We start from the raw sequence: 72,089 nt of genomic DNA, 5'->3' as shown, positions 1-72,089 counted from the left end.
GAGGGTCATATGCCTCAGACATGCTACAGAAAAAGAAAGAACACACACTGCACATGTAACTCATTTAAATCTTGACTCGAGCCTGGCTGGCGTGGCTCAGTGGTTGAGCATCAACCCATGAACCTGCAGGTCGCAGTTCGATTCCCCGTCAGGGCACATGCCCGGGTTGGAGGCTCGATCCCCAGTGCGGGGCGTGCAGGAGGCAGCCGATCAATGATTCTCTCATCACTGATGTTTCTGTCTCTCTCTTCCTCTCTCTGAAATCAATAAAAATGTATTTTTTTTTTTAAAAAAAAAAAGGCTGGCAGAGATTTGGTCTTTTTTTAATAATTTAGTCAGAAAACAAGCAAACAAACAAGAAAATCCTGGGCCATTAAGGAGGCAAAAAACATTTTTTTAAAAGGCAATGAGGAACCTGCACATATTAAAATAGAAATCAAACTCAAAGATGATAGCTCTTCACTCCTGGGCTTCCTGTACATGCCAAGCTCTCTGTGTGTTTGACCTGTAACCCTCAACATCCTATGAGGTGGACGCTCTGTTTCGTCAGGAAAGACAAGAGTCGGGAAAGTTCTGCTTTTGGCCTGAGGTCAAGTTTACTCCCCTCCATCTCTATTAGTGTCTCCCTAGCCCAAGCCCTCTGACCTCTAAGCTGGTGCCTATTTAGTAACCTGACAATCTGTGTCTCAAAGAGCATCCGGAGTTATCTTAACCAAAAAATAATAATAAATCAGGTTGTTATCCTCTATATAAAATGACCCAATGGCTCCGGAAAATGTTTGGGCAGTTTCTTGAAAAACTAAACTAAACATTCAAATACCTCATGACCCTGAAGTGCACTCTTAGGCATTTCTCCAAGAGAAATGAAAACTCAGGTTCACACTTAAACCTGTATACAAGCATTCGTAGCAGCTTTATTCATGCCAGCTAAAAACCAGAAACGACTCGTGGGCGACAGTTATATAAACTGTGGTACACCCACACGGGGTAAGACTACTCAGCAATGAGTAGTCTTGAGATTCATATGGATGCATATTGATGTTGAGAAGAGCCAGTTCCAAAAGGTTATAAACTATAAATTTTGTACATATAACATTCTTGAAATGACAAAATTACAGAAATGGAGAACAGTTCAGTGATCGCCAGGGGTTATGGCTGGGGATGGAGGTGACAGGCACCTGGATGTGACCATGAAAGAGCAACACAAAGGTTCCATGTGGTGATGGATACGTGACTCTACACAGGTGATAAAGTTGCAGAGAAATAAATACACACACACACACACACACACACAACTACACGTATGCCTGGGAAATCTAAATAAGATCAGTGCATTAGATCGATGTCACCATGCTGGCCGTGATATCGAATTACACTGTTGCAAGATGTGAACATTGGGGAAACTGAGTACAGGGTACACAGAAGCTCCCGCCTTATTTCTTACAACCCATGGGAATTTACAATTATCTCAAAAGAAAGGCTTAATTTTTATCACCCAATGATATAGATATAGACATATACATGATAAATTAGATATAGATATACATATAGATGATAGAGATAGAGACAGAGACAGAGACAGAGGCAGAGGCAGAGGCAGAGATAGAGAGAGAGAGAGACAGAGACAGAGACAGAGACAGAGACAGAGACAGAGATAGAGATAGAGATAGAGATAGAGATAGAGATAGAGATAGAGATAGAGATAGAGATAGAGATAGAGATAGAGACAAACAAACCTATATATCCTAGATCAAAAAGGTAGATCACATTTTATTCTGTGCCAGTGAGGAACCGTGAGTCTGATTCTAGGTATCTTCATTTTAAGGGGACCTTAACCAATCAAAATACTCTTAAGAAAATGAGAGGACTTTAAAGTCCTAGAAACCATCTGATAACTTTTGCAGATTTCCAGCTCACTCCAAACCTACTTGTTAAATGCCGCTTCTTTCCTAAACACTGTCCAATGCATTTGCACAGGAGGGGGCAGGGCCTTTAACTGTGATGGGTAGCTTGCTCATTTGTATGTGGACACCATGCCTACCACTTCTTATCCTAGTAATGAGATTTTGAGATTGAGAATGTTTGCATGAACTGGCAGGAGAGAATGAAAGATCATGAAATTTGCCGTTTAAGACCAAAAAGCTCACATTTTTATAAGTCTATTTAAAGAGACTCTGCAACCAAAGTAATACATGTGCTCATCACAAATGTACAATGCACTCTACTAAACCTTTACCTTAAATCAATAAAATAAACCCAAAGAAGCAAACGTAAGGAGACAAGACAATACCTAGCATGTCATCTTTTTCAAAGAAAAGGCCGTTTCCCAAACTACATTCAAAGAAATTCTAAGAAAGAATAATATTTCTGCCCTGGCCGGTGTGGCTCAGTTGGTTGGGCATCACCCAGTACACCTAAAGGTTGCTGGTTCAATTCCCAGTCAGGGGACATGCAGGAGGCAGCTGATCAATGTTTCACTCTCACATCAATGTTTCTCTCTCTCTCTCTCTCTTCCCCCTTCTTCTTTCTCTAAAAATCAATTTAAAATATTTTTTAAAAGAAATAGTAATATTTCTTTTTATTTCAGAGGTATTTTCTACTTTTATGCTGGCAGTATACACCCTTATTGCAAGTCTGCTTCTTTAAAAAATGAGTTGATATTGATGCATCTTAAAAGCATGAAGCTATCATTCTGATTAGGTCACCAGCTGCAAACGAGCATGCAGTCGGCAATGCTGCGTTATGCATTTGCAAACATGCTATACTCTGAGGCTCAAAGGTCCCCGGATGTCACGCTGAGGAGTACCCGTCCCTGTCTTTTCTCTTTTCATTTTGTTCTGCACTCAGAGTCCACGCTAATATCATTTCCCATTTCCCAGGAAAGAAATTAAAAGTCACAAACAATCTAAATTACTTGAGTCCCCTCCCGTGAGGTGAGTTTGTATACCTCAGGAATGGATGTGGCTCTTTGATGGGGAATGCTTATTTGCTGCTGACAGCTTTTTAGGGAAAAAGACAGAAATCAGATTGAATTTCGACAGTGAGAAATTGAGAGCTTGTTCTGCCAGCAGGAGGCTGAGGCCTCTAATTTTACCTCCGCGAAACAAAAATGAACCAAGAATATAATCTACCTACTTTTCGAAAACAAAACTAAAAATTCTTCCTGTAGCCTGCTTCCTGTAAGAAAAATTACACATAGGGCCAGCTCTGTTCTGGCCATCTTGCTATTACTATAACAGCTGGACTATGTGCAAAGCAGACGGAACGGGTTCCAGATTCCATTATACTCTCTATTCTGAACTTTGCATTTCAAGAATGAAGTCCACGGTAACCCCATCAAACTCCCTTAAACCAAAGGTCTGACAGCCCCTGGGGACCCAAATATCTCTAACACACAAAATTGAATTCTATTCTATGCACAAAGTATTGATTGTCAAAGATACATTTTTGCCACAGTGGTGATATAGTCTTCATTGGACTGCAGTGAGCTCCTAATTATATATAATAAATCCAAACAGACAACACTTGGTTTGCAATAGAAATAAAATCTGGGTTTAGCGAGTCTGTCTGAGTCTTCAAAGACATTTCGTTTTCTAACATTCAGATCCAAGACCATGGCAATGTTTATAAATCTCACATCCCAAACGAGGCCCAAGGGGGAGAAATGTCATAACAAGTTTCCAAGTTCGTATGTGATGGCTGTGCAAGAGACTTTTGCTAGTAGAAATTTTTAGCAACAAGGATATTTCTGATACCACCACCCCATGTATGTAATCTCAGGGGAAAAACAAAGTAGAAGTTATTATAGACTCAAAGCAAGGTTTTATCAGCTAACATCCCTGGACTCTCCCTTCCCTCCAAGAGCACAGAGAAAAACTAGTCATAATACTAGTTATGTAGGCCTTTTTCTTATATCTCTATAATTGCTTTGGATTTCTGTTTAACATACTATGCTACTTCCTTTCATTATATTTGCTTTTGTGTTTGATTAATTTTGTCCCCTAAACATCACATGCTTTTCTGTTGGGCAGCTTGGTAGCAATAAAAGCTCCAAAGGGCCTAGACTTCAACAGGTGTTCCCTCTATCCAGTTTGGTAAGAAATTCTGCCTTTAGTGCAGGGTTCAATGATACTTTTTAAAAAGATTCACTGCCCTGATGTCTTAGGTTTGGTTTTAGTATTGGATATATTCTATACAAAGATTCAGGAAGGATATCCAGGATTGGGGTGTTTGTTGTTGTTGTTGTTGTTGTTGTTTGAAACATTTATTTAAGAATATTTTAAAGATACATAAGTCAAATCTAAAACATGAGATTGCAGACTGTCAATTACGTCATCCCCCATAACAATGCATTGTTGATGGACAGATAGTTAGCTATTAGTTATATCTGTATAACCAAACAAAATATTATTATCAGGACTTTTTAATGCTTCAAGAACCAGCATCATGGTTTTCACAGAGAAGCACAGCAATGCTGGGAATTCCGTCTGAGTTCCTCCTTGATAGCAGTTCTGTCTTTCCCGAGAGCTTTCTCACCTCAAGAACTGCCACATGAGATATGCCCACGGGAAAACTAGAAACCACCAAGGTCTTAGGAAAGCAGGGCCTATTGAAATATCCCTAACACAAATGAATTCTCTATCAGTGGGCTGGTGAAATTAGCGTGGAGACTGAAGTACATAAACCGAAGAGAAAGGCAGGTCACTAAAGACTGGCTAGTGATGGCTCAGCAACTCATATATAAATACATATAGTGTGGCCAACAGGGAAAGGAGATTGGAATTGAAACCCTACTCGGCCTCTCACTGTGTCAAGAACCATCACGAATTTGACATGTATAATTTTAAGTCGGCAAACTTAGGTACGTGCCCTCATTTCTAGCCATTTTCTTCACCTTTTTAAGTCTCACTGACTCCCCAATAAAACTGGAGCAAATTTCCTTGCCCTGATTATCACATCGGAGTGTTATAAAAACTGAACGAATGAGTGGATGTAAGAAGTGTTTTTGGAAACTTTAATGCAAGGGACTGTGATGACAGCTACACTGACAGCTCAGTCCCGTCTGAGCTCACCGAACATTCGGGGCAGTGCTCTGTTCTTTGCTCTGCTGCTCCTCTGAGAATCTTAAGCTGGAGGCACACTTGCAAATGCGGGCTGCTGGCTCCAAGACACAGAGCCCCTGTATAAAAGATAAATTGAAGCTTGCTCCTAAAAGTACACTGGAAGCTGCCAAGGGAAAAGACTCATCAAGGAGAGGACATCAAGGTGTCGTTCATTCTTCCCACCCACGCCTATGACTGAGAAACATGTTTTCTTTAATACAACTTGATATTTGAAAAGGAAATGACAAAATGAGGTCCCCTCCTTTCATCATTTACATTATACCAAAAAGATATAAATTTGATCTAAGACATTTTGATGTATGCCAGTTGGTGGAGTGTGCCCACCGATGGAGATGGTCACCTCTAGTCCTAGGAGATATACATATGTGTGTGTGTGTGTGTGTGTGTGTGTGTGTGTGTGTGTGTGTATGTAGATATATAGAATCAGCTATATGTGTGTGTCTATTAGATCAGGAAGCTCCGTTGCTCAAAAGTACCCAAATATTTCCCATCATATTAAGAATAAGATCCACCCGGCCAGTGTTGCTCAGTGGCTGAGAGTCTACCCATGAACCAAGAGATCACCGGTTCGATTCCCGGTCAGGGCACATGCCTGTGTTGCAGGTTCGATCCCCAGCAGAAGGCAAGCAGGAGGCAGCCGGTGAGTGACTCCCTCTCATCATTGATGTTTCTATCTCCCTCTCCCTCTCCCTTCCTCTCTCTCTAAAAATCCATAAAAACATAATTTAAAAAAAAAATAGATCTAAAATCCTTACCAAGGTCTACAAAGTGGCCCTTGACCATTTCTCCAAGTGCTTTTTCGATCCGTAACTCACGCTTGCCTCCTAGTTCCTCGAGCACACTAAAAATGCACCGCCTGGGAGGCCCTGCTTTTGCTGTTCCTCTGGCGTGAAATGTCCTCCACTGTGCTGCATGGTTCAGTCCTAGTCTTTGTCAAAAACACACAAAAAACTAACCGAGTCCTTTTGGAGATATAATTGGCTGCATGAAGCGATTCCTGACTCGGGTAGCATCCCACCGAGCAACTAGAGGGGCACTCCAAGGGGTTGTGCAAAATGTAAGATTTTTTTTTTATAGCAAGAGGGTGGGGCCAGCGAGCTATTAACGAAAGGAAGAAAATTCTTCTTAGACCAGGACATCTTCTTCTGGGGGACGGGCAATGGCAAGGGTTTCAGCATGCAGGTTGCTCTTCTGCCCCGGGAGGTGCAGATGGTCCCTGCGACAGGTTACCTTACTGGGGCCTGACCAGGAAAACTCCAGACTGCCCGAGGCCGTCTCCGGGCCGGGCTGAAACAGCTCTTAGGTTGGGTGTCAAATCTAGGTTTCGGCACATGCAATGCCGTTTGCAGCCCGTGGTTTTCTCTTTGTTCAGGTCTCTCCTGTGGGGTCACCCTCTCATATCTGTACCCGAACATCCTATCAGAAATAATAGCATCGCTGGTTGCTCTTCCCCTTCACTTCATTTCCCTTCCTTTCCCTTGTTGCCACCTGAAAACATGTCACACTCTGGTTTATCTGTTGGCTGCCCGTCTCCTCTACAGAAATGTAACTTACACAACGCAGGGACTCCGCCTGTTGGGTGCCAGGCGTTCCTCTAGGTGCGGGATACCGTGAGCAAAATAGACAGTCAACAGGCATTTTGAACAAAAGAGAGGTGGCAGCCTTCCAGACTGAAGGAGCTTGAATGCCCATCTTTCTCTGACGCTCGACCTCAGGTTACTTGGGTACAGCCTCTCAGGAAACCATACCCATTCTTTTAAAAGGCTTGGTCTCTATGTACTTAGGAATTTATTAGTAGATGAATGTCTGTCTCCCCACTAGGGCTACAGGCTCTTATGAGAGCAGGGATCACATCTCTTTTTTATTTATATTTGTTTCCCCAGCTCCTTACCCTGCGTGTCACATACAACAAATATTTGCTGACTGGATGGATGTGTGTCTGATGAATGCCTGGCAATTATCCAGTTATTATGGCCAACAGCTGGACCTTTGCCCCAGGCAAAAAGCGTCCCTGCAAAATAATTCCTGTTGCTTAAAGCAGTTGTTTGTTTTTGTCATATACCTTCGTTTGGAATCCAGGGGCCTGGGAAGCATGATCTGGAGAAGACAGAGGACTGGTAACTAAACAGACCTGGATTCAAACCCTGATTCCCCGACCTAGTAATTTATATGCAATACTCAGAGTTATCACCTACGAAATGAATATACCAATACCGACGTTTTAACGCGATCATGTCAGAATTAGCTTGTGCATGTATCGCTGGAATGTAAACTACAGCCCCTGTGGTCCAGTCTCTGTGCTGCCCAGCCAGAAAATTAAACTTAAAATTATAAAAGGAATCCATCTCAAAAAATTAGATTTTTAAAAAAAAAAAAAAAAAACTTTAAAAAGGGATCAAACGCCTACTTCACAGTTGCCTCTCAAACTTCCCAGCACCACTTTCTATTCTCCAGAATCCTGTGGCCACTCCAGACCCTCTCCCGGGACTGTCCCAGGCTCCCCGGTCCCTCTGATTCTTCTCTCTCCTTCTTTTCATTCATCTCTTGATTATTTCACTTTATTTAGGCTTTTTATTGTGCTCTCCTGTTTTCCCATCCAGGCTCCCTCGCTCTCCCACTCTCAATCCATTTCTCACATTTACCCATTGGAAATCCAACTACCAGAACAAAATAAAACAAGCAAAAAAAAAAAAAAAACATTCGAGTTGTAGGATCAAGGAGGGAAAGTAACGCCAAAAATACAGGGGTTTCAAAAGTAGGTTTACAGTCGTTCGGATGGAAAACTCCAATTTAATACAGGACAGGAATAAACTCTGTGTTTTGCATACTCACAGCTGTAAACCTGCTTTTGCCCACCCTGCGTAATAAATCTCATCCCTCAAATGAAGGACCAGGGAAGGAAGGTACCTGCTTAGATTCCTCAGCTAATAAACATTGAGCTCAGATTAAAACAGGTTCGATTCCAAGGACAAACTGGGCCCTACTGGGAGATTCCGCAACCCCAAATCCACCTAAAAATTAGGGTAACTTGAAACCACATGCCCATTGACGAAGCAGGAGGAAGCTCAGATCTTTTTCGTCCGGTTTTGGAAGGAACAGGAGACGCATTCGCATGTGGATTTATGTTTACTCCTTTCACCCGGGCCTCCTGAGAGCTCGGCGCTCGGCCCGATGTAGCTGCAATCGGCTCACTGGCACCTTAGCGCTGCTTAAAGGGGGCAGGCTGTGTCTGTCTGCTCCAGCCCGTGGCATGGCACGCCAATTTGGTGAGGTTTATCATCTGTCTCTAATAGCGGTGGGCCCCAGGAATGGCACAGAGCAATTTTCTGCTTTCATTTCCGCAGCACTTGAGAAAAATCTGGGGGCAGTTTTTTAGTCCGAGGCAATACTTCTTAATGTTTTTATCTCTTAGAATCGCTCCTTAATTCTCTCCTTGACTCACTTGCAAGGTCTAAGGCAGAGACGGCCATCGGGTAGCTCGGTTCCCACCAGGGGGGATAAAAGAGGGGTCGGAGGCAGAGCAAGGCGCTCAGGTGGGGGAACTGGGAGAGTGAGTCGGCTCAATCACAGGGCAATTTCTGGATGGAAACAGAGCCACTTCTCTGTCCTTATATCCAGCACAGGTGTGTCAGCAGAAGCGCCCCCTGGGCTGGTATGCATCCAGTGCCTCTGATTCCGACTCTCATTTTCTCTCATCACACATGTTAACATTTCTATCCATCTTTTTAAAGTTAGAAGTTTACATACTAAAAGGATAGCAACGACTCTGTTGAAGCTTTCAGCATTTAGAAATAACCCCTAATAACTTTTCATTGCTCGCAGCCTCGTATACAGACACATCCTTAATGGACATAAAGTGACACACACCATTTAACTTGCTACCTTAAAGTGATGTGACATAGTCATTTTCAAAGCCACGTAATTTTCTCTCTACTGCGTCTTTTTTTAATGGTGCCACAAATCCAGTGGTTTATTCAGCCCACCATCTGCGGTTGTTGGTGCATTTTGTTTACAAATCCTTCACTTAGACACGATACTCCAATCAACACCCTTGGGGGCTAATACTGAGATGCCGTTGAATGACTGATAGAAGTTTTTCTTTGTTCTCATGATGGTGGAGACGTCATGTTTATTTACCCTTGATGGGCAACCAACACTGGCCCCAGGATTTGGAGTCCCTCTTGAAGTTCCCACGTGAGTCAAGCATCCCCTTCTCGCTCAGCTCGGCGTCTGCCAGCGGAGGGGTTCCAGGCACGACGCAGACAAGGGTGGCTGGGGAGCAAGGGGCTGCTGAGTAAGTTCTCTTGGGAAGAAACTCAATTTCCTCTATCGATCCCTCTCGCCAACACCACAATGGTTGGGGTGACATTAAGGACAGAGGAAAGACGAAACGGGAGGGCAGCGAGAGAGAGTGGGAGGGAAACAAATGGTGAGGGAGGAAAGGAGCTAGTGCCACATCTCTCTTCTCAGAACAGTTCTTGTTCTTTAATAGAATTGTGAGCGTCGGTCATTGCAGCAGCTCTTAGAAACCATCAAATTCGATCAAACCCTTCCTAGCGTTGAGTGGAAAATTGTGGACTAGCAAAAAAAGGTGCATGGATCTTAAAGGCAGCTTCCTCAAACCCCTACCTGGTGCTCCTCTCACCCCGCCTCACTACCTCTTTATCAAAACTTTAACATTCAGAAAGAGCTTATTAATGCTGGGCAAAAACACGTTTGTGTATGTTATTCTATTTAACAGCAAGGAATTCACGTGAGGCCGGCACTGGCTCCATCTGAAGGGTCCCCGAGCTCGCTCTCTCATAGCTTCTTAGAGAGGGAGCTGGATCTGAATGAAATCACACCGTCTCTCAAACACTTTCTCACATACTGTGATTTAAGCTCGGCCTTCTCACTGACTGTGCTAAGAGCAAAACCACGGGTGTTTCTACTCCACCCAGCACAACAAATAATGTTGTGCTTTTCTGGGGGATACATTTTAAAAGCAAGCCCAAAAGTAAACTTTATAGAAGATGCAACCCTTTTTAAATATATATATATATATATATATATCTTTATTGATTTCAGAGAGAGGAAGGGAAAGGGAGAGAGAAAGAAACATCAATGATGAGAGAGTCATTGATCAGCTGCCTCCTGCAGGCCCCCTGCTGGGAACTGAGCCCGAAACCCCGGGCATGTGCCCTGACTGGGAGCTGAACCTCAATCTCCTGGATCTTAGGTCGATGCTCCACCACTGAGCCATGCCAGCCGGGCAGAAGATGCAACCCTTTCTATAATAAAAGGTATTTTCAGCAAAATGGAAAATCTCCTGTGCCTAGTATAAGTGGTGTATGAAGACACGTTAGCAGGAAAAACTTGGTTCATTATGTATCCACAAATCAAGAGCTATACCCAAAGACAAGCAAGAGTTAACAAACAAACAAAAAAAGACAAAGCACTCACAGGCATTTACAAACAAAAGCACAGATCTATTACACTTGGACGGAGAGGATCTATTTATAGTACACAAATGTGTCATCTCTTCTTGGCTACTGTACATTCCCATTTAGGAAAAAATAAAAAGAGCATAAAAAAGGTGATTGCAAATAGTCTGATTATCTTGACAACAGCCTCTTAGGCATGACACTCTGCAAACCTCTTCAACAACCCCATGAAATTCAGAACATCGCTTGGTTCCACTACCTACAGGGAAATACAATTCTCGTCGGGAGTTACCTGCGGCTGATGCAGGTGACAAATGTTATCTAATCAAGTCTGGAAGCATCTCAGACAGGTGCATCCCTCCCCAAACCTAGGAACTCACCCTGAATAATTCATTATGTTTCTCTAAGCAGAGGGGAGTGGGGAGTCGGGGGGGGGGGAGAACATACCACTTTGTGGTGCTCTTTACGTGGAAAAAGTAAGGACTTTAGCATTCTCAAGTTCTCATAAGAAACATCACAAAAACCTTTTTTTCTGTTAGAGAAAAATCAGTATTAGGGAAATGCGGGCCTTGCGGCTCCATAAGCAACTTCCTAAGTGATTCCCAATCCACACCTTGGCTCTGTCCTGCTTTGAAGGTGACCCTCTCCGTTAGTTTAAACCCATTTCTAAAGCAACCTCCCTTTCCCACGTTCGGTCTCGCCACAGACATGAACATACTTGCTTTGCAGCTCTTGTGAACCCACATCTCTGTTTTGTGTTAACACAGAAAGAGCAGAGAGTGACTACGGCTCTAGCTCAGCCGTATCATACCACGCGAGTTCCATTGGGCAAGTTACTCAATCACTCTAACTTTCAGTTTCATCATCTATCAAATGAGGATAAGAGATCATGAAGAGTAGATGATATCATTCACTCTCTCATTCATTACTTCATTCAGTCACCTGGCAAATGTTTATTGATCGCCCACCACATGCTCAGTGCTGTTATAGGCCCTATGGACAGAGCGGTGACCGAGAGAGACGAACACATCCCTGGCCCCGTGGGACTTAGCAAAGTTCTGGAAATGTTTATCACAACGGTTATCCAAACTGGAGGCAACAATCGCTACCAGCTCCACATGAAATGATCAAACGAAAGGCGGCATGCTTTAGATATTTCAAAGGCATGTTCGAATTAATGAGTACAGTTGTCTTTATGGTTATAATTGATATTACATTCTTATGACCAATATTGTAAATGTGAAAATTGTTAATGTTCCCCTTTTCTGTCCATACCCAAAGGATGAGACAGCCACGAGACTGAAGATGATCTCAGGGGTCAGTGAATGAAATCCCCTCACCTGCAGATGAGACCCCACAGCTCTCTGAAGTGAAGGTCTCTCCTTTAGAGCCACGTGGTGGCTCTTTCAGACCAGGCACGGAGTGTTTTTAATTGGTGAATACTCCATGAGGCTTGCTCACTGCCCTACAGAGTGTAAGTTCTGAATGAATGTTTGTTGACTGAGGGAATGAATGAAAAATGTATAAATAAAGGTCAATGGTAATCTTTGCTCTAAGAACATGCACTGAACATTAGACAGCCAAACGGGCAGCTTTTCAATTTGGTATTTTAAAATATGACAAAAGGCCTATAAATATCTCATTTTCTCTGAAAAAGAACCGTACGTAAGCAAGGTAGGGTATTAAATAAATTTTATAACAAATAAGTCTCTTTTCAGTGTAAATTAATAAATTTCCTTTTCACGTTATTTTTAGCTCTCTAGGTCCTTAGCCTTTACTTAATGATGATGCACTTGATTAAATAAAATGGAAGAAAAATGAAAGTTCTTTCAGACATTAAAATGAATAATGAGTTTAGCCTTAATCCAAAAGCAATTTAACTTTAAACATTCATATGAAATTAAATGAGCCATTGAATTTGCTATATAAGCAAGCATTAATCTTATCAAGCTATGAAAACGAGAAAGTTATACAGTGACCCATTAATTTCAGAGCCTAATACAAGGTCTGTTTAACGCCTGCACTCCATTAAAAAGTCGTATTCCACAATGTAAGTGCTTTTTCACAAAAGTTGAAACCCCAATTCATTTTTATTTTTACTGCCACCACCGTGTGATAATGGACTCTGACAAGATCGTGGCTGCAAATCTGAATGTGGTACATAATGTTATCGTGTGAAACAAATTTTTCTCGTGGCCAGCATCCATAAAAAAAAAAAAAAAAAAGGCCCTGTGGTTGAGCATCGACCTACGACGATACGGGAGATCTCAGGTCCATTCTGGGTCAGGGCACATGCCCGGGTTGCGGGCTCGATCCCCAGTAGGGGGCGTGCAGGAGGCAGCCGATCAATGACTCTCTCATCATTGATGTTTCTCTCTCTCTCTCTCTCTCTCTCCCTCTCTCCCTTCCTCTCTCTGAAATCAATAAAGACATATTTAATTTTTTTTAAAAGTACATTGATATCACTGACAAGAATGTGAGCATAAATTATTACAGCCCACTTCCTCTCCATCCAGGGGTGTTTCCTTTGGATAAGGCAGATTATAATTTCCCATGATAAGGACAGATACCCCCGTCACACAGAAGCAAACGTCTTTCATAGACTCACACAAGCCCAAAGCGGCATTCTAGCACGCATGAATCACATGCTATCAGCAGGTACAGGCCAGTGTTGAAATCAAACATCGTGTTTATTTTCATGCCTTTAAATATTTCTCCCTATAAAAAGATGAATCATAATTTCATCAGAAACGCTTATATCCCAACTTTTAGGCTCTAATAAGCCCATTTTACAGTCAAAACCATAGTTCAATAAAGGGTAAAGAAAAAGCCACAGTGCTGTACTTACTACCTTACAAAATATTTATATAACAGCAAATCTGTACTGTCATCCTACAAGGCATTTCATGAATCAATGTTGTAAGGCTTGGAAGAGAGGAGAAAACAGGTAAGAAAAGTGAAATATGTGTTTTTTGCTGGCAGGCAGGGTCACTGTCAATTTTATTATATGCCATGTGACAAACTGATTGATTATTTCATAATAATAAAGAGGGAACCAAGGATGTGGAATGTGTTGAGAGTAAGGTCGAGGTGCTATGGACCCGGGTGTGTTACTTATTCCATTGCACTGGGATCAGGCTAAGAAATTAAGCAGGTCACACATTTTAAATCCTTGTTAATAAACATCAGCTCTTATTATTTAGATACTGGCTAATAATTCACCGGTGGCTTGATATTTGATATGTGAAATGGCAGCAGTAAATTTTAAATAATGGAGTCTATTATTAATGAAGAGAATTTTGTGATGTAACAGAGCAAATACCTGTAGAACTCTTTTAACAAAATAAACACGATTTACACCCCGGCCAGGTAGCCCAGTTGGTTAGAGCGTCTCCCCGATACGCCAAGGTTGCGGGTTTGATCCCCGGTCAGGGCACATACAAGAATCAACCAACGAATGTATAAATAAGTGAAGCAACAAATTGACGTCTGTCTCCCTCTCTCTCTCCCTTCCCACCCCCTTCTCCACTCTCTCTGAAAAGCAATGGAAAAATACATCCTCGGGTGGGGATTAAAAATAATAATAGAAATACACAGTGTATGTGGGCATGATTTATGAACTCTTACATGCTCCGTGGAGACTATTTATCATCATTATCATCATCAGCTTAATATTTATTGAGATGTAACTGCTCTAAGAACCACCATATGCATGTGCACTCGTACGCGGATCCACGTTCATTTTACTTAACCACAATAAATACGCCAGGCTGAAGAAAAATACAGGCATAACTATATGGCTGTTAATTTTTTTCTCCTGACAAACTTCCCAGCAACAAGAGGCGTTGCCAGAAACGTCCTGGCCCCTTGTGTAAGACTGACAGGACAGTGTTGCTAGGACGCCAGCAGCAGCCAGGAGCTAAACCATCGGAGCCGTGTCGATTTTAAGCTTCGTTAGGGTTCGGCAGGCGCGCCCACGGGGCCCACCCGGGAAAGGACTCCCGCAGCCCCGCGCTCGGTCACCGCTAATCACGCCCGGTGGGTTTCCCCAGCAGCACACACACGCACCCACCCACTGGACATACCCTGTGGACTTCTTGCCTGGAGTAAATCCGATTTTCCTCTGCATTTGTCTTGAAGCGTATCCCAAATTAAGACGATCAACTGAAGGTAGCACATTTGCTGGATCGTATCAACCCAAACTTTAAAATAATAAACTAATGATTGATGGTACATAGGTAAAGGACGTTGATTGATAGATCGATCACACCTGATAAGAGTTTTAGCTACTTGATTCTATGTGAAGTAAGCTGTGGATAAAAACTTCAGTCTTCAGTTTGCTCCCAATCAATGATTTCTTAAAAACTTGGCCTGTAAGAGAATGTATCTTCAACCAGGAAAGCTTAAGCAGAACAGTCCTTGAAGGCAACTCATTAAAAACTTAACAAATTTAGGGTGAAACAACTTCCTCAATGTGGAAAATTGTAACTAAATAATAAGGCCAGCCCATGGGGAAAATGTGGATTTTCCTCATTAGTCTTTCTTAAAGGCGTCATAAATTATGTATTTTTTAAATAAAATTATTAAAATTGCTTTTTTGCAAGTCCTTCTTAAAGTCTCAGGTTAAAGGTACCCTACATAAGATCATCACTTTGAAAGGTTGTGTTAATTCAGGATTAAATATTCAAGATGATATTAGGGAACACACCTAGGTGAGAGAAAATGGAGAGGCTGGGAGACATAAATGACCAGCAAGCCCATGGAAATACGCTCAACAGCACTGATCATCAGAGAAACACAAATCACAGCCCAGAGCTACGCAATCCAGCAGCACTGGAGGTGATGTCCGCTGTCTCTCTCGTTAATCTTCTAACACAAAATTATGTTCTAAATCTAAAAATAAGTCAACAAGTATATTTGTGTACGTGTGTGTGTGTGTTCAGGTATAAATAGCTTAGTCGATCATTTCCATGGAGTTACTCTGGATTCACATATCCTGCCTCCCCTACTTTCTCAAGATGAACCCAATCTTAAAAGATCCAACTGTCTTATGCGCCACTTATGTGGAAAATCTGACCTGCAGACTGTTTGTGCCAGTTAATTAATTTTCCTTTGCTCGCCAGGCAGCTGTCGGGGAAGCGGAGGATGCTCTCATTTTCTGCCTAAATTGCGTAGGGGAGGGATGTTCGAATTCGAATACAAGGAGCCACTCAGAGCTAGCCCCGAAGGGGAAAGACAGTGTGAGTCTGGAAAATATTCTCAGCCCTCGGCCTCCCTCCCTTCGTGTCCACCCTATATGCCTCCTCACACACAGTCCTCGGATTATGAAACTCTAGAATAAATTCTCTACCTCCCGGTCATAAAGGGCGTCTTTCCATTTATGCATTCACCCACCTGTCAGCCCCTCAGTCGGTCAGCCACGTGTCCGCCAGTTCTTCTGTCATTCATTCATTCATTCATTCATTCATTCATTCCCTCCTTCAGTCATGAGACTTGGACTTTTCTACTCCGGCATCCAAAGGGCCATCCTGAGCTGCTGCTTCTTGCCCACCTAGCACCTGTTATACTTTATTCCCGGTACCTCCAAACACAGAATTTAAATATAGTGCCCTGTCTGCCTTCTGTGTGGGCAAGAGCCCAGCCTTTTCCCTTCCCTCCCTGAGCCCCTCACTCTGGGACTCGGCTTAACTGCCACCTTCTCCTTACGCCACCTCTCATTCACCCGGCCCCTTTCTCCCTTCCCAGTGTTTATCACTACGTGCCAGGATCTTCTATATTGCTTTATTTGCTTTCTTTATCTTTGTCCCCAGTTGGCTGCTAGCTCCACAATAGCAGGCACCAGGTTGGTTTTCGCTTTTTTTTTTTTTTTTAATATATCTTGATTGATTTCAGAGAGAGGAAGGGAGAGGGAGAGGGAGAGACAGAAACATCAATGATGAGAGTCACTGATCGGCTGCCTCCTGCACGCCCCCGACTGGGGATCGAGCCCGCAACCCGGGCATGTGCCCTGACCGGGAATCGAACCCCGATCACCTGGATCCTAGGTCGATGCTCAACCGCTGAGCCACGCCTGGGCCGGGCTGGCTTTCGCTTTTGAATGCTGGAACCTACAGTACATTGCACAGAACTGTTACCCAATAACACTGTCGTGGGCGAAACGGGTGAACGTTTTTCTCTCTGCGTCCCTAGCTAACAGTTCGGCATTTGGCGTGCGGTCGGCACTTGGCAAAGGTTGGCTGCTCAGAAATCAGCGGGCTCTATCAAATGCAGAAAGTGGACAGAGAATACCTGAGGGTGAATCCACTTCTGCTTTGCATTTTCTTCGACACGAGCGTCCCTTCCTCCCCTCTCTCCCCCTTCTCTGCCTCTCTCTATAGACAGAGAGGTGATACAGATATAGATAGATGGAGAGATACAGATGGAGAGAGAACTGAAATTTTTGGAGCCACGTGAGGTTCCAGTGCTATTCTGAAGCCATCCTGGGGGAGATGGATAATGTTGTTTCAGCAAAGCACAAACCATGAAAGTACGACCTGCTGAGTTCTTAGCACTTCTCTTGATAGCTTCCCATTTATATTAAAAATACGGGTGAGAATGGACAGAATGTATAATTTTAAACTGGGAGTCACTCATCCGCTTGCTTTTGATATATTGCTTCAATTGGGCCAAGAAGGAAATTTGGACAGAGAGGGAAATTTTGCCAAGCGTGAGTGGGGAATTTGACCTGAACGCTGACTCTCTGATGTACCCCACGGAACATTTAGCAGCACCCCCTCCTCATTGCCTATTAAAATAATCTGTGGTTGTCGAGTTATGAACCTAAATTAAGTCCCAAAAATGCAGAAAGTGTCACTTGTCTTCTGAAGCAGAAATGTCGAACAGAGTTGAACAAAGAATGCTGAGGAAGACAGATGCCTTGGGAGTCAATGGTAAGCACAGGAGATGCCTCTTCACTCCATTCCAAAACTTAGCACGTTGTTTGAGCTTCAGAGAAAAGAGCCAACAGAGCACCAGATTAACACATTTGGTCTCTAAGAATAATATTACATCACAATAGGCAAAACTGAAAGCAACATAAATGTCCAACACCTGGCACACAGATACACAAAAGGTAATCGGTCGATGTGATGGAATACTACTCGGCAATGAAAAAGAAACAAACTACCAACACCGGCTGCATCATGGATGAACCTCAAAAACATGATGCTAAGTGAAGGAAGCCATACACAAGAGACCACATATTGTGAAATTCCATTTATGTGAAATGTCCAGAAAAGGCAAATTTATAGAAACGGAAAGTCGATTAATGGTTGCCAGGGGCTGGGGTTAGGAATGAGGACTGATTGTAAATGGACATGAGGAATCGTGTTGGGGGAGTGGAAATACTAAAAGTCATTGAATTGTACTCTGGAAATGGGCAAATGTTACGGTACATAAAACATACCTCAATAAAGTTGTTTTTAAATTTTAAGGGTTTTTTTCTTATGCACGGCACGGCACGGCAGGCTTCACTGAAGTCACAAGGATAATAAAAAGACGCGATGAATTTTTGCCTACAACTCTTTTTTATTTACTTATATTTTTAAATTAAACTTGTCTGAAAAATAAAACTGGGCCAGTTGCTTTTTACAGAATATTAATTCTGAAAAATGAATTGCCTAATGCAAATAAATGGGCTGAAGAACACTGTTTCTGAACCAAAGTTTTTTTCTGAACCAAAGTTTTTTTCTGAAAGATCTTAAATAATGAAGTTTGGAGTTGTGTTGTTTTTTTTCCTTCAGAATAAAATCTTTTCTTCTTTCATTTGGTTCATTTCACTTGATTTCAGAGATTCTAATTTCTTCTGGGCTAAAGGGAATGGTCAGGTTTTTGTACATCTTCTCAAAGGGAATTAAATTTGCAATTATTCCTAGCATACCATAGAGCCTTGCAAACCTGTGTTTCGCGCAGTTTTCAGATCCCTGTTGCAATTAGCATATTTTCAAGGTGAAGTGCAGATGTCAAATTAATGTGGAAGGCACCAGGATTGCCAAGGGGCCCAGGTCAATTGGAACTGGTCTAATTGCAGGACATGAGTGAAAAGGGGTCCAGGGACTGACATCAGAAACAGAAAAGGGCCCAATCGGGCCTGGCTCAGTGGTTGAGCATTGACCTAGGATCTGGGAGATCGGGGTTCGATTCCCAGCCAGGGCACATGCCCGGGTTGCGGGCTCAACACCCAGCAGGGGGGGTACAGGGGGCAGCCGATCAGTGACTCTCTCATCATTGATGTTTCTACCTCTCTCTCCCTCTCCCTTCCTCTCTCTGAAATCAATAAAAATATATTTTAAAAAAAGGAAAAAGAAACAGAAAAGGCCTTTCAAGTGTGAGCAGGGGCAGGGGGAAGAAGAAACACAAGAGAGGACTTGCTTTTGTAGAGAAAGTTCATATTCGGAGAAGAGGGAACAGGAGGACCTCATCACACTCCTGTTCAGGTGCTGTTGTTAAGGCCCAGGCGTTTTACATGCGTGGCTCCATTCAAGTCTGACAAAAACTCTCTTGGTAAATTATTATTCTTATTCTGCAGAAGAGAAAAGGGAAGCTCAGAAATATGAAATTATCTGCAATAAGTGATTATTGAGCATTTCCTAAATGCGAAGCACATTTTTTTAGTGTTTTGCTTGTGATCAAAAATTTCTCTCTCACAACAAACCCATGAGGTAGATGTTACTATTGCATGCATGGTGTGGGTGACAGAACTGAGGCAAAGGGAATGAATTTAAGAGACATGCCCGGGGTCCCACAGGCAGTGAATCCCATAGATGTACTGACTCTATGGGACCCAGGCCCCTGCCTCCTGCAGGCTGATCCAGCCAAGGCTCTGAACTCCCAGTCCGCCAAGCCCTTGTTTATGCTGTTCTCTGTGACTCCAAGTTCAGATCTTTCCTTCAGGCCTGTTTATTTTTATTTCGTCTTTTTAATTTTTTTTTTAAATTTCAGAGAGAGGAAGGGAAAGGGGGAGAGAGAGATAAAAACATGCTTTAGAGATAATGCCATTCGCCCCTTTCCTTGGGAGATTAGGAAACAGAAGGTGGGAGGTGAGGTGACTTACCCAACACACGCCCAAATCAGAAACATCAAGAGCTCTCTGTCTTATGAAAAATCCACTCCTTGGTACCATCCCCGGGTTCTCACTTAGGAGAGAGGTCTTCCTCCTATACCTAACTGACCATGGTTTGTTTGCAAAGGCTGGTTGTTCAGACTGGACTCTTGACAGGCCTTTTTAAAGCAACTATACGCAAGAAGCTTCAAGTCACTCTCTGTAATTACTTGAAGTAATTGTTCAAGCGATTCGCTATTATTCATTATAGATTTTTAAAGTTCATCAATTCCTGGAAGAGCCAGCAGACAGCTTCGCCTGAGCAAGTCGTTTGACTTGTATATGTAAGAACGGGCATTTGGGACGCAGCTCCGCATAATTACAGCTGGAAGATGTTAAGCAGTGGCTGTCATGGTCTTTGATGTTTGCAGAAGCTTCTGGAGAGCCACTTGCATTATATTCTTCGTGTATGCTTTGTACATATCTCCAAAATAAGTGTTCTCTTTCACGAGAGCAGCCAGCGTGGCTCAGTGGTTGAGCATTGACCTATGAACCAGGAGGTCAGGGTTCGCTTCCCAGTCAGGGCACATGCCCCGGTTTCGGGCTCGATCCCCAACAGGGGGCAGGCAGGAGGCAGCCGATCAATGACTCTCTCATCAATGATGTTTCTGTCTCTCTCTCTCCCTCTCCCTTCCTCTCTCTGAAATTAATAAAAACATTTAAAAAAAATAAAACAACAGAAATCCAGCTGAGTCCCACCGCAGGCCTCAAAACACATCTACATCTGAATCTGTTTTACTTAATTTCCCAAAGTAGGTCACTGGCATATGACACCCTTTAATCTTGTATAAAGAAAAGCAGCCAAAGTCCCATTGCTTTTGCATAAATACATTTTTTTCTTCTAGTTAGTCTTTTTTTCCCTTCTCTTTCTTTATATCTAGGCCTTAACAGAAGCTATTTAGGAAGGATTTTTTTTTTTTTTTTGCAGAACTGTAATAAGGTAAGTAAAAAACATCTTCACCAAATGACCCTGAAGATCATCTCAACTTGTTTTCATTATTATTCTGGACCATCCTTTGCAAACCAATTTTTGTCTTGATATTATGGAGTTATTTTTTCAGGACCTTGGTGCCATTTACCCCCGACAATGTAGCCCCCAATGTCTTGAGTGAAGTGTTTCTCTTGTTTATGATGCTTCCCCATGGATCATGCCTCAGTTCTCCGGTGACTACATCTAGTTTTGTTCCCTTCCTTACCTTTCACCAGCACACACTGTTCCAAATTACATTCCCCTTTTAGCTAAAAAAAAAAAACTCTAAGGAAAAACAGATAAATAATTCTGACAAATATGAAAGTTTAATTGAGTGAAAACAAAAATGCTACTGGCGGGCCTTCTCTTCCAGTTTAAAATGCATGGACTTTGTGACAGTTATGTCCCCCAGTGGCAAAAAGCCCTGTCTCACCATTCCTAGTTCTTGCACCCCTTCAGTACGTCTGCTTACCAGGAAATTGTGTTGTGTTGTTAATTTATTACAGAATAAAAATGTAGAGTTTTGCCCTAGCCAGTGTGGCTCAGGTGGTTGGAGCACTGTTCTGTGAACCAAAAGATTGCGGTTCAATTCCTGTCAGGGCACATACCTGGGTTGTGGGTTCGATCCCTGGTAGGGGCACACACCCTCTAAAATCAATAAAACATATCCTGGGGTGAGAATTTTTTTTTAAAAGTAGAGTTCCAGCTATGTTGCCAGGATTAAGAATGAAAATACTCGGGGATGTAAAGTACAGCACAGGGAATATAGTCAATAATATTATAATAACTATGTATGGTGCCAGGTGGGTACTAGAATTATCAGAGGATCACGTTGCAAAATATATAACTGTCTGACCACCATACTGTACACCTGAAACTAATATAAAATAATATTGCATGTCAACTGTAACTGAAAATTATTTTTTTAATTTTATAAGAATAAAAATACTCCATTTCTATTTTGCACATGATAAGATTCATTCCAACGGGCTCTTTTAACTATGAGATGAAGTTCAAATTGTGGACTAGACAGAAACTCATGGGCAAGGTAGGTCATTAACAATTCAGATTCCCAGTTCCCACCCACAGACATTCTAACCCTGTAGGTTGGGGGGGGTCAAACCTGAAATCTTGCAGTTTGAAACATTTCTCTAGGGGTGAAAGGACTTGGTGAAAAGCTCACTTGTAATAAGCTGCATGCCATACGTTCAAACTCAACATTGCCTACATCTTACTACTTTTCACCTGTAAATACGTTTTTTTTAAACACACTTTCCTTTTATCTAAAATCAGTTGGAAAGAACTGGGTTATATTTCTGAATGAAAGCCAATTATTGCTCTGCAAAGTGGAGGTGGTATCAGTTTCATTGTAGCCGTGTTTTATAAGCTGATAAAGTCTACGAAACGTGCATCCGATCAATCCTTTGAAGACGGTTCCATGAGAAATAAGGACTTACAAGATTCTGATTTTGCACTTTCAAGATAGAGTATATGTGAAATCCCCTCGGATATCAAGTTATTAACGTAATTACACACATACAGGCGTGGGAGGAAGTGCCGGGTTGATTAGAAATATTAATGAGAGAGCTGACAAGCACGAGTCCACATCTCTGAACTAACAAAATCAGAACTAAACAGCATCAATGTTAAGGTAGACTAAATCTTGCTGAAGAATGCAACCCTCTTTAAAGAGAATCCTGAAAATAAATAGAAGTGAATTTGCCGGTATAAAATGGCATCTGGTCAGCAGCGCACATATCCATCTCTCAAAATATGCCACCGCAGTGCCTACAAAGACTCAGGGGAAACACGAGAACTCCAAGAAAGCCTGGGAACGGGACACAGACAACCAGACCATGACCATATCCTGCAGAAAACCCAACAATGACAATCCAAGGAAGGTTCGGTGACTCGGGAACCACGCTCGGTTATAAAATTAGGCAAGTGCCCCTATCCTGGGAGACTCACTTCTGTGTATGCCCTAGTCCCTTCCAAGTGTCTCTAGTTCAAAATATATTGGAGGCCTTGAAAGCTAAGGAAAGCAACAGGGCTACAAAAGGGGATGACTGGGGGTGATGCCACACACTTGAAATGGTGCAGCATGAACAAATGGCTTGTGGTATATCCACCCAGCGAAATTTCAGCAGCTGTGAGCATCAGTAGTGTTCAACTGTATGTAGCAAGCAAGATGGATTGGCCACACGAGCATGGTGCTGAGTGAAAGGAACCCAGCACAAAAGAGTATGAGTCGTGTGATTCAGCTGACATAAAATACAAAAACAGGTCAAACGAACGTATGCATGTCATTGGACATCAGGGACCCTGGGGAGAGCAAATCGCCTGGGAGGGAGCTGGTGGGGTACATATGGAAGCTTGTGGGGTGCACACTCTGTTTCTTAATCAGAGAGCTAGTTACATGCGTACGTTCAGTTTGTGCAAATTCACGGAGCTAGACATTCATGTTACATGCACTTGTCTTTCTTTTACTTCAGCGGGAAGTTTTTTAAAGCAGTAGATCTGCAGCAGCATTTAATAGGAGATAATATCTTAGCGGCCTGCTCCCTGAAACAAGGCATGACATGCGCTGGATTGTAAGAATTAACAGTGACTATAATTGGCTAAAGCTCCGTCGTAAGAAGAGGTTACGTTTTTTCATTGTAGCAATTTAGCAGTGGTGGGTTCTTTTATTACATTAAACTCAGTATCGTACTCCACGAAGATCACTGTGTTATGAATTATTTCCATGAAGAGGTAGATAAAATCTTTAGTTATTGCATTCTAATATTTTGTGACTAGTCATTTAGGGATAATTGCATGTTTCTACAAAATCTTATTTTATTTTTATTGAATTTATTCAGAAGACATTGGTTAATAAAATTATATAGGTTTAAGGTGTACTATTCTATAACACATCATTGTATTGTATGTTCACCACCCAAAATCAGGTCTCCTTGCATCACCATTTGTCCCCCCTTTACCCTCTCCTGTCTCCCCCCGCCCCTTTCCCCCTGGCAATCGCCATCCGGTTGTCTGTGCCCGTGGGCTTTGTGAGCTTAGGGGTGGTACACACCCACTATCTCTTGTAGTTTGTTTATCCCCTGGCCCCACTTTGGGAATGGTCCTTTATTCAACTGACCTCAAATTACCCTATTGGGGGATGCCACCCATTTCCTGCTGTATCTGGACTGGTTCAGTCATTAAATTAAGTCTTTACATCCCAAAGGCAGTCATAGGTCTCTGACTCTGTTCATAACAGGTTTTTTTAAATATTTTTATTGTTTGGGTTTTGTTTTTTTTACATGCCTGTGTTTCCATTAGGTCCTTAAATGCCAGGACAATAATTGTATAACATCTGAACTCCCTGTACCTGACAAAGGCTTCATATATACAAGGTGTTTAATAAAAGTTTATTGAATAAATGTATAAACAAATGGTAAAAATTATAAGGGTGATTCTCAGCATAAACAAATGCTTTTATCAGCTCCATTAGTCTTTATCACCTCATTATTGCTGCCAGTAAATACTTTAAGCTTTAAACTTGATTTAGGAATTGGAACAGACTTTTACAGACTTTATCACTTCTGTGTAACAATATATTTTCATTAGTTTTATGACACAACATATATTACTAAAAAAAAAAAAAAAATTGTGTTCTTGTATCAAATGCCATTTAGTTTTCATCTTTGTAATTTCCTCCACAGAATCTGAGCGTTCAGAGGGCACTGGATAACATAAGGAACTATTTCATTCTTACTCAAAATTAAATATTCTAATCGACTGCTAAAAGCAAATCCCTATTTATGTTTTCTTATTATTTTTCTCTTCAAAATATTTATTATGGATTTTAAATGACAAACCTCATGCTCAGAAAATGATGATATCAATTTAATTAGATCGTCACCTCGGGCTCAACTCTTATATTTAAGAAGTTTGGAATAAAAGAGATTCTGAAAACATAAAAGTATTGCAACTAGGCACCTAAAAGATGAGACTCAATTCAGATCACTGAGAAGCATACTCTAAAATATATAATTTTCTTAAAAGATGTCCATAATTAATTTTTTATTTAAAAGAACTTTTGCTTAGAAATCGCACATTAAAGAAACAATTGAAACCCACTCTGTAGCCAGCCCTGATGTAACACCCTCTCCTACTCTCCCAAGTACGACAGCTTTCCCAGACATACTTTCGCATTTTTAATACATACGTATGTATTCATAAACAACAGATAGTATTACTTTGTGTGTGCCTTTTTTTTTTCTCATTATAAAACTGTATCATATCATGGATATTGTTCTGTTGCTTAGATTCTTCACTCAAATTGTGCTTCTGCAGTTTATCCAGGTTTGTCAACTTTTTATTTAACTTTTTTATTTTTAATCCTCACTGAAGGACATGCTTGGGGCGGGGGTGGGGAGAGATCAGTTGCCTTCCGGCTCCCCGACAGGGGATCAAACCCGCCACCCAGGCTTGGGCCCTGACCAGGAATCAAGCCAGCAACCTTTCCGTGCACCAGCTCAGCGCTCCGGCCCAACTTTTGTAAACATTTAAATAGAGAAAGCACACACTGCAGGTTGCCTACCCAATACCATGCCTCACCTTTTTTCTTACTAAGAAAAACATAATTTTTTTTTTCAATATTGTATACAAAATTATACATTTCCCAGGCCTCTTGCAGCTAGGCTTAGCGCGAGGACGCAGTTCTGGCTCATGGGATGTCAGCAGATCCTGCTTGGGATTGCCTCCTCCGCTCTGTTTTCTTTCTTCACTGTTTTCCTGTCTAGAATGAGGATGTTCATGGTGGCAAGGCCGCCCTTTTGCAACCAAAAGGAAAAGAGCTCTGGGCCAGATACGGCCAAGAGGGCTGTCTAGGAGCTTGCAGGGAGCCACCACCGCAGCTACAAGCCATCCTACCTCTGCAGCTCATGCTAAGTGGGAAAGCAGAATTCCTTTCTGGTTAAGGTACAGTAGTTGGTCTTCTATCATATGCAGCCTTATTAACTCCTAACTCATAATACAATTCCAGTAATGAAATGGTATAGTGTATGTGTATATATATATATATATATATATATATATATATATATATATATATGTATCCATTCTAGTGAGTGAATTTATCTCACTTCTCCTTCCTCAGTTATAACCAGGACTGCAATGAACATCCTGCACGATGAACTTCTCTTCCCTTTGCACATACCTGAGATTCCCTGGAGGTACTGAAAGTTCATAAGGTCACACTGATATTCAACCTTGGAGAACAGTTGAAAACACCTAGAAAGGCGATGGTTCTTTACCTGCCCACAAACAGGGCCCGAGTTCTTGACCCCACACATCTTGCCCGTCTGACAGGAAGTCCTGGCCAATGAAATGTTTGTAAGCCTGATGGATATGAAACACAATCCCTTTTTTTTCTTTAATTTGAGATTCATTCGTTCCTAGTGAGGTGGATCACTTTTTTTCACATTGGACTTTCTTCTTTTTTTTCTCATTGGATTTTTTACTTTTTTTAAAAAATTTAATTTATGAAACATAATTACATGAATAGATAAGTAAGTCCAGAAGTCTTTATAAATGAAGGAAAAACATTTTCAGCTCAATCATGGCTACTTTTTTGTTGAGTACTTATTATAGTTCATCAATTCTCATAAAAATTTTGAAAGATAGTAAGATAGGAATTGCTATTAATGTTTTTATTTTTTATAAATTGTATTACACTGTGACATTATTCTGAGGTTTGTGTGGACATGGGGAAGTTATTATCTGTCCAAAGTCACACAACTAGGAAGTTGTGGAGCAGACATTTGAATTTAAACCTGCTGACCCCAAAGCCTGGATATTTTTTATTACACAATGCTGCTCATAAGATTTGTCTTCAGCATAAATTGTATGCAGGGAAATAATCAGCGGCTGTAGAAAAGGGAAAAAAATTAAAACAAGCAATCTTCTAAATTATGAAGACAAGAACATATATATTCATACTCATTTTCAAGCATAGAACTGACAAGTAGACATATTTAAGAAACAGTCCTGGGCACAGAAAATATGAGGTAAATAAAAATTCAACAAAAAAAAAAAGATTGACTATCACCAGAGAAATGTCCCATAATTGCTACTTGGACACAGCTTCAATTTTAGCAGGTTAAGTGAATGCAAGTGATCCATCTTAGTTTGAGAGAAGCAGGTGCTGCTTTTGCTCATGCAATTCTCCTTGCAGAATTAATTGAAATTGGCTTGGCTATGAGTACTCTCTGTTGATTTGGGAACTGGCTCAAGAGTCACGAACAAGAAATAATCATAAACCTCTGAGTACCTAGTTTGCTAGTGGGGTGGCACAGGGCTTGATGGATTGAATTCCATTTAGCATCTCCATTAATGACCTGAAGGAGGGGGCAGATAGCTTGTTAATGAAATTCGCAAATGGTAATAAATAACACTGCTAAATTATCAAAAGAAACCCAAAGAGGTGAGATATGTAGACAAAAGTGAACAACCTAAATGCGACATGGAAATTTGAGAAACGAGAGCAGGAATGTGGGGTGGGAAGAGGTGGTACTGAGAAGAAAGGTAATGGAGGAAAATACTAATTTTTATATTATCTGCTAAGAGGCTTCAACAGCATTATTTCCAAAAGGAACCAGGAGTTAAAGTGCAACATCACCCATTGAGCCCAGCTGGCGTGGCTCAGCGGTTGAGCACCGACCTAGGATCCAGGAGATCGAGGTTCGATTCCCGGTCAGGGCACATGCCCGGGCTGTGGGCTCGATCCCCAGCAAGGGGCAGCCGATCAATGACTCTCATCATGGATGTTTCTCTCTCTCTCTCCCTCCCCCTTCCTCTCTCTGAAATCAATAAAGATTTTTTTTTTAAAGTTACCCGTTGATGGACACTTGGGCTGTTCCCGCATCTTGGCTATTGTGGAAAATGGTGCAATGAACGTGAGAGCGCAGGCTTTTCTTTGAGATCCTGTTTTCATTTTCTTTGGACATATACCCAGAAATGGGATTGCGGGATTCTGTGGTAGCTTGGAGTCAGTAAGACAGGACTGAGGTTCAGATCCAGGCCTCCCGCCTGATTGCATTTTTTCATCCGTAAAGCGAGAATCGGGAAACCCACCTCACAGGGCCGCTGCGGGTGAAGCAAGAGCACGCGCAGAGCGACAGGCCCGATGCCCGCGTGGCCAGGCCGCCCCGCAGGCCTCGGCTGCCGTGCTAGGAAGCCCTGAGGGGGGTCGCTGAACGCGGACCTGAGCTCTTTAACTCCTGAAATTTGGAATCCAACTGGAGAAAAGCCCAAGAAAAGTAAGAGGGCGAAGGGGGCAAAGCCAAGGGAGGGACACAAGAACTGAACGCAGCTCACCAACTCCAGAAGCACAGCTGGAGCGTACAAGGGAAGGGGCGCGTGTAACACGAGCGAGGCGATGAGAGTAATGCGGCGAAATTAAGAAAAGGAAAGCTTAAGCTTTAGATCAGGGGGAAAATGTGCCTTGACACTTCTATTAGATATGAGCAGAATATTCATACAAGGAGAACCGTAAGTGGATCATTTTTTAAAGTATTTTAAATTAACTGGATAATGGTTTTTAAAAAATTATCACTAGGGGGAAAAAATCCCTCCTAATTTTTTTACTCCAATGCCTTTGAGGACAAGGGGCGGAGGGGGAAATGGGGAGCATCAGCAATCGTGTCAACAATAAAAATAAAAATTTTTTTAAAAATAAGAAAACAAAAGGGAAGGCTCTGGCTCGATCCCCTGCACAGGTATTGGAGGAAAGGGTGACGCCAGGCTGTGTCTCGGGACCTGAACTTGCCCTGACTTGCTGCAGGGTGCGCCCTGGGGAGGAGGAGCCTGGGTGGTAGAAAGGAAAGAACTGTGTCCAAAAGGGTCCTGGGTTTTTTCTCCCCCTAAGAAATAGCTACACACCAAAAAAAATGGGCTAGTAATTTCTACTCTACCAGAGAGACGGGTGGGCGCTGGAGATTAGATAACAAAAGGCACAGGACTTCTGAGGTGACAGGTAAGAGAGTATAAATGTCCCGGCAACATCAGGGCCAGGGGCAAAGGGGGTGTGGAGGGGGAGGGATGGGAGAGGAGAAGGGACGCCACCACCTCACGGCGGCCTCGGCAGTAACTGTCACATAGCGGAGACCTGGGGGCAGATGGCATAATGGGGCCGAAACAGCGAGACCAAGCCCAGAAAGTTACACCTTCCAGCGGGGCTGGGAGAAGGTAAAACGTAGGTCTGGAGATTCTAACGAATAATATCAAAGATCCCCAAGCCCGTGGGTATCCCTGCAGGACACCTGGTTATCTGCAGTGCTGCGTCCCATGTCATCGGCATGAATCCCGCTGGGACAATTTTTTTTTCTTTGTCATTAGAAATAGAGAGAATATAAGGTGACGACGATGACGACGACGATGGAGGAGAAGTTGATATGAAGGAGGAGAGAGAAATAAACAACACAACACAACAATACTAAGGTTAAGGAAATGTGTGCATTCAGTGGCCATCTGTTGAACACTCGGCTGAGCAAACGGCTGACGGGGAGAGGGGTCCTTAGGAGGTTCCTTGTCACTGGAGAAATCAGGGCTGTGAATCGGTGCTCACAGGGCAGCATTAGCTACTACATGGATAAATAAGCTTAATTCAGCTAGCTCCTGTGGCTATTTTATTAATGGTAATGATTACAGGTATTGTTATTAAGCTTTACTATGTATCAGGCAATTTGTTAAACTACTTAAATCACACCTACCTCATATGATCATGAGATGACTAAATTCAATCATCTACTGTCATCTTCACTTTACACATGAGAAAGTTGATGCTTAGGAAGTTTAAATCCCTCACTTGGAGTCCCCTGGCTAGTAAGAGGTGGAGTGTAATTAAAACCCAAGCAGGCTGCCGGGCCAGCGTGGCTCGGCGGTTGAGCATCTACCTAGGATCCCGGAGATCGAGGTTCGATTCCCGGTCAGGGCACAGGCCCACGTTACAGGCTCCATCCCCAGTAGGGGGTGTGCAGGAGGCAGCTGATCAATGACTCTCTCTCATCATTGATATACATATGTCTTTATTGATTTCAGAGAGAGGAAGGGAGAGGGAGAGAAACACCAATGATGAGAGAGTCATTGATCGGCTGCCTCCTGCATGCCCCCGACTGGGGATGAGCCCACAACCCGGGCATGTGCCCTAACTGGGACTCAAACTATAATCTCGTGCACCCTAGGTCGATGCTCAACTGCTGAGCCAGCCACGTCAGCTGGGCAGTAAAGGTTTGTGCTTTTTTTAAAAAAAAAACAAAAAAAACCCAAGCATGCTGATTCCAGAGACACAGCCCTACTCACTACAGGGCAGAGACCACAATGGTTTCCCTCTGAGAGATGCATACACTCTGTACCCTTTCAAAGTCCTAGGGAATTTTCTCGATCTACCAATTGACCATGTCCCCTGTTATTCTCAATATCTATGGCTCAAGTCACTAATTGCATCAAATATTACATTAGCTCAGTATGTCATTGGTTAGTAGCATTTTGTTTGCAAGATGATGGCAGGGGGGGAACCAAGCTTCCTTTCCTTGTCACCCATCATTACAATGACTTGTCCAGGGAGTGGTGCGGACATAGGACCGAGCTGCAGTGCAGCACGCGTGGGTACCTGTGGCCGCTGGCAAGGAGGATGGCCTTACCCCAGATTACTCCATCTGGCAGGGCCATTACCTGCTGTAGTTCACACATGAACGGCAGCGATTTGCATGCAAATAGAAGCCTACATGCTTTCTTGGAGCTAAGAGCTGTATTTCAACATTTCACAGAGGAATTAGCCAGTGGACAGACGCTGCAACTTCGTGACTGTGCCAGCTAAAACCCTTCTAAATACCAAGCTCTGTGCTTCACAGCAAGATTGCTCATTGAACCGGTTCATGGAAGCTCCAAAGACTCCTCTGCTGAAATCCCGCCAGCTCCAAGCTCTGATTTTGACACTGATGTTGTCGGCTGAGATTAAGCACCGGTCTTAATGAATGCTGGCAGGCATCTTCCGAGGTATGATCACCCGTGTTCCTGTGGCTAAGTAGCAAAGCTCTGGACGGGAGTGAAACTGAGGTCTTGGGAGTGGCCAGTTGCCTCTTTTATTTCTTGTTCCCCTTCATTGGTTCCCCAGTTCTTAGGCGATAAAGGTCAAGTTCCTTGACTGGTCTTCATGGATTTGCCTGATCCGAGCCACATTGATCGTTTCGCCCTCGTGCTCCTTTATGCTCCGGCAATCCAAAAGCGCTTCTCTTTGCCCTGACACAGGATGCAGTTTTTAAAAAGCTCTCCTTCCTTTGCACATGCTGTTCCCACTACCTGGAATGACCATCTTCACTGTTGCTGGAGGGTAAACTTCCAAACCCTGGATGGTGATCCTTCAAAAGCCCACCCAGGTTGTTCTGAAAGATCTCCCCTGCTTGTTCCAAACATAGGTAACTTCTCCAGTTCTAAAACCTCACCTATAGCTTTACTCGCATCTCACGAAACAAGACATACGGGCGCGCTAACATAATAGTCTTGCCACTTGCCACTGAGCATCCACAACTTGTCCATCCTTATATGCCCAGATCTCGGTGCAACGCTTGGCATCCGGTAAGTAATCCATTCTTATCTGCCTAATTCAACTGAACTCTTCCACCCAGGTATTGGAGAGAGGAGGTATTTCGGAGTTTAAAACAGATCACAACATTATGTTAGCAGTTCAGGAATTAATGCTAATTTTTTATAATGTTTACCTACTTCTGCTCATACAAATGCATATGATTATAAAACTTACCCCCCCCAAAAAAGAAAGAAAAGCATTATGAAAGACGCCAAAAAATGTCCTTAATCTCCCTAACAACAAAAAAACACGTTCAACATAGCTATGCCTATACATTCATATATAGATATTCATATATAAATCAGAAATAGAGCTTTGATTAATAGGTCTTTTTCTCTTTTTAAAGAAATTACTTTGAATAGTACGAATGAGCTATCCTTTGTAGACAAAGATGACACAATGGAGAAATAAGTATTCCCCTTGAAAGAACGAGACAGTGAGGCTTTCTGGAATCCATTTAGCACAATCAGTTGGTCTATTATCTCCCGATTATGGAAGTGGAGAAATGAGATATTTAATCAGGACATATTTTAGAAAGTTGTAACATATTTGCGTATTTCCCTAAGGCCTGTAATGAAAAGCTCTTAATATTTCATTTTCATTATTAACCAGAAGAGAATTACAATAAGAACTCTCCTTGTGGTCTCGGTCCCAGAACAAAGAGGAATTTCAGCATCTCTAGGTCACTCAAGCAATGACCCTCCACTTAAACTAAGTAGAGAGCAACTTGAGATCAGGGCTCTGGATCCACTTCCCGGTCCATTGCCATCCTGTCTCTGCCCACACCCTCCGCCCCTAACTCACAGAAGGACATCTTGTATTGAGAAACTTTTTTGAAGGTCACAGAAAATAATCATTTCTACGTGCAGGATAAAGTGAACACCTTCCACTGAATACCAAATTCTTCCACAGGTCCAGGACTGAGGGCCACATAATCTCTGCCATGTGAAAATTGGCAACCCCTGAGGGGAAGGAGGGCACAAGAGTAAACTGAGGCACATTCATGGGAAATTAAAAAGAGATTGGAGTAAGCCATCTTTAAGATTCTTTTCAAGCTAAAACATTATCTGATTTAGCCCTGGCTGGTGTGGCTCAGTTGGTTGGAGTGTCGTCCTATACACCAAAAGGTCACAGGTTCGATTCCTGGTTGCGGGTTCCATTCCTGGTAGGGGCACGTATGGGAGGCAACCAATCCATGTTTCTCTCCCACATCACGGTTTCTCTCTCTGTGCCTCTCTCTCCTTTCCTTTCTCTCTAAACTCAAGAAGAACATATCCTTGGGTGAGGATTTTTTTTTTTAAGTTGTCTGATTTAATTAGTGCTAAGCAATATCATCCACTGGACAATTAGAGACGCAATCACTGAGCATCTTTTATCAAACACCAAAATGCTGATTCTGATTCGATTACCATCTTGGCTGCCAAATCCTCATAGTTCATGAGAAGCTAGCTTTACATTTATGTCTAGATTAGAACTAACCGTGTTCTGTTCCTAACCAGATCGAGACCTCCTAGCTGAGGATTATGAATCACTGGAGAATGCATAGACAAGTGATTCCTCTCTAGACAAACATGGCAGTCTTTTCCATATTTCTCAATGTGCTGCTCTCATATTCTGTTCTAGGGCTAATCATACCAAGAAAAAAAAAAAAATAGAAGCTTCAACTTGTAAGGCAAGGGATGGGTGGGTGAAACTCCCAGGGATGTGTAGTCTAACCAGACAGTGTTTCCTGCTTCCCATATCCAGTGTGGCCCATGGTGGCGTGTCTGATAAGAACAAGTGACAGAAGGCAGATGGCATGCTCGCTGTGATGGAAAATGAGAACTGAAGAACCAGGTCCCAATAGCCCATTACATGGTGGCCCTGAGTAGCTAAATTTCAGCCATTCCTAAACATTGGTGGAAAGAAATGGATGCTATTCATTGGGTGTTTGCAATCTGCTCTTTCTTTTTATAAATGCACACTGTGAGAAGAACGTCTGTTTGTGTTTAGAGGATTGATATATTTATTCACATTTAGTTGTCATCTATTGGGGGGGGAGTAAAATAGAAAGAAGTATGGAAGGGAGAATTATGTGGAAAGGCAGGTTGCTACATCCTAAAAGAGAATAGTCTTTTAAAGGTCAGCTAAAGGGGCATGACTGTGCATGTGTGTGTGCGTGTGTGTGTGTGCGTGCGCTCAACCACAATTGCTAGAAAAGCACACTTACTGTGATCATTTCACAATATATACAAATATCGAATCGTGATGTTGTGCACCTGAAACTAATATAATACTACATGTCAATTATACTTCAATAAGAAAAAAAAAGTAAAATGAGCTCACACCGAAGCCAAAACTATATTACTTAAAGCCATAAAATAAATCTAAATCAGATCATCAAAATAGCCAGCTTAATGAACATTATTTTCTAACCAGGCTTCAGGAAAGAATCCAGAAATACTTCTTATGGCCATTCCCACTCATATATTACAAATGCTGAAATAACCTCCTGTTAATTTTTGTCTATCAGGTGAACTCTTAGTTATACTTCAAGACCCAAATCAAAAGTATCTCTTTGATAACATTTTTCTGAATGTTCCCAAAGATGGTGGCTCAATCACTCCTATGTTTTTAGAGTCTTTTTTGCTACCTTCTTAATTACGTGGGTTCTAACCTCAGCCCTGTCATTGGTTTGGGGGTAATGTTGATCATAATGCTTTCCACCTGAAAAGCAGAGAGAAAAACAGAACTTACCTCCTAGCGTTATTACCTGAAATAATCACTAATGAGTGCTTGCCTGGGTCCCCGGCACATGGAAATAACAGCTACCAGTTACAGAGGGTTTACTCTGGTATCATGGATCATTTTCCCCCATTAAATTAGGAGCTCCCAACCATACTGGCAACCTGATCTTGGACTTCCAGCCTCCAAAACTGTGAGAAATAAGTTTCTGTTTATAATCCTAATTAATTAATTAATTAGGAGCTCCCCCAGTGAAAGAGACTGTGAATCCCCTGTCTAGCAGGTGGCTGGGCACCATACGTCTCTGTTGGCATGAACAAGAGAGCGGATATAAGCAGGATATCTGACGATCAGTGTCCACGGCCACAGATACATTACAGCCCTGGCTCCTGGCAGAGTCCAGGCGATGAGCTGCTCGGCCCGGTTCACAGAGCTGCAGGTGAGCCTGCTGAGCCATTTCAGTACCTCGACTGCATCCAGACGGCTCCCATTCTTATCGCCGGCTTAATCATCTCTGCCGGCTTCTTGCCTGCCCCTCGGGGAGTGAAACGTCTCTGCCGCTGAAAGAAGGGCCGCCTGCGATCCCGTCCCTTCCATCTGGGCAGCCTCCCGTTACTGGCGCTCTCCCCTTGCCTCACAAGCGGCTCGGCTTCCTCGCTCAGCGCGCTGTGCTTCCTTCCGCCTCCCTTCATGCCCGTGCAGAGGGGAGCGGGGCAGCCGGTTCCTCCCACCACCCTGCGCAGGCACTGAAAGGGACCGATGGCCAGGCAGGACAGAGAGGTGGCTTCTGAATCAGAACCAATGCAGCCCGGCTCAATTCCGTGCTTCATTTCATTAAGAGCCAATTGGCCCTGGCCACCAGGACTGAGTTCCTCTTTCCATAAGAAACCAGAACTCTATGTGTCTGCCTCGCCCACACACACACCTCTCTCTTCATGTATATGAGGCGTGGAGAGAGGCGAGGGATAACTGAGCGGAGTTGGAAATAAAAACAGCATCCTGCAGAAAGAGAATCCAAGTAAGCAAAAGTACGTATAAACAAAGACGATATGATAAGGGAGTTCACGCCAACCCCAAAAATGTACTGAGCACCTAATATATGCCAGGAAGTGCAGCGGGATCTGGGGGTCACCTTTGAAAAAGCTGATTCCTGCACTCAAGGACTTTTGGTAAATAACTTTGTATGATGATTATTTGGAGTAACCAATATCATTTAGCTTGGGAAGAGAAAGAGGCAGAGGTAGCCTGAGTCTGGCCTTAAAATATATATAACGGGATATAGCCTGGATGGTGTGGCTCAGTGGTTGAGCATCAACCTAGGAACCAAGAGGTCATGGTTCGATTCCCAGTCAGGTCATGTGCCTGGGTTTCGGGCCCCATCCCCAATAGGGGGCGTGCAGGAGGCAGCCGATCAGTGATGTTTCTCTCTGATTGATGTTTCTATCTCTCAATCCCTCTCCCTTCCTCTCTAAAAATCAATTTTAAAAAAAAAACATATTTAAAAAATATATATCATGGGATATAGAAATGGCTCCCTCCAAGCTCCTTACAATTGCCTACAAAACTTTGCACTATCCAAAAGGGGGACATCTGTAATATTTTCAACAATAAAGATAAATTTAAAAAAAAAAAAACAACTTTGCACTATCTGACACCTGCCTGCCTCGTAACATCCCGGTAAATGGGAGTTTCGCAGGGCGATACGTGAGACCACCTGAAATCACAGCTCTCTAAGAGGCGACAGTGTGTAAGTGCTTATCTTCTACCAGGCATCCGGCCCCTTCTCCCCCAGCCAGAGACAGGTCCACGTGCTTGTATTTCCCAGCCGCACGTAAACGTTAAAAACTCACCCCTAGAGACCATCACTGCCTTTGCTGATAGCGTACAGGAGTCTGGGAAATGAAGAAAAGGGTATAACAGCCTGATAGGATCCTGAATTCAAACTTGAGAATTTTTCACACGCCCTTGGGAAGTGTGACTTCAATTGTCATATCACGGCTTTCGGGCTGCAAAGTGTCATTGTCAAGATTTGCAACCTTCATCCCTTGAAGTTCACACGCGCCATGTGTCGCACCCAGTGGCTCAGAACCAACTCCAGGCTAGCTCGGTCCACCTGCTCAGATGTTTGTGCGTCTGGCTCTATTTCTAGGCCACTTGATTCCGTGGCTTCCTTCCTTTGTCTTTCTCCTGCTGAATTAACAAACCACTTTTCGATCAATCTTATCTGTATTGTTTGCAGATGGCGCGGCCACCCCTGGAAGCCAGCTGTGTTATCAGCAATCGGCAGCAAGGGTGAGGGACAGAGCACAAGCACAATTGAGAACAGGGCTAAAAATAACCGTTTTCAAATTAAAATCCTGAGTTGGAGGGGAAGCCAGACCGGGTAGGGCAGGTTTTATTTACACCAATGAATCAAAGAGAAAAAGAGAGAAAAGGCATTTGGAACGAGTTGGGACTATGGCAGAACTGTTCTCATTTCTGGTAATGTTGACAAAACACAAATGATGATGCGAAGCACATGCCTGTCAGACAACCCGAAGGAAGCTTATTTACACGTCTGGGATGAGCGGGGTTGTGAGTGATGGTGTAATTGAGAAAAATCTGCCTAGTCATTTGAACAAGCAGACCTAAAAACAGACATAACAGTGCTGGGAGAATACATTTTAAGAAAGTCATTTCCCATTGCTTTACTTAATACAGCTCCCTCTTTCCTACTGCCTCTCTCGATTCCATTTTCATTTTCATTAGAAAAAGCACTCGTCAGCGTTTCCCAGGCTGCCCTTAACCTTCCTGACGTGCTCCCTTGGGGCCTGTAGGAGACAAAGCATTCTCTCCAGGACTGGAGGCAGGCTCCGGGCAGTCCCCAACACACCACGCTGACCTCTGGGGCTGGGATGATGGCTTCCTAAAAACTAACAGGGCAGGGGCTAGTGGATTAGGGGAGGTGTGTAGAATGTTCAACCTGATCTCCAGAAAAAAGAAAAAAAAGCATTCAATAAATATTAGTTTCCTTACCTGCCTGCCGCTCCATAGGCAACTGGCATATATTAGCAAACAAGAAAAAAATCACCCACTTATATCTATAATAAAAGTTTTTGACTGGGAAGAATTATATCAATATAATAACAATCATTATTTCTGGATGGGAGGTAATGGTTTATATAGTTTCCTTGTTTATATTTTTAATTAGATTTATAAATTTTTTCTGCAATGATAAATGGAAATTAAGATAATTTTTAAATCAAGAATTCTGGATTCTATTGTAGTAAATGCTTGTCATCTAGCATTATACTCCCCTACTCCAATCCAATGACCTGACTTATAGTGAAATCATTCATTAATGAGTTTTAAAATGAAGGCTTAGTTTTCTTTTGTTTTCTTTTTTTGGTTCTTTCAAAATGTGCCAGGACTTGGCACTTTGCCGATTTTTTAATGACGTGAGGTGGACACTAATACCAACCTTAAACTAAATACCACTTGACATGACTGTACTCTCTCAAAACATATAAAAGAATTAGTATAACCTATGCAATTTATTTAATCGTTTTGGCCCTTATTTTTAGGTGACCCTTTTCGCCACAACAGACGCTTGCTATGAGCCATGCCATTTCCCCCTCAGTCCACCTGACTTCAGCAATGGCATGGCGGACAGTCCCACGCACGTTGGGTGCCTCTACTGCTTCCTCCAAAGCTGGGGAAGGTAGCTTAGCCTCGTGCAAGGGCAACCCAGACACGTGGGGGAGACCATGTCCCGGTGCAATCTTCATCCTATGAAGGACGGAAGTCTGTGGATTAAATGTACCAGCTTCCCTGTCTTCCAGGGGGACAATTCTAAACAGTAATCAGCTCCTTAATACACACTTTATTGTTTTTCTTCCTTTCTTGTCTTTCTCTCTCCACTTTCCCACCTTCTGTTTTCTGGGATCACCTCCAAAATAAATTCCCTGCATCAAGCCCTTGTCTCAGGATCAGCCTTAAGCGATGGAGGAAGGTATGGTTGGACCCAAGATATGACATTATAATTCCTAGAATTGCCTTCAAGTCGCTAAGGACAATAGTGTCACTAATGACCATTGCCGTCTAGATTTTATTTATTCGAAGGTGGTGCCCAAATTGAACGGACCATGTTAGCAGCCTCCAGATAGAATGAAACTGGAATTAAACTCCTTTCTTTTGGGATGTGCCGTTAGTACACAGAACTGTGCCAGGGACCAATACAAGTGTCTACCAGCCCGTAGGCAAAACTTCCTCTTTTTCTAACTCCTGGCCTGGAAGAACCAGGGTCCTAGGAACACAATGACATGAAAAAGACTCATTCAACAGTAACCGCCTGCTTTTAGCCTGAGTTTTTGACAGCCTAACAACTGAACGAGAATTACATCAGCTTTCCTGCTTAGCATGAGCCCTGCCACAAGACCAGTGACATATAACGTGTGTGCTTGCTTCTCCTGCCACAAAGCTGCGACACATTATCAAAGCTCCGCAAAGTCATTCCGTCTCCGTACAACTCTGGACAACTTGTCTCCATCTTAATTCTGGGACAAGGACATTCACTGTACCCTACTTGCATTGTCTTTTAAATGTCATTCCCCTCTCATCATTGTTCTTCATATAATAAGTTACTGAGTATGAATCTCAGGCTCATCGCTAAATATGTGACCTTGCTTCGTCAAACATCAATACTTTGTCCCATAAAATATAGGCAGCAAGAATACATTGCAGATTGTTATGAAAATTGCAAAAATCCCTCACATGTGTTTAGTGGATTCCCTGGCACAAAAGCATTTCTAAATGTTAAGTATTATTATTAAAATCAGCTCCAATGATCATAACCGCACAATGAAAAAAGTATAGTCAGTTTTGCACTTAGAATCTGGAGACACTTTAAAAGACGTAGAAGGTCTTCTCAATCTAACCTTTTCATTTTTACACAATTTAACCTTCATTAAAACTTAACTGCTATGTGTAAAGACACAAATTTCTCAAAAAAAAAAAAGCAAAAGTGATCAAAATGTCCTTCTAGGGGAATCTCACAATATACAAGGAAAAGGAGATGCATATACAGATTGGATCACGCACAAAACAGCTATCGAACGCCAGCTTCGTACTAGAGCTGCGCTAGGTAACAAAGACACAAGGATACACAAGACTCCGTGTCCCCTGCGGGAAGCAACCACCCAGTGAACCAGTTAGGGCCCTATACCGATGTGACACGCATTCTGTTCAAGGTGGCACGAGAAGACCGCAGAAGGAATAACCGGCTCTCTGAGGGGGAGTCGGAAGTAGGGACAGGTTAGGTCAAGTTCACAGCTGCCGCTGTTAAGCTGCTGTACGAAGGGATGGAGAGGAGCTAACAAGTTGATCGGTGGGAAGGGGAGAGACCCCAGGCGCGGCACACACGGCAGCAAGGAGGTACCGAGAGCTGGGGTGCTCAGGGAGCTCCAGCAGCCAGGCTGGACTGGGCCCAGGGGGGACGGAGCAGGTGAGGGGGGAAGGCGCAGGAAAGCAGGCCTCAGAAACCGTGGCCTGTAATTATTCTGAAATGACCGCAACGGAATTATAAGCAAATGTGTATGAAATGTTAACGTCGCATAAGGTTAGATCGCTTGCCCATTTTTACATAACTAATTGGCAGCAAAGCTAATACTAGAAGGGGAGCCTCCCAATTCCAAAAATGGTGCTCTATCCTCTGGACCTAAGTTTCGGGGAGAGGCGAGCCGGACCAACAGGTTAAGCGCTACGTGGGAAACGGGTAGGAAGGTACATTCTCAGGTGTCCGCCCCAGGCCTGAATCAGAAACGCGGAGGCCGGGGGCCCAGAAGTGTGCTTTAAAAAGCCCTCGAGATGATTCACACTAAAATCAGAGAACCTCTACTCTTGATGCCACGGTCTTCGCCTTCCCACCGAGACTTTCGTGGAGGAAACGAGAGGAAAAGTAAAGAATGCTCTTTTTATCGTGTTCGGAAAACAGCCTTGCGTTCGTAACAAAACTTTATCGATCAAGCGTTTTATAAAAACTGTATGAAAATGTTCTGTCTTGATAACTCCTTGGAGAGTTACCAATATAAGAGGCTCAGGTAGCCAGAAAAGTCATTTGCCCCCAAATAACATTTAGGTGCCAGCTACAAGGAGACCCAAGGGCAGGTGCCTACCAGTGTACCTGATGGAAGGTGTTGGAAAGGGGGGGAAATTATAAGAAAAGGAAGGAGATGAATCACCCTATTTTTCCTAGAGTTTGCTAAATTTATACTTAAAGAACTTATGTAAGCCCATTCCCAGCATCACAATATTTTTCTTTAATCCTTACCTGAGGATATTTTCTCTATTGATTTTTAGAGAGAATAGAAGGGAGGGAAGGGAGGAGGAGAGAGTGAGAGAAACATCAATGTCAGAGAGACACAGTGATTGTTATATGTACAGGCATATGTTTCGAACCCACGACCCTTCGGTGCATGGGCTGACACTCTAACCACTGAGCTACGCCGGCCAGGGCAGCAACACAGCATTTTAGAGTTTAGGGGAACATGAATAAAAAGTCTATTGAACCATTTTCAGTATTATTCACCTCCACGCTCTCAAAGCCTGAGTTTCCTGCATGTAGAATGTGTTTAGTGAAAGATTGTTAATGGAATGAGCAACCTAATTAGTGCAAAAAATAAACTAATGTTTTGAGTCTATGTCTGCAGACTAATAAAAAATGTTAAAGTTGACTGAAAACAAAAATTAGAGCCTATTTTCTGTGACTGAACATATAATATTTGAAGAACTGCAGTCTGAACACTATGGTTATCACATTGATTTTTCTGAAATTAGAAGCACTCTGCATTCAATCAACCTGCCTCTCTACTGCTGACATCAACCATTGAGGAGATGAAGAAAAATCTCATTTGTGCTGGTGTCTGGCAAACTCACACAAGTTAATTTGTCAATTAAACGATCAGTGTAACAGAGAATCTTACAAACTAACATTAGCAGGTTAAGATGGGCGAGCTGTATAATTCATAAAGAGAAACTCAAGTCCACAACAGGAATTCAGACGTAACTTAAATAAAGATGAACAACAGCAAGACTAAAGTAAAGACGGGGTCTGAGTGACCTCTAGTGTTACTGAGAATATGAGGTATGAGAAAATAGGAGGTAGCCGAGTAGAAAAGTCTAAACATATGCCTACACATATAACAAGGTGTGTGTGTGCATGTGTGTGATATATGTATATACATATCACTTCATTGCAACAGAATTATCCTTTCCATAAGTTTAAACCTCACCTAAGAAACAACATGTAGGATTAGGATTTTACATTTCAATCTTTATCACTAAAATACTGACTTCTTTTTTTTAAAAAATATGTCTTTATTGATTTCAGGGAGAGGGAGAGAGAGAGATAGAAACACCAATGATGAGAGTCATTGATCGGCTGCCTCCTGCCTGCCCCCGACTGGGAATCAAGCCCACAACCCGGGCATGTGCCCTGACCGGGAATCGAGCCTCGATCTCATGGATCCTAGGTTGATGTTCAACCACTGAGCCACGGCCGGGCTAAAATACTAACTTCTGACTTACTGATTTAGTGTTAAGAGTCTTCATTTGTAGATATGCAAAACTTTGGGATCTTAGCCTCACCAAAACCTGTGATGGGGGGGCAAGGTGGGGAGAGAGAGTGCTTTGTTTTAAATGTTAAATAAGAGTATGTTTCCCAACTGATACTGGGAAAAGGTCAAGGGAATGCAGAGGTAACAAAGTCACTCTAATTTTAGTGGTGTTCAGAGTGTGCTTACATCCAGTTGCCTCACCTTCTAATGTATGCATTGATTTTTCTAAAAGCAAGGCTCTGATTACCTTCAGTCAAGGTGCTTCAGAAGCCCCCAACTGCCTACCAAATTAGGAACAAATCTTTAGGTGGCTCATTCAAGGTCTTCCCAGTATGACCACCCCGACCTTCGTTCACTGTGAAGAAGGCATTGCCAGATAGCACAGCATTTGCATTATTTCTGGACATGCAGGCTTCCCACTTACTGGTATCTTTTTTAACTGCTGGTATTTTGCAAACTTTTGTGTCAAGATAGCCCCAAATCAGAAAAGGGCTTGCAGCATATTGTTAATAATTTCCTGATTTCAAACTCCTATTTCACAATTGCTAAATGTGTAATTTTGGAAAAATTACTTAGCCTAACTTAGCTCAGTTTGTGTATCCCTAACATAAGGATGAGGCATAGCATGAATGTGTTGCTACAGCTACCATGACAGAAAGTAAAGAAAGGTAGAAAGGAACCAAGGTCAAATACTACCACCGCCATTGATTAACTTTGGGATTCTGGGTAAACCAGTCAGCTCTCTTAGTTCTAGTTTCCTCACTTGTAAAACAAGTACAGTAATAACCAACTTCATAATACTAATGTGAGGATTAAAATCAGATGGCATATGCCCGGCCAGGCGTGGCTCAGCGGTTGAGCATCGACCTAGGATCCAGGAGATGGCGGTTCGATTACTGGTCAGGGCACATGCCCGGGTTGCGGGCTCGATCCCCAGTCGGGGGCGGGCAGGAGGCAGCCGATCAATGACAATTCTCTTATCATTGATGCTTCTACCTCTTTCTCTCCCTCTCCCTTCCTCTCTCCAAAATCAATAAAGATATATTTTTTTTTTAAATCAGATGACATATGAAAAAGCACCCAGTATATCATAGGCACTCAATATATGTGGAACTTTGAACCCCCTGGGACCACTTCCTCTACCCACCTCTTTCATCTGGAGCAAGGGCATGGATTTGGGGTGATGCCTTCAAGCCCTCTTATTGGCCTGGGGCCTATGATTATCCTGTTCCTTCTTTAACTGCTGCATATGTCGTCAGCCAAGGATTTGAGAAGATCTTAATAGTACAATAAGGCATGATTATTGTGGGCCATCTGATGCCCATAACTTATAGGATGGTCCAGCCAGCCTTCTCAATTCAACATCATGCAATCAGTAAAATTATTTTAGGTCATTGTCTTGGCCTAAACCAGGCTCAGAGTGAAAAGTTAAAACAACATTTTAATGTCTGATTTCAACTATAAGAGGTACCTGAGTAGTCAAACTCATAAAAACAGAGAGTGGAGTGGTGGTGGCTCGGGGCTCGGGAGGATTGTTGTTTCATGGGTATAGAGTTGCAGTTTTGCAAGCTGGAAAAGTTCTAGAGATTGGTCGCACAACAATGTGAATACACTTCACTCTACACTTAAAAATGGTTAAGTTGGTAAAATTTTATGTTATGTGCATTTTACCACAATTAAATTTTTTAATTTTAAAAAGCATTTTATGAGATGAAATTAATTATCCCTTAAAGGCAACTTCTTCTGGCGTCTCCATAGCAGGCCACATAACACACACACACCTGAGTAAGAAGGGTGATCTCTGTCTAATCACCCAGGATTTTACTAATTAGCCTCACACCAACATCACAAACCCTATATTATTTTGATTCCGTGTTTAAGAGTAAGAAAAAGTACATGTTCTTCAAACCTCTGAAGATCACCTAACATGAAAGAAGAGGAACTGATTCTAACTCATTTAACTAGAAACAAAAGAACTAAAAGAATCAGCATTCATCTTCCACCTGGAATAACCTGGCCAGAAGCTGGGACAAAGCCCCACTGTAAATAATTTCGAACTCCTTCCAGTTATTATCAGGCTCCTGTGTGATTATTAAAACAATTTCTCAACAAGAGTTAGCAGCAGTCCCTTGCTATCTCTTAAAACTGAGTTCAGCAAAGGAAGAAGTAGATCCCAAAGCCAACACCAGACTTGAGTCCCTTCCTGACAAATACCCTGGAAGGATCAGTGAAAGTGGTAAATCTGTACTGCTGCTTTCCTGGGTTAGAAATTCCAAATCAGCCCAGCCGACATGGCTCAGTGGTTGAGCATCAACCCATGAACCTGGAGGTCACGGTTCGATTCCCGGTCAGGGCACATGCCCAGGTTGCAGGCTGGATCCCTGGGAGGGGGCGTGCAGGAGGCAGCCTGGTTGATGTTTCACTCTCACATTGATGTTTCTCTCTCTCCCTCTCCCTTCCTATGCCTCTTAAAAATAAAAAATAAAAATCAATTAAAAAAATAGACACTCCAGGACAATGTGCCCTGCTTCCCACTTGAATGTTAGCACCCTTGAAAACCACTAATATATTAAACCACTGCCGATCTTGCCACTGACGTTGGTAAAGGGCAAATCTAAACAACCTGTAAAAATTTACCACATGCAATAAAAGGGCAGGAGGCACCCCTATCAATCGTGTAGATGATCCACAAAAACCTGGCCATACTGTGTTTTGATATATACTAATTGATTTGATTTACTTTCTCCAGGAGATAAATAATTCTTTAGATAATTTTGTCCATTTTAAACAACCATTCAGATCATGAGAAGTATCTGAGGCTTTGAATCACAAACCTCAGTAAAACACAACCTGAAATTCTGGTGTCACTCATACATTTAATAGCCAAAAAGGTAATATTCGTGATTTTTCTGAACTGTTTGAAAGTAGAAATTGACTCCTGGCAAGGCAGGGAAGCCAATTTGCAATGAGCAGCTTTCATTTCCTGCTCTTAATTCAAATCTTCATAAAATTGTTTGAAGTCTTGGCAGGAGTAGTAGCATCCCAATGTAACCCACGAGGGGCTCTTTGGGGGAAAGACATTTACATGCAAAATATACTCTGCATGTCGACCAAAATAGTCGCTGGGCTTTGAGTCCTAAAATAGAGTATCTTTCTAATCACCAAGAAGAGAAGTGATGACGGGCACCAGACGATCAGAACTAAAGGTGAGGCTCCGTCGGGCACTCTTATTTTGGGCTTGCTGTGTCTTTTCTGTACAAAGGCAGGAATAATGTCTTTCACTCATTCATCCGCACAGCCTGGCATGCAGGAGGCCCCAGGGTTTGTACCACTAGGAGCCCTCAGAATACAGGTGGGAATTAAAGCCTTGGAACTGAATGATGTCATCTAGGCTAAAGGAAGAAAGAAAATATGAGTGAGGTCTGAAACCTAGTCTGACCCAATACAGAGGAAGAGCTGAAGGGAACTTCAGAAGAAGGCTATGATGTAGAAGGAGAAACAGGAATGTGGAGTGTCTTCGAGTTACGGAGGTAACTCCTGCTGTTTCAACAAGGCCGTTCAAAGCTTCTCAGAGGCCAAGTGCGCGTGAGCTTTCACACAGGACTGACAATCCGCAAGACTAAGGCACAGGTAACCAGGACAAGTATGGTGTCAGGCGTGAGGAAGGCAAGAAAAATTGGATTGAGGAGGACCTACAGTGACTATAAAGTAAATAGAGCCCGGCCGGCATGGCTCAGTGGTTGAGCATCAACCTAGGAACCAAGAGGTCAAGGATCGATTCCCGGTCAGGGCACATGCCTGGGTTTCGGGCTCGGTCCCCAGTAGGGGGCCTGCAGGAGGCAGCCGATCAATGACTCTCATCATTGGTGTTTCTCTCTCTCTCCCTCTCTCTTCCTCTCTCTGAAATCAATAAAGATATGTTTTTTTAAAAAACAAAGAAAAGAAAATGTGAAGAGAAAAAGAGAGTCGATCATTTGGATAACCTGGTTTTCTATCCAAAACCAGCTACTCCAAACACAAACCAAGAGGAAATGTTACTTATCCAGGACAGAACCTAAAGAGTTTGGGTGACGTGATGACTTGTAAAACTGGAACCAATTAAGCGCTGAGATGTGGAAGAAGGTCAATCTGACAATCTGACTGACTGGCTAAAACAATTAGCTCAACAAAGGAAATGAGTTTCCACCTCATCTTCAGCATCTCCCGTCCAATTGACCGTATGAACATTTATACGTAATGCTCAGTATTTGTGACTTCATTTTATTCTATATAGGAGAGTTTGAGGGAGAAAAAGTGAGTTAAATTCTTACATTTTCCCTTCACAGATATCCTAAGATAGGATGATAACCCCATCTAGAGTTCATCGCAGGGAATTTTTCATCAAGAGGAAATGATATGAAAATGAGAGAGAAATGGTTTAAAAAATGGTACAAGGTGCCCGGCCAACGTGTCTCAGTGGTTGAGGGTCGACCTGTGAACTGGGAGGTCACAGTTCAATTCCCGGTCAGGGCACATGCCCGGATTTGCAGGCTCGCTTCCCAGTAGGGCGCGTGCAGGAGGCAGCCGGTCAATGACTCTCTCTCATCATTGATGTTTCTCTCTCTCTCCTCTCCCTTCCTCTCTCTAGAAAAAAAAAAAAGTACAAGGATACATTTATGTGATTTCCATGTGCTGCTGGTCCAGCATGGTGTGGTTCAGACCTTATGATGCATTAGATACTGACGTATGTGGATAGATGGGCAGAGCTGTAGGAAAATACGCTCATTATGAAATGAACAAAGTGTGTGTCACATCTGCATATTCTCACCCACTCACACGCACGGTGCTTTTTAGCGTGACTGTCCCCCATGGAAACATCTTAAAACTCTGAGAGTATACCTGCTAATGTCTTTAAAGGGAACAGCGTGTTCATTCTGTCGTTCCAAATGAAAAGTGCCAGCCATCGCTGCGGTTCTTAGAATGGAGATGTTAAAAGTCTGTGGTGTCAAGAATGGGCTCATTGTGGGCTGTTGAGAGTACAGGCCCCCGCAAGCGTTGCACCGCGCTTCTGAGCCACGCTAATGATCGCGCCTAATGGATCCTGAAGAGCATTTGGAAGCCACCTTTCCCTGAACATCATCAACTCTCAGCACCTTGTCAAAAAGCACCGGTGACTGTCACAGCGATATCCCCCAAGTCTCCCTTCCCTGGCGCAACCATCAAATGTGTGGCAGCAAAAATTCAAGGGGAGTTCAACAGTGCATCTCTGAGCTTTGAAAAAAAATTAAACCTTTGGCCCTGGCTGGGTAGCTCAGTTGGTTAGAGCGTCATCCGGATACGCCAAGGTTGCAGGGCACATACAAGAAACAGTGAATCATAAGTAAGTGGAACAACAAAGCGATGTTTCTCTATATATATCTCTCTCTAAAATCCATCAATAGATTTTTTGAAATGCACCAAAAAAATTTAAACCTGAAATAAATATTAGAGAAATAGGCCTTCCATGGCAATAAATAAATAAATAAGCACTATTATATGGGAATACTATTTTTATCCAACAGGGATAAAATACTAGTTAATGGTTAAAGAGCACTTTTTAAGCTGCATATGTGTGTCTTTCTCTCCACATCCTGTGTGTGCCTGGGTGTGAACACATGCACACTCACAGGCACACGTGCTCTCCTCCAGCCTTTACGTTAATGCGCACCGCGAAGTAAAAATTTTCATTAAATTCATTCATCTTTTGGGTTAACCAAAGGAGAGCCCTGTAGACACGAATGTAGCATAGATAAATCAATACATCACAATTAGCAGAAGGAAGCCGGGAAGCCTCCTGGCTCTTATTTTATTTTATTCCTGTTCACACACATTCAGTTTGTTCGAACAGAGAACAGTTTTGCCGTTCATCCCATCAGCCAGAATTCTTGAACCAGCGAAGCCAATGGACACTAATGAAAAGGCATTTGTCATGTCCGTTACATTTGATTCAACACCAGGTTGCTTAATGAATTACATTTGGGTTTCACCTTGGAGTTGATTAAATATTTAACACTTGGAACAAAAATACAGCTGCATTTGGTAGGTGAAGGGTGAACCGCAAAATGGCTTCTAACAACCAATTCCAGAAGAGGCACATTATAGGAAAAACTATTAAAAATTATCTAACGTAATAAGACAATATTTTATGGTTAGAAAACTGAGGCCCAAGAGCTCAAGTGGCACGGCCAAGGTCACCCAGCTAGACTTTGATCTGGCGCTCCTTTTAGCTAGATTTTAGGCTCATTTTGAGAAGCAGAAAATGAGACTTGTTTCTCTTAGGATGGTCCAACCCTACTTTTCAGAGCTTGGCCCTCTTTTTGAGCAGGTGGAGACGGCACCTGTCCTCAGAGTGCACGTGTTTCTGACCATTTCAAATTGAGTTTCTGCTCTGAGGGGAAGATCTGGATTTCAGCTGCGGCCTGCAGGTGGTGCAGGGTTAAGTGGCAGCACGTTTGAGTGCAGGATTTATCCTTGAGGTTGCCAGCTTCAGCTAATCGCAGATGTTAAAAGGTAAGACACCAATTTCCAAAGGAACAGCACATTGCGATGAGACCATAACTGTGTTCATTGTGGTTCCATCGGTGGCCTTCCCGATGGGGGATTGAACCCGCAGCCCAGGTATGTGCCCTGACTGGGAATCAAACTGGCAATCTTTTGGGGCACAGGATGAGTCTCAACCAACTGAACCACACCGGCCAGGGCAACCCTCCTGCATTTTAAACCTGAGAACTCCCTAGGAAAACAGTCCACCGCCTCAGAAACACAGTGGAACCTAATATTACCAATTTGCTAATTTATTCATTATCCGGAACTGAAACGAAATATTCACAGGTTTTCTGGATTTTGTTTTTACTCTATTTCTAACACATTGATGCCTTTGCTTTTTTCAGGATTTTTTTTTTTTTTAAATGAAATAAATGCCCTCTTCCTTCACTCTGCAGCAGGAGCTCAGAAGGAAACAGAACACCGAGAAGATCTGAACACCCTGGGTTCCTGAGGACACATTACCCTCTTTTCACCCACATTTCACCAAGAGGCAGGAAAGGTCTTCAATGGGGTAGGAAACACCAATCTAGAAGCAGAAATCTAACCCACTATCCAAGGCTCCACACAGATGCTGCCCTCGCTGGAAAGCGTCCTTAGATCTCCCCTGGACCATCTCAGCACTCCCTTCTCACTTTTATAATCAACTCTCTCACTCTCCCCCCAAAAAAGAGCAAGGCCATGCCCGGTAGGAGAGAGCTTTTATTTCACGGCTTCCCGCTATCCCAGTTTATAATAACCTCTTCCATGAGCACAGGAGATATTTTGAATCAGAAACCCTGTTTTTTGAGACTCTGGCACCTGAGTCCCAGCTCTGACTCTGATATTAACTTAAAGTGTGAGATGAATGGCCTTCCAGATATCAGAGTCCATGTCCACAGTCCTACGGGTCAAATGGCATTCACCCTCCTAGCAGGCCACAGGACATATATTCAAGTGCACGGGTTTGTTTTGAGAATCACGGTCCATACACGTTAGCAAAGTGCTTACTAAGTAGTAACCTGGCCGAGACACCAGCATCCTCTCTGCCTCAGTGTCTCTTCTCTGGAGAGCACAACAGGACGTGACGAGGGTGAATCGCAAACCAGCTTTTCCCCAAATGAACCAGCTGCCCAGCGATGTCGAATCATCTCTACCAACAGTGACGATATTTCTAAGAAATCACTTAGGGCAAGGTTCAGAGACAGAAATCCTAGTATCAGTGGCATGTTGCTAGAAAAGATATCTTTAGCCAACAGTGGGGAATGCTTCTCACAACTGGGAATGCTGGTGTGTATTTTAAACTACTGAGTATTTGGTAATTTTTTTTTTAGTGTCGTTATGGTTGTAAATTATTAGAAGGAGTGTAAGTGTTTATCAAGCAAGGGGCAAAGTGATACCAGCCCTACGTTTTACAACTGCTAAAAGCTCTAGTACTTGGGGAAAGGTGTTTCAAAGGAGCAGTGAGGGGTTACTTATGGCTACCCCTAGGCTTGTTCTGTTTTCCTACAATACTTCCAGGCAGAGGATACCCCCTCGCTCACTATAATCCAAGGCATCATAGTGACCATAGTTATGAGCCAAAATTTGCATCTCGGACTTTGATCACTAAGCACATTTTTCATCACTCAGTTCTACCTGTTAAGTATGGTACCTCTAATTATAATCTGAAGTGTCAGAGCTCACTAGGGCTTTGGAGGGACAGAGGAGACCCATGTTTAAAAAGGAAAGAAATATTTGGGCGGGGTGTGTGTGTGTGTGTGTGTGTCTGTCTGTCTGTCTGTCTGCATTTTATTCTTCTCTGTATTCTAAATGCCTGGAATCACCTGAGAATATTCTAGATGTTGTTATAACTCTAGAAGAATCAGCTGTGCCTGGGGAGTTAAAAAAATTCCAAGTTCAGACACAGAAGGTCACACACACCTACCCTTACTGAATCTACATCGATGAGGCCAATGAACAAAAAAGAGCAGAGGCTATGAAATGGAGCAGGCCTGCGCTGGAATCAGGCCTGCCACCCAGTTAGTGTGGCTGAGAGGCCTGGGTGACCTTGACGAATTACTCTACCTCTGACTCTAGTACCCCACGGTACCATGGGGACAAGCGCAGTGCCTGGCACACAGGGCTATTCCAAGTATCAAGTGATACAATACACATGAAGAGCTTGGGAGAGTGCCTAGCACATAATTAAAACTCAATTCTATGGTAGTTATTATTATTATCATCATCAGTATTGTTGACGAGTTATGTGTCCCTGGGCAAGTTACTATTCTCCCTGTGCCTCAGTGTCCCCTCTCTAAAACAGGTGTAAGGAGGTTACCATGAAAACAAAATGAGACGGTGGGTGAGGAGTTGTTCAGCACAGTGCCTGGTTAGGGAGGTCCCAGCTCGGGCACAAGGTTGAACGCCAGCTGGGGGTCCCGCATTTCACGGTCACTGGTCAAGAAGTGCCACCCACTTTGAAGCAGCGTGAGGTGGTCAGGCCTGGGAGGTGGCCAGCTTTATTTAGCGTCAAGGCCAGCACATTCATCCACTCTCCTCATTAAAATTTGCCAATTAATGAGCAGTGGCGTATCCCTCAGCAAAGGTCAGCAGCAACCTAAGCAAACTTATCAAAAATTCAAAGAGGTACAGAGTTTGGGAAAAGTTCATTCTTCCCTTAATTAACGGACCTAATTACAATCCTGACGTAACAAAATGCAAAACGCGCTCTTCAAAAGACACCAAGCCAAAGGTTTAACAGCCAAGATAACCTCCTCCTTTGGTACAGGCTGACCCAAATGTAGGGGAGGGGAGGGGAGGGGAGGGGAGGGGAGGGGAGGGGAGGGGAGGGGAGGGGAGGGGGAGGGGAGGGGGAGGGGGGAGTCTCAGCACATAGTTCAAGCTTAGCAGCAATCAGAATATCAGAGCAACAACAGAATTGAAAGGGAATGAAAATCTCCCGCATCCTTGGATCTGAGCCCACACAAAGCAAAGTCTTTCACTAATCTCCCTTCTTAGCAGCCGTCAAAGTGCTTCTTTGGTGACCTTTCCTGGCTGGCTAGGAACAGTGCTTTAGCATCCTAGAGTCTGGGTCTGCAATTATTGCCTCATTTCGATAAAATCTCAAGGACAGTAAGATAGAACAGACATGCTCTGCTTCAGTTGTATCTGAAAGAGCAGGTCCAGAATTTCGCACCAGGTACCACTAGCCCAGGCTTAGAGGAAAGGCAGCCTGGCCTCCCGCTCACCCACTCAAAGGAGCACCTTCCTGAAAGGGGAAGTTTGGTCTCATGACCTGGATCCGTTTTGTAGGAGATGTTAAAACCCCTGGCAGCTTCCAGTTTGGGTTCTTTCCCTGAAAGTGAGTGAATGGATAGGAAGCATTAAGGCTTTAGTGCCCCCCACCAGCTTCAAGGGTGTGCAAAACTTTTAGACAGCAAGAGGGTTCTCCACTCTTCGTGTCTCAAAAAATTCTTCAGGGGTTCGTGAGAAGCACACTCATGGATTAGAATAAAAGTATTTCAGAATATTACATATATGAAAGAGAAAACTGATGCCCAGAGGGAGGTAACTCGCCTACAGGAAAGTAATAGTAGAGAACCCTACAGCCCACCCTCAGCAGCATCAGATGTGCTCTTTCCACCCATTTAGTTGTTTATTTGTTCACTGAGCATCTTTCATGCGTTATAACGGCCTTAGTCACCAGGATGTGGTTGAGTATCCAAAGCCCCGGTTGCAGGCTCGATCCCCAGTAGGGGGCATGCAGGAGGCACCCGATCAATAACTCATCAATGACCTGATCAATGATGTTTCTCTCTCTCTCCTTCTCCCTTCCTCTCTCTGAAATCAATAAAAACACTTTTTTTAAAAAAAAAGAAGAGAGGTGCTGGCTGTTACTGGAATAAAAAAAACAAGCCATGGGGAAGAAGCAAATGTGGGGGGTTAGAAATAGTTCTTTTTGGCCAGACTTGAGAGGTCTATTAGATACCCATGTGAGATGCCAGCTAGCTGGTTGGTATGTTATAGAAATACACAAGCCTGGGATCCTGGGAAGACACATGGGATTGGGGCATCAGATTAACAGTTACCTTCCTTAGAGATAGTAGTTACTTAAAGTCATGGGCCTGGACGAAGTCAGCCAGGCAAAGGGAGCATTTTTCCAAAGGAGCAGCCCTGTGCGTTTTGATCCCACACGCAGCAGTTCTTTGACAGTGCTTGAAAGCAACAAAGGAAGGGAGGCCACGCTCAGCCCCTTGGACGCGTGGTGCATGGAGTTGGTGCCCCTTCCCTGTAATGAAGAGGCCCTCAGAGGTGAGATAGAGAAGCACACTTTCTGTGACGTGCTGCAGAGTGAACCCTGGTCCCTCACTCAAACCCTTCAGAAAGAAAAAGAAAAAAAAATCAATCCGCTTCCACAAAACTGTTGAGTTTTACTTACTGTTGCACCTACGGAGGGGAAAGCAGTTTTCCCCAGAGCCCGGTGTCGGGCTGCCCCCTGCCGTCCACCAGCGTGCATGACGCACCCAACCGTCCAAACCCGGTTTCTTCAAGTCGCAGCGCTCACAGCGGCCTTGTGTCCTCTCAACGTCCCTTCTTAAATAAGCACCACTTCCCAGAAATGAATCCCACAGGTCCCCATCACAGGAACATACGTGGAGAAATGAGAAGGCCCCGGCTGACTTTAACCACCAAAACATCAAAAGATGGGCTTTTTAAAAACACACCTTCCGTTATCGTACGAGATATAATTCTCAAGCGGTGGTATTGATGGCTTAACAGTTTCAGATACCTGGTGGTCCTTACGGATGCCCGGAGGAGTCTGAACATGATGTAACATGTGGGGTTGATGAACTAGTGTCTAGATTTGGGCTCCTCTGAAAACAGAGCCTGAGACAAGGAGTTGGGTGCAGACATCAGAAGCAGGAGTGAGGGAGGGTGGGAGTAAAACAGGAGGGAAATGCGGAGTGGGTGATTGAGCTGCCTGGTTTAGGGAAGCCCTGCTCTGTTGAGACGGGGGCCCACAGTTACCACGTGCCAGCTCTGGGAGCTTCGACGAGCTTCTTTCGCCCCCGAACCTTCATTTCCTCATCTATACAGTAATTATAATGGTAACTATAACTAAGTGCTCTGCTAAACAATAAATGTGTTAATACCTGTGAGGTGCCTGGTGCAAGGAGCAAAACACATTAGGTTGTTATATTATTGTTAATAAAATATTAATTGTAAGAGCAATAGCTCACAGGCCTCGCTGGGCTCCAATTCAGGTTCACGTCGGTCGACCCCGTTTTGGTCTTGCTCTTAGTAGCTTCTGTGTATTGAGACACGTGTTAGTGGCGCCGGCTGGTTTCTGCTCCTGCTTCTTTCCTCCTAACCAAGGTCTACTGAGCACTAGCTGTGTGTGCTTCAGACACTGTGCTCGCCTTACTCGGTAACCCTGCTGTGCTTCTCCGAACGTAGTTAGTGTTCGTATCTGAAGTACTGGAAATTCACTGTTTGTAGAAATACTGCCCACAACTGACCCCGATCCGGCCCCCGCAAAATCTTCAGCCTCGCCACGCCCCACACTGGAAACGCAGCAAGTAGACCGCAGCTTACACCCAGATGAGCTTGGTTCCTCCTCGAGGGTAACGGGCACTGTTCACAACCCGCCCCCCTCCCTCCTCCTGCGTGCATGCATTTGGGGCGCAACGCAGAGCTGGCGTATAAACGCTAAGGTATTTGAAGACAAAAAATATTTCCTGTTTCCCTTGTAGGCATACACAACAGCACAAACCGAGAAGGACACAAAGGGAAAGACCACATCTCATCCATCCCTCGCCACCCCCGCCCCACGCCTCACCCAGTAACCTTCCCTCGGCAAGTATGCAAGAGGTATTAGCTACCGGATTCGCCCATTTGTCAAGTATTCTAAGCACCTACTATAAGCTAATTGATGTATTAAGAGCTGATGGAGGGCACAAAGGTAATTAAAATATGATTTATGATGTCCAGGTCACTATGGCCTAAGAGAAGACACTATTAAATGCCTCTACGAAAGGATCTCAGATTAGTATTATGAATGAGGATGAATTGAAAGGTGGGTAGGTTTTCGATAGACAGTGATGTGAAAGAAAGACGGCCTTACTGCCAGCAGAAACAGCACGAGCAAAGGCACAGAGTCGGGCATACTTATGTACATCCTGGGATGGGAGCATTTATCAGGGCACAGGATAAGCTCCCACTGGCTGTCGGACTTATTGGTTCCAGATATCTACGAAGCCTCATTCTGTACTCTTTCGATACTCCTCCACCCTTCTCTGTTTCAGTTTCACCACACCAGCAGAGTATTCGCTCCTCGAAACTAAATGGCTATTGAACTCAGCACGCAGTGGTACCCGAAGCCGACGAAAACAAAGGATGGATGGAAGGAAGCAAGGACGATCCTTTACAAAGACTGCCTTTCACTTAGGAAACTGTCATAAATGAAGGTCAAGTTTTTTCCCAAAGACTCAAGTATCCAGAGAGAAGTTCGCTGGGTTCCAAACCTGAAGATCAGCCGCAACATTTGAAAAAGCAAAGAGGCCCCCAAGTTTGGGATGGTGATATATCTGTTCCCACCCAGAGGGTGACCCAGTCACTGGGGGATGAAACCTGATATGAGAAACTGGAAAGGACCTGGGCTGGCCAGGGAAATAGAAACGACACGTAGTAGCCTGGCTGGTGTGGCTCAGTGGTTGAGCGTCAACCTAGGAACCGGGAGGTCACGGCTCTGTTCAAGGTCTTGGCGCTTGCCCGGGTTTCAGGCTCAGTCCCCAGTAGGGGGCATGCAGGAGGCAGCCGATCTATGTTCCTCTCTCACCCATGTTTCTATCTCTCCCTCTCCCTTCCTCTCTCTCTAACATCAATAAAAACATATTTTGAAAAAGAAAGAAAATCAGAAGACGGAGGAATCTTTGAGCAGAGCCAGCAGGAGCTGATGGGGGCGTAAGACTAGGGACCTAGAGAGGACAGACAGGGAAGAAGAGTCTCAGCAGCACCGAGCGACCCCGGGCATTGTTCCCTGAAACGTCAGAACAGGCGTGTGAAGCAGGAAATCACACCCCTATTGCACAGATGGAGCTACTGAGGCATGAAAGATCGATTAACTATCCCCACATTAACCATCCCCCCGCTGAAACCATAGCCACACTTTACCGAGGCCGGCCTGACTCCACCGCCTGGGCCTTTCACTAGTATGCCGGAGGTTCTCAACTGACAGCTATTTTGCCCCCACCCAGGGGACATTTAGCAGTGTCTGATGACATTTCTGGGTGTCACAACTGGGGTCAGAGCGGATGCTACTGACATTTAGTGTGTGGAGGCCAGGGATGCTGCTAAACGTCCTACGAGGGGCAGGACAGCCTCCCATGACAGAGGATTATCCGGCACAAAATGTCAACGGTGCCAAGTGCGCGTAACCCGACCTTGTGCCGTGGGAGGGATGGAGGGGGAGTTTCTTCAGTGCGGCCTCTTTCCTTTTTTTTTATTTTCTTTTAACCCTCACCAGGGGATATTTTTTCCATTGCTTTTCAGAGAGAGTGGAAGGGGGGGGAGAAAGAGAGAGAGAAACATCGATGTGAGAGAGACACGTCATTTGGTTGCATCCAGCACTCGCCCTGATGGGGCTGGGGATCGAGCCTGCAACTGAGGTACGTGCCCTTGGCCGGAATCGAACCCGGGACCCTTCAGTCCGCGGGCCGACACTCTAACCACTGAGCCACACCGGCCAGGGTGGTGTGCAGCCTCTTTGCATCATCTCGGGCCCGGTGGCACGCCTTTCCCAGCATCGATGACATAAACCTGAGGTCACCATGTGTCTGATTTCTGCCCTTTGGAAAAAGGAGGTTTGGGTGATAGAGAGGCAGCTTTTAAAAATACACCGCAGGGTGACTGTAGAATTGAAAGAGAGATCTCGGAGTGTGCGAGCCCAGTTCAGGAAGGCGACGCGCGGAGCCCGAGACTGACGGATGGAGCGGCGGGAAGCCCTGAGCCCCTGGGGCAGGGCAGGCACCGGCTGCGAATTATGTCCCCATTAGCCACAAAGTGAACCTTCCTCTAACAATGACACGGTGATTTCAGAGGTGATTTTAAAAACAAGACTCTTTCCCCCAAACTCCAGAGCTTTTCTGATTTTTGTCAGCAACAAAAGAGTTTTTCGGCTTCCAAAAGCAGGCGGCATCTCTGAATATTAAAACTCCCACCTTGGGAAAATGTTTCAAGCCTTCAGACCACCCCTTTTAAAGTCCTAAATGAAAGTCACTCAACAGATTACAGTGCTCATGGGCCTCTTTTATCTACTGAAGAAAGACAACAGAGTGAAAACTTAGGAGCCAGACGCCAAATTCCTGACCTTGAGTCACCTTCCGAGCAGTGCCTGGCGCAAACCAGATAGGGAGCTAAGACCTTTAACTGGTAGGAAGAGCAGATGATGTAATTTGGTGATATAAAGAAACCCATCGAGGGAGAATAAATGGCTAGATTGTACTATTCACGGAGCTCTTAGAGTTTTTAAAAAAGCCTAAATTTGCCTTCTGCTAAGCCCTTTCATGCTAAAAGTCAACCGTTCCACTTTCCCCTCCTGTCCAGAGAACAAGCAGTTCCGGACCAAAGAACTGGTCCACTGGGACTGTGCTAATGGGTTTATCAGCATCTGCCTCCAGCTGCGTAGGTGGACCCCATGTCACGGCCCCCAGCTCTACCGCTCCGATTTCCGTCTTCTGTGATGGTTTTTACGCCACGCCAATACCTATTCACCCACATCTCCAACACGAGCTCCCGTTTTCCTCCACCCTGTGAAATAAACGAGTCACACTCGGCCTCACAGGAATAGAGCTTTGTATCGGCAGCAACGACGACTGGACAGATAAGCAAAGTAGAAGCGCTGGGCCCCACAGACAGCCCAGGACGGGCTCCCAAATAGAACCAGGCACAGTCTGGAATACAACGTGGCCTAGCTGGGGCACCTCGGTCTTTCCATTTCGTTACCCTATCCGTCTCGTTGGCATTTCGGTGTTTTTTTGTTTGGTCTGTTTTCCTGTTTGTTGTGCCCTCTTTCCGAAGCATCCTATCTGTCCGCACAAGCAGCAAAGCAGCCAAATGATCTTAAACAGCCAAAGAGCGCTGGGTGTTATTTAAAGAAATATTAAACAAATACAGCTTCCAAACTTCCTTAGGCAAGACTACCCTCCTGTCTTCTGCGAGGACTAAAGTGACAGGTGAGAATGAACAGAATGAGAAGTGGGCGGAACACTGAGTAGGATCGAAAAAGACTATCTGAAAAAACTGGAGGTGGGGGGGACACGATTTTACCTCCTTGGTGGGGTTTTTTTTCCATTAATTTATTTACCCATGGAATGGTAAAGAAAATAGTAATAATAATGCGTAAAGAACATATGAGCTTTGGCGAGACAGACAACGTCTTTGAACCTTGGGAAAGTGACTTCTGAGCCTCCAGTTCACCAAGTGTCCAACGGGGACCATGAGAAAATTGCTGCTGATCTTCAGATTCATACCCTGAGCTAGTTGGGGTCATCCTTACTTAAATGATGCGTAAGTCTCCTAAAAACTCAGCATGTCTAAACCATCTTCTACCCTTAGCAAACCTAAACAATCTCCTTTTCTTACATAATATCCAGTGCTCTGCTATAAACTGTTCTGAGTGGTTATTTTACACATCAAACTATGGGAATCTTTGCCTACCCATTGGGCCGACTCTCAACTAGGTACTGTGGCATTGGTAATGACTTCATAATACAAACACAGCGATAAGATTCTTAGAAAATAATTATAGCATGGGATAACATGGAATAAAGTCCAAAGACAAGACACAAATAAAGGGTAAGGGAATTAGCAAAGGGATAATACCCTTTGTTAAATTCAGGACGCCAAGACCTGGGAGGTTGGACCCTCGAGGGCTTAGAGCTCCGAAGAGTTCTCCCCGAGAGAAGGGCCGCGACACAGCAGCCGTGTGAAGCGCGCCGCGTTCTGCCGTCTGCTTGGATTCTTTCCTTTTATTCTGCAATAGCACCCAGGAGTATGCAGCTTGCTCCTTAGGATTCCACAGTGGCCACCCAACACGTCTTGTGTGTCTTGAGCAGAGCAGGGAGAGGCTGGTATGTTCGAAAATTACTTCAACAACCACCAACATGGGGGGAAAAAGTAAAGGGAAATATAATAGCAGAAATTGATGGTCCACTATCCGACATAAATATTTGCGAGTGTCCAAGCATCAATAAAAGCATAAACGCGCACCCTGGGTGTACATAAAGCTGCTATCGCCGTGCCTGCGGAGCGGGAAGCCTTGGTAACTCGCAGTAGTTATTTCCTCAGAACAAGCCTATGAGGCAGGTGTGTTCTGCAGGCAAGGACACTGAGGCTCAGGCTGATCAGAGAAATGCTCAGAGTCACAAGGTTGGTTGTGGAGACACAATTCAAATCAGTGTCTGTTAGGCCGCAGAGCCCGTGTTCTTTTCATCTAACTAAGCTGCCTGCTTAGCCTGCTGTATTCCCCTACACACGCAATAGATTCTTCTTCTGATCAATACTACCTATTACCTTAAGCTATGCCCGGTAAATATTGATCCGTGGGTAGCTTCAAAATGCTTGCCTTCAATTGGCAGAGGCATCAGAGGGGAAGGTGATCCAGAGTAAATCCATAAGCTCTGCGTTTTGGTCTATTTTGCATCCGGCCCAGCTTCTGGATGCCCACACCTGACTTACTCCCATGAGCATCCTAACCTGGCTCTACCATGACAGCAGGGGAGAAACACAACGCTGAGAACTATATATACACAGGTTGCCCACTCTCACTGAAATAACCAAAAGACGGCATGGAAATGACGAGAGATTGTATTCAAAGACCTGTCCTAATGTTCCTGTCCCTCGCCATGTGAGACAGAAAAAACAGCCACTTCAATTCCCATCACAGAAGGCGAAGCACAGCCTCTGGTGTCTGAACCGGGAGGTAAAGCTTTGGAGCTGAGAAATCTGTTTTCTTCTCTGTAAGAGGGATTGTTGTGAGGAGTCAGAATAAATAAGTATAACTTGCCCAGCCCATTGCAAGGTAGGTTGAAAACTGCGACCGTTGTCCTACGTGGGTCCTTGCCCTTCACGTGGGACCACGTACAGGCAATTCAGACAAATAATCAGGGCTCTGACAAAGCGCATGTGAAAAGCCACAGGATGATCTCCTGCTCCCCCCCCCCAGGGGCCACCCACCTTCTGATGCATGTTGAGAGTGAGTGGGGGTAATGAGGCAGGGCGGTGGGAAGTGCTCCGCATTAAATATTCAAATCCCAGCTGCCACCCCAAGGCCCCAGAGCCCACACGCCCTGAGCGGGAGCAAATGAAAAACGAGAGAGCTTGTAATAAGTGAACAGCCCACTTCGGAAGGACTGCATTCGTCTATAGAGCAGCTACTTAAGTTCCGACGGTTCCTGCTCGTTTGCCAGGGCGTAATTCCAATCAGAATGGAAGAACTAAATCATGGCAACGTCACGGAACCTTCCATCCTGCACGTAGCAGGGCTCCCAAAAAGTGAATGCCTTGTGCGTGCTGGCCTCTGCGTTTATTACGGCGTGAGGACCCCATAGCCGGAGTCCTTCACCGTTTCCTTCATCTTCCCCTCCTAGAGCAACGACAAATCAACCTCTGAGGGGTCTGAATCCTGATTCAGCCATTAATTAGACCTTGGACCAGGGGTTATTTATTTAAACTCTACCAGCCTCCATCTGCTTGGTTGTGAAGTTGGAATAAGAAACGATTCCTACTTCAACGGGTTGAGCAACAGTAAGAGCATTTCTGAGATGTGTCAGGTGCTTCGCCTGCTCAGGTCTGACGTATATGGGCTCATTGAATTTTAACTATGGCTCTTATTTATTTTTATCTGAGGAAGAGACTCCCCCAAAAGGGTTGCCATCCATCCCTCCCCTCTCTGTGAGTCTGTGCTACGTCATCCATCTATTACCCCTCCTCTTGAGTCAGGGCTGCTGTTGTGATTATCTGCATCGGTGCGACGTAGCAGAAATGATGCCATCTCTGGTCCTTTCCTTTGAGGACCCTGGCAGCTTCCGCTTTCTCCCTGGCAAAGCCAGTCGCCTTGCTGGAAAGGAGCTTGACTACCGAATGCTGAGACAGCTCAGGAAAGAGAAAGGCCACACGGAAGACACCAGACATATGAGTAAAGCCACAGTGCATCTTCCAGCCAAGCCCAAAAGCCAGCTGAAGGCATCGACACGAGAGCCCCAACCCAGGAAAGACATGTAGAAGAACCTGCATACTGAGCCCCACCAAAATCACAGCCAACCCATCGATTTATGAGAAATCATAAATTATTATATATAACTAAAAAAAAAAAAACTATTCATTTTCTCTTCCACTAGACCATGAGCTCCTGAAGGGCAAGGACCACATCAAATTTACATCTGGCCTGGCCTGGTGTGGCTCAGTGGTTGAGCATCGACCTAGGATCCAGGCGATCAGGGTTCAATTCCCGGTCAGGGCACATGCCCAGGCTGTGGGCTCAATCCCCAGTCGGGGGAGTGCAGGAGGCAGCCGATCAATGTTTCTCTCTCATCAATTTATCTCTCTCTCCCTCTCCCTTCCCCTCTCGCTCTAAAAAAAAAAAAAAAAAAAAATCAATAAAAACATTTAAAAAAAAAAAAAATTTACATCTGTCTTGCCAGCCCCTAGACAGACAGAAATCTGAACAAATTCATGGATCAGTACAGCAGCGGAGTGAGAAAGGGAGTGGCTAAGGCAGAGCGTTTGAACAGAAAGCTACTGAATGGATTCTTTCCTGTGGCTTCATGATACTGCACCTATAGCCTCAAAGCCCAGGGAAGGAAAATATTAATACAATCTGGCAACATCAGGGAGGGGGCCCCGTCTTGAAAAACGATGCTCAGCATCTCTGTTAGACGGGCCTCTTCCAAAACAGCCTGCTGCCCATCTATGCCTTAGACAGACACAACCCGGGGAGCCCGAGGAAGGGAAGCGGGAAGCTCGGATTTGGGGATTTATTGCACCAAGCTGACACTGCAGAGGGAAACAGGTGGAAGAATGTTCCGTGACGTTTACATTTTTCTACCCGTTGGTTCAGTGGCTGCTGCTCACCATCTGTCTTGGCTCTGGAAGCGCTGAGAGCGCCTCCTTCTATCACCACTGCGGGATGACACCAAACGTACCTCCTCAGGATCAGACCTTGTCTAGCAGAGCCTAGCTCTGTCCCTGAAGCCTGACGGCCCCTCCCCGCATCAGGAGACCTCAAAAAGAAGTCACCTCTGGCAGGTTTTTCTCTTTCTTAAGCTTCGTCTGGAACCATCGCTCTCTTAATTTGTTTTTGCATCTATTGTCTGTCTGGAATCTTGCGCGTGTTCTCAGACTCTTACTGGTGCTGATACCAAGTTCTCTGCACCAACCAAGAGGCCTTATTTTCTCAGGAATGTCCCTACTTCTGGTTCCTGTGGCCAAAGTGAAAATCCTCAGTCACCTGGACGGGCCACAACATCCAGTGTAAACCCTTCTATGCTCCGTAATCCCCCGGGCATACACATGGGCTCTCAAATGAGGCCCAAATCCCATCTGCCGGTCAACATTTTACTTGGATCCTTTGAAACGGGGTAGAAAGGAAAACCGAAAAAAGAACATGACCCTCCAAATGTGAGGAGATGCTAATGCAACCCAGTGCCAGATGTTCTTGTCAGCTTTCGCTCTGTTTTTCATCGTGTGAAAAGTCATGCCCTCCCCAGTAATTTTTGCTAATTCCCAAGGACCTTATATGCTCACTGCCACTCCTTGCCGCAATTTCCTGAATTCACTGAGCTCTTGTTCCTGATTTTAATTATGCCAGCTGTTCATTTACTGAGCCTCAAATATCTTTCTTACATCATCAAATATTTATTGAGTCTTTCAAACGTGATCGTAACAAAGCCCGGTTACTGTTGTCTAGGACATACGCTCCCGTGGAGGTGACAGAAAAATTAATAGGCAATTAAACACTGTGGTAAGTGCTCAAGTGCTCCTGCAGGAAAATTAGAATGTGCTCCATAAGCACCTCCTCCTGGGGGTGAACTGGGAGGCCAGGAAAAGCTTCCCAGGGAAGCAAGTAGCAGGAGATGCCTACATACTTGCTACTACTCAAAGTGTGGTCCATGAAAATAGAAAAATCCACAATTATAGTTAGAGATTTTAGCACCTGTCTCCCAATAATTGATAAAATAAGTTGAAAGGAAATCAGCAGACAGGAGGAGCCCTGTGTTCCAGCAGCAATGCCCAAGAGGTCGCAGGACCTCAGAGAGGCCAGGCCTAGTGGCACCTCTATACAAACCCATAAGAGGGCAGGGCTGGCAGAGTCCCATGTCCTGAGCATGCCATGGAAGTGGTGGAGGACCACCTGAAGGATCAGAAAACAGGGACTCCTCAAAGATCCCCTGGGAGAATGGAAGACCAAGGGCCACATTGTCCCCTCAGCAAACCCCAAAAGCATAACATGCAACATGACCCTGGGGGTGGGGGGTGGGAGTTACCATTACCACCAGCCTGTCAAGATGTCAGGTTTTATCTTATGTCAAGATGTAGGCTTAAAATAGAAAATGTTTGTTTTTAAAAAAATGTCATATTTGTTTCGTATCTTTGTGGACTGAGATTCATAATTCCTACATATATACACGCTGCGTATTAATTTAAATCTAGAAGGAGCAGTTTATATTGGTTTCCTTTAAGGAAAGAGACAGGGTATGGGGAGGGAAGATTTTTCTCCTGCTCGTGTTTTTAAATATGTTTTTATTGATCTTTAGAGACGGAGGAAGGGAGAGGGAAAGAGAAAGAGAGGGAAGCATCAATTGGTTGCCTCTCACGGGGGCCCCAATCAGGGACTGAACCCACAGCCTGGGCAGTGTCCTTTCAGTGCACAGGACAAGACTCAACCAACTGAGCCACACTAGCCAGGACTCTTCTTTCCATTTTATCTTATGTCCTTTCTAATTAACATATGCCCGTGTTAGAATTTTCATAGTTATAAAATGTAAACAGTAGAGTATTTATACACACCTATATTATAAAAATCTGGATTTTTTCCCTTAAGCAAACACAATGCAAAGCAGAGTGAAAGGATTTAACAGGGGTTTGGGTGCCTGGCCTTAAGTGTCTTGGCATTTTGTAAAGTTAATATAAAGTCAACCCAAGGACATGGACAATGGTGGGGAGAGGGACTGAGGAGGGGGAAGGAACGGGGTGGAACGGGTCATTGGGGAGAAAAAGAGACATCTGTAATATTTTAAACAATAATAAAATTTAAAAATTAAAAATTAAAATAAATAAAAATTTAAAAAAATAATATATATTTAACAGCAAAAAAAAAGTTAATATAAAATTAAAAATAAATATGTGAGGGAGGGTGTGGTGAGTAGGTGGAGCAGCAGGATTTTTCGGGCAGTGAAAATACTCTGTATGATATCATAATAGTTGATAAATTTGTCCAAACCTGAAGAACGTACAGCACCAAGAGTGAACCCTAAAGTAAACTATGGACTCTGAGTGACAACGATGTGTCAGTGGTGGCTCATCGGTTGTAACAAATGCACCTTCTGGTTTGGGGTGTTGATAACGGGGGAGGCTGTGCATGTGGGGCGCAGGGAGCATGTATATGGGAAAACGTCTGTACCTTCTGGTTTGGGGTGTTGATAACGGGGGAGGCTGTGCATGTGGGGCGCAGGGAGCATGTATATGGGAAAACGTCTGTACCTTCTGGTTTGGGGTGTTGATAACGGGGGAGGCTGTGCATGTGGGGGCGCAGGGAGCATGTATATGGGAAAACGTCTGTACCTTCTGCTCAATTTTGCTGTGAACCTAAAACTGCTCTGAAACAGTCTTTAAAATAAAATTTTAAAAATTAAAATAAATATAACATACATTTTACTCCAGAATACAACCGTTTTTGTTCTAAGTTATAAATTTTTAAAATTACTTTCTGCTAAAATCGCTTCTCTTCCAAAAGCAGGAGGGGGGCTGCTGAGGATCCAGGTGAAACGCGTCGCCCGCCCTTGCGGCGCCCTGCGGGGAGCACGCCGGCGCGTTCGCCACCAGAGGGCAGCATCTGCCCACCCGTGCTGCCGGCGGCAGGCCCTCTCTGCCACCCTGGCTCTGCTTAGGGAGCACGAGTGGGTCCTGAGCCTTTGCCACCTGCTGGGAGGGAGGCAGATGATTCTAAAAACACCTCCTGATAGGAGGCAGCCCTTCCCGCAGGTACACACGCACTCCTGCCCTCATTCCCTTACAAGGTCCTGTTACCTTCTACGCAGGTGTGGCTATTTTACACACACACACACACACACACACACACACACACAATGAACAAACTGAGAAAAGTCCCCCAACCACCAAAGCTCAACGTTCATAGGGATCTTGCATCTGTTACTTATTTTCTTTTTTTTAATCTTCACCAGAGGATATTTTTCCATTGCTTTCCAGAGAGAGTGGAAGGGGGGGAGGGAGAGAAACGTTGATGGGAGAGAGACACTTCTATTGGTCGCCTCCTTCACGTGCCCCGACTGGGGCTGGGGATGGAGCTTGCAACTGAGACACGTGCCCTTGGCTGGAATTGAACCCGGGGCCCTTCGGTCCGAAAGCTGACGCTCTAACCACTGAGCCAAACCAGCTAGGGCCTTACTTCCTTTTTTAAAATGCTGAAGAAGTCACACATTAAATAACAGATTCGAAAAACAAACCAAAACAGATTCAGGGTCAGGATATATTAACCCTTAATATCAACCAGGTCGCCATCGGTGGGGGCTTACTCTGCGCAGCCGAGAACTTCAGGAAACCACAAACAAATGAGTCACTTCTCCCTCGACATACACCACCTAGTGACAGAAAAGACCCCTTCTTCCTCCTCACATTATTGTACTTTTCATCTACTTTATTGTAGCTTTTCCTAGAATCCTGGGGAGGGCGGGGCACAAGAATATCCAATTCTCTGAAAAGAATTGTGTCGGCAGCCCTGGGGGGTCCCCGGGTCTGTCTCTTGCTTTAACAGTGTTTGGACGGAACAGACCCGGGGACGCCCCTTCGTCCAGCCTCCGACCAGCCTCCAAACTCTTTTCCAGTCGCCACCTTCGGAACCATCTCGGCCATCCTCAGTCTCTGAGACCAGCCAACATCATTTTTTTAGCTTAACGCCTTATCGCCGAACAACCACGAGCTCCCAAATTCGTCAGAATTATTCCACCAAGGTGGAGGCTCCCATCAACCTCCTGGTCACCCTGCGTCTGTGACCTCCGACACCTACCTCTCTCTCTGGGCTTCTGTTTCCACCGCGAGGCTGTGGCTCTGGAGGGTGTGGGCCGCTCCTTCGAGTTGACCAAGGAGAAGTGAGAGGGCACCGAGCGGTTCCTGAAGATGCAAAGCCAGCTCGGCGGCTGTGCCCTCCTCCAGGACGTGCAGAAGCCTCCCCAGGATGAGTGGGGTGACTCTCAGGACGCCACGGAAGCCGCCGCGGCCTTGGAGAGGAGCCTGACCCAGGCCCTTTGGGACCTGCAGGCCCCGGGCTCTGCCTGCACAGCCCCTCAGCTCTGTGATTCCTGCAGAGCCGCTTCCTGGGCGAGCGGGTGAAACTCCTCAGGAAGATGGGCGACACCTGGTCACCTCCGCAGCTAGTGCGCCCCAGGCTGGCGGGGGGAGTATCTCTCGGAAAGGCTCCCCCTCAAGCGGACTAGGAGCCTTTGGAGCCCAGAGGCCTCTGAGGGGCCCCTCTGCGTCCCCCTGGTGCCTGGCTTCTGCCTGAGCCTCTCCCTGAAACCACTAGGCAGCCTTTTAACCACCCTGGAGCCCTCTCCCATGCCTTGGACCAAATGGAAACAATAAAGCTTTTTGCAGCAAATTTAAAAGGGAAAAAAAATTTAGTGTGGTTTAAGTGTTTTCCTTTTACACATAGGATCCAGTCGAATTAAACAAAGAATTTTGTCAAATGTTAAACAGACATTTCCTGCTCAGACACGTCAGAATTAAAAGGAATAAAGAGTAGAATTCTAGTCAACAGGAATTCTCACAGGTATTGCACAAAATGCAGTTTCCTGTCATCACAATAGCACCTACATTGCCTCATCGCCATGTCCAGGAACGTCCAAACCTAGAGAAAAGTGTTATAAGAGTTATTTGAACCAAATTTTTGAGAAGCATGCCCAGAAGCAAGATCTCAACAGGTTGAAACCAGAAGTCTTTTTCTGTCTCCTGAGCAGCTAAACCCAGTAAGAGTGATGGTCTGGAATCCGAAAGATTTGGATTTGACTTCTGCCACCAGGAACTCACTCTTGAGTGGCAGCCAGTCATCCTCCTTACCCAATCCTGCTTTTTTCCATCTGCAAAGAGAGGAAGGTGAGCTGGGTGGGCGCTGGGCTCTCACGTGGACTGAGATTGTTGTTTCATTCTGAATCGATGGCCTCAAAAGGCAACTTCTGATCTAGGAGCTCCAAGGTTTGTCAGCACAGCCTTGTGCAGCAGCCATCTGGCCCCGTGTGGAGGGCAATAGCCTCTCTAGCCTCCAAGAAGCGATAGTTGGAGACGGAAACAGCTCAAGCCCATCTGGGTGTTTTCAAGGAGGCTGCACAGCATCCCTCAGGGTCAGTGCCCACACTGATGTCACCCTTATTCTTGGGAAAATGCTCCCTCTCCAGTTTAGGGGACAGGCCTGTGTCCACTAAACCAGTGGCTTGAACGGCTGTGGTCCTGATTTGTTCTTTCCTTTTTGATAATTCAAAAAACTCAACAGTAATCCTCACTTGAGTTATGTGAAGGGGGTTACTTCAACCCACAAAAGCAGTGAGAGCGACACCTGGCCTGGGAGTGGGGCCAGACGCAATGGCTTAGATCCAGGCAGAATAGCTTCAAGTTGGAAGTTCAAGTTTGCTCTTACTTTTGTGGCTGTGTCAGGCCCTTAGGCATGATTCAGGCATAAAGTATGAATGTGTACACTGGCTTCTATTTCTCCAAACAGTGCTTGGCGGGAGCTCAAATTCTCTCTAACTATTGAGCACAGGGAATCTCTCCCCAGTACAGCTTCCAACCTTGGCTTTGAGGTCACTGCCTGCACCCCTCTCCCTCTCCCTCCAGCCAGTAGAGTGAGGCCTGGGGCTTGTCCGAATCCCCTCAGTCACCTGCTCAGGGCTGCATACTAGCAGGGGGAGGAATATCGAAGCTCTGGCTGGCTCTGACTCTTCTGATCTGTGACCTTGAGCCAGTCACATGACCTCTCTGGGCCTCAGACACTCCTTCCTCTGTACCACGGGGCTGAAAATCCTGCCACGAAAACCACGTCAGACTGCTGGGGGGACACCTCTCGCCCCTCCCCAACTTGGGCTGTAATGTCTGGAGCATCTGGACCTTGTCTGACTCTGTACCTCGTCCTCTGGTGTCTTCCAGCTTTGACAAGTGCTGCTCCTTCAACCTGGTAATGGCCTTTCTTTTATTGTTCATTCCTCTAGACTCCGGCCAGCTGTCTTCTCCTCCCGGTGGTTTCTCTTCAAGGTGCTCGCCGGCATGTGGAGATGCACTGTTCTTCTATAATTTCCTGCAATGTCCCTTTTCTGCAATGTCCCCCGGGGTGGCTAACACTGCTCTGGGTGCCTAATGGCCAAGTGTTGAGAGTGAAGGGGGAGCAGGGGTACCAAGGCGGAAAAGAGACCCAAGGGAGCCCTGGCCAGTAGTTAAGAGCACCTGCCCGTGGACAGAAGGGTCTCAGGGTCGGTGGGCAGATCCTGCAAGGCCGCCTCGAGGGTTATATGAAGGGGATTGGGCTCTATTCTGAGGGTACTAGGGACCCTCCTAAGGGTTTTAAGCAAGAAGAAGATACGATGGCCATATGTTTTAGAAGGATCCTGCTGGCTGCTCTGTGGGGAACGTCCTGCAGAGGCAGGACTGGATTCAAATGGTCCAGTGAGGGGCTTTTGGTGTGACCCAAGAAAGGGCTGGTGGTGTGGCCATGTAGATGGAAAGAGGCAGGTGGCCTCTACTTCCTGTGGTAACGAGAAATAGCTGGGACTAAATCCTGGCTCCGCCCCTCCCCGGCTATGGACTTTGGGCACCCACTTCACAGCATCAATGAGGGAATAAATATCTGGGTAATAGTGTCCCACGCATGTTCTAGAGGTAAACTGGGGCATATGGGAGGTAAGGCAGAGCTCATCAAAGATGACTCTTGGATTTCTGGTTTAAGGAAATGGGTAGGTAAGTCGGAAATGACTCAGCGATGGGCATGTCAGGTCTCGAGATAGGTGGGAGGAAGACAAATTTGGAATCTATGCATGGAATATGTGCAGGCCCTCACATCTCAGCCCTGGCCGGCTCTGAATCCTGGTCGTCACCCCCATGGGCAGGGCAGGGTGGATCCAGCATAGGCACCCAGAGGGGTGGGACTAACTGGAATAAACAACAGTCCAACTATTTGAAAGGTGAGGCCCAATCAGAGGTGCTCTGTGTGGCCCTGGGTAAGTCACCTTACCGTCTGGGGCTTGAGCTCACACACGTGTGAATGGGGGAGACAACTGTGCCCAGGCCTGGTCTCCCAGACACAGAGCTGGGAAGTACAGATGACGATGCTGAAACACCTCTTCCTTCCAGGTCCCACTCCTGTGCTACTTGCTCCATGTCACCTCTCCTGGATCCCCAGCCAGAAGCCACCTCTCATCTGGCCTCCTAGAGCCTCCACACTCGGAGCACTTACAGGGCTGTGTCTGGCCTCCCCCGACCCACAGCCCTGGAACGGGCCGGCACACACAGGCGCTCGCTGCGCGTGTCCTGCTCTGTGCCCCCTCCCCGCAAACAGCCAGCACAAGCCCGGGGCTAGTCCCGAACCTGTGGCTCTGCTGCCACGGTCCTAGCCCACAGAGGAACTGTGGTCCTTCTGGTGGAAAGTTCGAGCGTGAGGCAGAAAAAAGGAATCAAGACACACCAGGGGTTGCACACGGGGAGTCACAGATGGACATCATTAATAAAGTGTTTTTTAATCATTTATTAAAATCCTTACAGCGATCATGTGGAAGCAGATGGGGGCACTTTTCCAGAGTAGTTTCACATGCACAGATAAGTGTCTGGAGACACCTCTGAGCCAGGGGGAGGTGTTTCCAGAGAGTCCACTAGCCAGAGACCCGTATGCCCTGTGGGGGCCGGGGAGATGCTCTCCCACCCCGAGGAGGGGCGGAGTCACCAGAAACTGCCTCCTCCTGCCTCCTGCCAGGGGCAAGCTGACTGTGGTGGGCAGCATCTGCCCCCAGCACTCCCCCAAGCTCTGCTTCTAAGGCTTTGCATTTCCCTGGGGCAGGCTGGGTGTGAAGGACAAGGCTTGTGGGGAAACAAAAGGCCCTGGTGAGTCCAAAGAAAGAGCTACCTCTTTAGAGGAGAGTGGCCCTCTCAGCCAGCACCATTCCCCCCCCCCCCCAAGGCCACTGAGGCAGCCGGGCATCCCCTCGGGGCTTCTCATCAGGTGGGTTAGATGGGTTTGGAAGCTGGCACACATCCCTCCCCACCACTCCCACCAACAGGGTATCCGTGTACAAACAGGCGCACACACGGACATCTACACAAAGGCACACACCATTCACTGACTTCCGAAAAATGCACGCAAATGCAAAACACAACAAGGGCACATTCATTCCTAGTGCCCAAGCACGTACTCCACAGACAAAAAGCAGGGGCAGCAAAGACAAGGGAGACAGCAAGGAGGGGTGCAGGCCCTGTTTTTTTCCTACCTTCCTCCTCTACTTGTGAAATACCATATGTCCTGCAAAGTTCACGTCAAATGCCATCTCCCCCATGAAGGCCTCCCTGATTTCCCACTGGAGCACTGAGTCCTCCCTCCTGAGCCGTCCCCTGGCTCTCTCTCTCCTCCGTCTGACTTTTGCCACACTCTGCCTCCTCCCATGACCTTCCCTTAAAAGATAGCTAGCGTGTGTCCTTTGCACTTTATTTTTTGCCCTTTCCTTTAGACTCTTGCCTGGAATGGAGCCGTGGTGGCTGAAGTTGTGGCTACCACCTTGGACCACTGGGTGAGAGCCACGCCTTCGGGAGGGTAGAATCACAAGCTGGAAGGACCTGGGTCCCTGAGGACTTTGTGGAGCCAGCCCCGGACTGCCTATCTCCAGATTTGGATGCTAGAGAAAGAAATTTTATTTTGGTTAAGCCAATTATTTTGGATCTCTGTTACTTGCAGGCAATCCCAACGTTGAGACACTGGGAATTACTTCTGTTTCCTTTTCAACTTCTCCCTCTATCTAATCACCAAACCCTTTGGTTTCTACCTCCTTGATAGGCCCCAGATCCGTAGCCTTTTCTCCACCCCTGCTACTTCCACCGGAACTCTGACCCTCCGAGTTTTTTGCCCAGATCACTGTGTCACCCTTCTTTCCACCTACTCTCCCTACCTCTTAGGCTTGTCCTTTCCATCTTTCATACCAGTCACTCAAACTGGCTTTCTTAGGGGAAAGTTAAACATATACATAATAGAGACCGATATAACAAATACCGCACCCAGAGTGGTGACAAGCGTTCATATTATCTGCAATTTTTTTCTGAAGCCAATGTGACAAAGTTGCGTCATTCCCTCCACAAGGGCAAACAGCCTTTCGCGCCCTCCTGATCCCATACTGAACTGTATCCCTAGTATATTTTTTCAAACTTTTACATACCTCTCTGAATGATGTATCATATGGTTTTGTGTATTTTAAAATGTTATCTAAATCCCGCCATATTATACCTATACTTTTGCAACTTGCTATTCCTATGTTTTTGAGGTCTATCCATGCTGACACCTATAAACTGAGTTCGTTCATGTCCATAGCTCTCTAATGCTCCATCACGTGACTGTGACAGCACATCTATCCGTTTCCCTGATGGACAATTAGGTTGTTCCTATGTTTTGCTTTTATAAACAATGCTTCGCTGACATCCTTATACATGCATGAAGTCTCTAGGGTCTATACCTGGAAGTATAATTGGTAGGTCTTAAGGAGAGTGATTGCTATGGATTGAAATGCATCTCCAAAAAAAGATATGTTTAAGTTCAAACCCCAAGTACCTGTGAATGTGACTTATTCGCAAGGAGGGTCTTTGCAGATGTAATCAAATTAAGGTGAAGCCACTAAGGTGGGCCCTAATCCAATATGACTGGTGTCCTTATAAGAAGAGATGTGGCTCAGTTGTTTGGGATGTGGTCCCATACTCCAAAAGATCGGGGGCTCGATTCCCCATCAGGGCACATACCTAGGTTGCGAGCTGGATCCCTGATCGGGGTGCATATGAGACGCAACAGACCGATGTTTCTCTTCACTCTCACGTCAATGCCTCCCCTCCCTCTCTCCCTTCCCTTTTCTCTAAAAGTCAATGAACATGTCCTCAGGTGAGGATTTAAAAAAAGGAGAAGAGACACACACAAGGAGAGAACGCCACTGAAGGAGATGGAGGCAGAGACTGGAGTGATGTGTCAACAAGCCAAAGAACTGCCAAGGATTGCTGGCAACTGCCAGAAGCTGGAAGAGGGGCCTGGAACAGAGTTTGTCTCAGAGACTCCAGCAGGAACCTTAATTTTGGACTTCTAGACTCTAGAACTGTGAAAGAAGAAATTTTTGTTGTTTTAAACCATCTAGTTTGTGGCAATTTGTAGAACATCTGTATGGCAGCTGTAGGAACCTGGTAAAGCGGAAAGTCGTGGACTGTGGGAGCACACGATGAGGTCACAGGGAGAACAGATGAAACTGGGACGGTAAATCGGGAAGGGCACCGGGCAAAGGAGACGCCACAGAGCTTAAGTTATATCAACAAGGGACATGGTTCTATTTGATTTTTAGAGTATCAGAGAAAGAGCCAGTGTTTGGAGTGGATTTGTTTAAATTATTCAACTTCTGGGATCTCAAAATCATTGGCTTTTTCCTCTCGAAGTAATTCATTCCCTTCCACACACAACTGCA

This window comes from Miniopterus schreibersii, assembly GCF_964146895.1.
Source record: "Miniopterus schreibersii genome assembly, chromosome: 18".
NCBI classification, from domain to species: domain Eukaryota; kingdom Metazoa; phylum Chordata; class Mammalia; order Chiroptera; family Miniopteridae; genus Miniopterus; species Miniopterus schreibersii.
Note: the sequence above shows the minus strand (reverse complement) of the source record.